Source organism: Diceros bicornis, chromosome 4 (assembly GCF_020826845.1).
Source record: "Diceros bicornis minor isolate mBicDic1 chromosome 4, mDicBic1.mat.cur, whole genome shotgun sequence".
NCBI lineage: Eukaryota > Metazoa > Chordata > Mammalia > Perissodactyla > Rhinocerotidae > Diceros > Diceros bicornis.
In genome coordinates, this window is record NC_080743.1 from 44,323,328 (window position 1) to 44,384,275 (window position 60,948).

Genomic DNA, 60,948 nt, shown 5'->3' on the forward strand with positions numbered 1-60,948 from the left:
TGAGTACTTACTTTCTGGAACCATAAGATGTTCCAGTCTTTTCTTGTACTTTCCCTGCTCCAGCCCAAGAATCAGCTATTTCTTCAAGGATCCCTGGTTCCTTTTATTGGAGAACAGAATTTAGAAATCAAGATCTGGGCACTCAATGTATTTCTTACTACTGGGATATCATTGCTTCTAGGCCTTCTCAGGAAACTAGGAAATGTATTTATGTATACATGTATTTCTATATCAATTTCTATATTGACCTATCTATATATATTTTTAAAACCACGATTTCATATAATACCTTTGATTTCAATACTACAGGGTTCATTCAGCCTTTCTCCTTTCCCTATTTGTAACTTAATTCTCCGACAGTGAGAAACCTGGCTGTCATTATCCACAGTATATTTACTTATTTGTTTAATTCTGGAATATACACAAAGTAGTTTCAGAATTGCTAATGTATATAATTGTAAAAAACAAATTTGCTAACTAGAATACACTATTTGTGCATAATTCCTTTTGTCTTTAGCTTTTCAATATATAGGCAAAATCTTATTTTCTAAAGTTACTAAGGTTAGTTTTTTTCTTTCCCAACCCCTTCAATGTGGTTATGTTGTTGTATTTTTTTAATACAATTAAGTTCATTTGTTATTGTTAGTATTGCAATTTTGAATTTCCCCCCACCACCACCACCACATCCTTGATTCTATTTATATTTTTGGGTCATGTGAAAGATGGTTTCTGAAAGTCAGTCATGGAGTCATGGTTCTGAAAGTCAGAACTACACAAAAAGGCATACTCAGATAAATGTCAATCCTGCCCTCATCCCTTGTACCTTGTTCCCAATCTCCCATTCTTTCCACCCCATCCCCACTCAACTCTTATAGGAAATCAATCTTATTAGTTTCTTGTTTACCCTTTCTGTATTCCTGTGTGCACAAAAGAGCAGACATGTGTATTTTCTTATATTCCCTTCTTTCTTACACGAAAGATAGAATACTACAGATGTTCTTTTGTGCTTTGGGGTTGTTTTTCTCTTGACAATATTACATATGCTGTTTAGATCACAACACCAAGAGTGCAAATGTAAATAGAGAACAAAAAAGACCCAGGGACAGAGCTTTGGAGCTTCCCAACATTAAGGGGTCAGGGAGAAGACGAGAAACCAGCACAGCAAACTGTGAAGGAATGACCAGTCAGGTAGAAATAAAACCTGGAGGCCTAGTAAAGAAAGTGTATCAAGGAGGACCAAGTGATCAAGAGTGTCAATGCTGCTGATGAGTAAAGATCGGAACTGAGACTTGACCGTTGCATTAACAGCATGAGCATCACCAGTGACCTTGACAAGAGTAGTTCTGATATATTGATGGCAGCAAAAGTTAGATTGGGGTGAAATAAGAGAGAATAAGAAGAAAGAAATAGGAGATAGCAAATATAGAAAACTCTTACAAGAAGTTTTGCTTCAAAGAGGAGCAAGTAAATGAAGCAGTAGTTAGCAAAAGCAGTTGAGTCCAAAGAAGTTAGATTTGCTTAATGAATGGAGAAAATAACTCGATTATATGCTAACAAAATGACCCAATAGAGAAAAAATGACTGATGTGGGACAGAGAGGGGAGAATTGTTGGAGTGATAGCCTTGAGCAATGGAGAGCTCGTGGGGTTTGGTGAACAAGTTGAGAAATTGGCTTTGCTAGGTATTCCTGCTTGTTACTATAGTTCACCTCTAGCAATCAGCAGGAAGGCAGAACATACAGGCAGGTATGGTGTTTAAGTTCAAGCTATGCATTTTTGGAAAGAATGTCACAGAACTGACATTGTGCATCACATCAGGAGTTACATAATGTTAACATCTCACTTCCAGTGAGGCTAACTTCGATCACTTGGTTTGATCACTTGGAGTCTGTAGAAGTTGTCCTGTGATTGCCTCAAATTTTTTCAATGAAGTAGGAATCAAAATCTTCAGCTAAGAGTGAGGATTGGAGCACAGATGTGGGAGATTTGAAGAGAGAAACGGTGTAAAGTAGTCATCAACGAGAGTGGCAGAATGATTGGACTATGGTATATTAGCATATCGTAAGGTTTCTTAGCAACAATAAAGTCCCACTTTAGGTCCAAGGTCATAATTAAAAGTAAGATCAATCAGTGAGGTTCTGTGCTTTTCTCCAGCACCCTCAGCAGCATGAATATAGGTGTGGAGTTGACAGAGTTGAATTTAGTCAGGGTTATGCTTTTACCAAAAGAGCAGCTGAAGCAAGAAGGTGCAAGGGAGTCAATGTATCTGCAAGGGATTGATGGCAGTGATTGACCATAGAATCTAAGCTAAGTAGGAGGGAACGAAGGCATCCAATGGGTAAGGGACGGTGAAAAGGTAATTGGATCAATGGATCTTGGTGGAGTCAAAGAATCATTGAGATTAAAGTATTAAAGAGAATGACCTAGAAAGATAGAAGGTGGTAGTTGGAGAGTGGATTGCATGACTTTAAGGTTGTGGAGGAGTAGCAATTAGTAGAATGACACCATCCAAGCATGATCTTGGAAGTGACTGAGGCAAGAAGGAGGACAAACTCATTGAAGGAGAGGAATTCGAGGAACTGGGAGGGCAGGGTTCTAAAATAATCATCCACGTAATGATTTTTTGAAGGAATATCTATATGAGAGTGGTAAGAACTAATTAATATTGGAGCAGAGTTGGAGAGTGACAATGAGCCAGGAGCTAAAACTGCCAAAGCAATATGACACCAGGGGTCAGTTGATGACAACCATGAAGGGCAGTAGTAATTGATATAATCTGATGATATGAGATGCAAATTTGGGAGGTTGTAGAAAATAGAGAGCAAGAATCGTCTGAAAGAGGCATGAGGAGCAAGAATGGTCTGAAAGAGGTATGAGGAGCAAGAATGCTCTTTCCAGGCCCAGAGCTGCTGAATACTCTTTCCAAGCCCATCACTCAAGAGGAAATGGTATTGCCGGGAAAGAACCAGGCTTCCATTAAAGCTGGAAGATGAGGGGACCAGTGAAAGAAGAGATTGAGGCTATACAGCATGTTACTGAGACTAGACTGTGAATTCCAGAGAGCACTACAGAAGAATTTCAGGAGTTGGATGGTGTGAGAGAGATAAAATAGGAAGCTGTTAACAATACCATTTAAGCTGACTGAGAGCCCTTTAATTTGGGATCTCACAGTGTTTTAAAAAATCAGTGCTTCTATACCCAAAACTGACCCATTATAAGAGGTGGCTCTAAAGGGCAATTTTAGCAGGAGATAAGACTGTGGTCTCAAACCTTTGTCAAGAATCTCCCAAAAAAGTTCTTGGCCAGATAATGGGAGCCAAGCCAAGGGCACAGATCAGATCAAATATGTTGACTTCCCCTCTTAAACCTATTTCTTCAGTAACCTGTAGTCACTTTTAAGTTAAGGGGTGGGGAAAGATAGGTAGAGTACAACAGCGGAGAAATGAAAGGTCAGAATTTCCAGGATTAAAACTATATCCAAACAAGATCTTTGACTGCGGTTACTCACAAGTGGAATGAACTAGATGCAACTTGACTAAAAGCCTTGCTATGCCTACTATGCTTTGGGGAGATTTGTATTCCCAAAGAACTCTCTAGCTTAGCCTGAAAAGTCTGATCATTCAAACCCTAAAACAACTCCCTGTCCCCAAACTGCACCATCAAGAAACAAGCTACAAAAACTGTACAGCCCACTAGAAGCGTGTACTCTCCAGCGCCTCTTCAGATGTGGTCACGAAGGAAACGGACAAGAGAAACCTCCAAGAACGCAGTGGATGGGATGCATAATGTTCCAGGCACTCTTCTAAGTGTTTTAAGTATATTAAAATTAACTGTTTTAATCCTCACATTTACCAACAAGGAAACTGAAGCATGAAGAAGGTAAGTAACCTACCCAATCTCATGTAAGAGCCAAAATCAGAACAAATGCAGTCTGGCTCTGGATACACGCATTAATCACCATGCTATACTTCCTCCCTAAGTGGACAAGAGAGCTCCTCTGAGAGAGCAGAACTAGGAGCTGGCAGGTGGACTAACTAAGCAACTCACACTCCTGCCAAGGAGGGAGTCTTTGCAATTCATAGCCAACAGGATATGGTCATTGCAATGTTTCCCATTCTTTTATTTTTCCAAACGGAGTTTTTATTGGAGGAGGTGAAAATAACATGACTTTTAGTTTATAGGTAATCAGGCCATGGGGTAGGGGGAGACAAGGACTGTGCATTACCCAAAAACCTTGGCCTTTGAACCGGATGTAGTAACTAAAGAAACTTTGGAGTCATTTTCCATAGGAAGATAATAGATGGTTTCCAAACATGAAAGAAGGGTTTTCACAGACATCTGAGTGGCCAAAAGGGCAGATGTGTGGCAAAGATTGCTATTTTCCCCCAACATCTGTCCTTCCTGTATATTTAATAGTATAAGAATCCTAACATTTACCTGGGTTTGTGGTCCACCGGAATAAAACTAATATTTCTCAAGTTTCATTGCAGAATGAGAACTAAAGAGAAGTGTACAACTTCAAGACTGTACTCTCCTCTTCCCCTTTTCCCAAGCTCAATAGAGACAAGGCGCTTGGCTGCCCATTGATCTATGTTTTGGGGTAGATGATGGAGGTTAGACGTCCCAACCAATTTACAGCTAAGAGATAAGTTCCAGGAAGCTTATAAGTTAGATTAAAAAATATAAATTAGAAACTGCCAGGCACATTATCCTTGAATAAAGCACATGCAGATAATGGGACTGAAAAAAATCACAAAGATTCATCAGAAATATTTATTATCCATATAAGAGCTAGTGGGAAAAACTACATTTCTATCTCTTTCCTAGACTCTTAAGAATAACCAATTAAATGTATAATCCCCAACATTTTAGGAGATGACGGTAGGTTTATACAAGTAGGAGAAGAAACCTAAGACAGTCCATTGTCCAGAATGAAATGTCAACCAATCTCTATTCCATTAGACCTTAATGCAAACATGGAACCCTTTGATCCAATGGCCCTATCAAAGCACCCTGGTGCAGGGGTCATATCTGCTGTCCATAGTCACATGCAACTGCAGACATTTTAGCCAATGCTTTGGAGTCAATAGATTTCTATTAAATACACATACACACACATACCTTTTAGCTTCTCTTAAATATTAGAACATTGAGTTTCTATGGTAGATTGTTGCAATAATATCCTCCAATTTGTTTATGCCTCCCTGTATCCACTTGGATAATTCTCTGTCATTCTAACTTTGGGCTTGATGATTTGACTTGCTTTGGCCAGTGGACCAAAAGTAAATATGATTCAAGCATAGGTAGATTGCAGTGTGTAATATGTGGGAATTCATATTTCTGGAGGAGACCTAGGAGAAATGTGCAAGTAACATGAAAAAAATATTGTGTTTTGCCTTCCCCTCAGCCACTTCTTATAGAGAGAATAGGTGGGGATGTTTTTTCAGAGATAACTAAGATTTACTAAGCAGGGAATATAATTGGAAGATTCAACTTCCCCCTGTTTCTCCCAACCCACCTTTAGGATTGTGGAAAACTTCTTTAGAAGAGATTCTGGCTCTGACCAACAGCAAAGTAAGCAGTTGTTCATGGCAGAGAGGGAAACACATAATCTACCCTGAAAAACATCACTGTGACCTAGAGACAAACTCCTTCTCTCCAAAAATAGCAGTAAAGGAAAGAGACCTTGAAAAGGAGAAGCTGACATTTGGGTTGCACAGGTTATTTGAAGAAAAGAACTTCCGAGAATTCAGATGGATTCTTGTGTTTTCAGTTTATTCAGCAGAAAAGAAATTAACTCACTGTGGCTTTGGGGCCTGGTTTGCCCCATGAATAGTTTATGAATGGCTGGGCATAAGCAGCTTCTGTGAGGTGACCTAGAAGAAAAGACAAGGGCTTTCCCAGCTTCTGCCACCAACAGAGCTTAGGCTCCTTGATTCACAGCAGAGTTCTCTGGGTTTTCTTTGTTTATAGAGAGAGGATTTGTTGGAAGAGTCATTAAGTTGGCAAAGGAATGGTTCCCACCAATGGGAACAAAAGAGTTGTCAAAGCAAGTGGAGTTTGTCCTGGCAGCTAGATGACAGGGCCAGAAGAGAGCATCCTGTTTTCAGTCTTCTGTCTGAAGACCAAAGGAACCCATCAGGGGGTCAGCGTTCACCTCAGAAGTCAAATTCTCTCCTCTTAAAGTCTTAGTCTGCCCAAAGGTGACTGTCATCTTTCCAGAGGGGATAGTCACCTTTTCAGTGGCTACAGTCTTCCTTCTAAGGGGTATGATCTTCTCTCCAGGGGTCTCAGTCTGAAGATGCATAGGAGTCATAGTCATCTCTGCAGGAGTTACAGACTGATGACCCACAGGGGTCAAAGCCATCCCTCCAGGGGTCACAGTCTGAAGATGCATAGGAGTCATAGTTGTCCCTCCAGGGGTCACAGACTGATGGCCCACAGGGGTCATGGTCTTCTCTTCTAGAGCTATAGTGCTCTTTCCAAAGGACGTAGTTTCCCTTGTAGGGGTCACAGTCCCTCCTCTGGGGATTGTAGTCATATTTTCAGACTTTCTATGAGTCTCAGTGGCCACAGTCTCTCCTCCTGGGAGCAAAATCCCCATAACAGTGGTCAATGCCTGCGTCTCAGTCAGCCTTTCAGAGCCAGTTCCCGAAGAATTCATAGCAGATGAGAGCCAAAATCTTGGTAAAGGAGTTGAGCTGAACTCTAGAGAAAATCACCAGAAAAGGATGAGATTCCTACCTCTTCCTTCCCATCCTATTAATTACTAGCAGGACAAGAACCATTCCAGGGCTGACGTACCTGCTCCCCAAATCCAGAATTGGGAGGATTTCATAATTCACCCACTTGAGGACAGAGATAAAAATCCCATCACATAGAAGCCCTGTTCCACCACCTTCTCAGGTTAACATGATTCCAGGCACTCATGGGCACTCAGTGGATTTGCTATATTTCCAGTGAATGACGCCAAGGAGGAGCCTGCCAGCTCTCTATGCTTAAGCCCTCACTTTTCCTCTCTGACTGCACCTTCAGCAAGACATTGCCCCCCAAGGCCTAATTCCTTACTTGTTGAATCCTCAAGGAGAAACCTTCTGTAGGATGTACCAGGAACAAGGCTGAGGGCAAGGAGGCTGCTCTAGACAGCATCTTGTAAAGAACTGGATTGGGGTCCCATCTCTGCCCCTGACTAGCTATGTTACCTTTCTGAGCCCCAGTCTCCTTATCCATAAAATGAGGATTACAAACCATCTCCGAGGATGTTTCAGCTCTAGCATGCCAGGTTCCACCTCCTAACCACCAAGGCAGTCTCTACTATCAAAGAGATACCAAAAGAAACCTAATTTCCTTCTCTAGCCCTTGTCCCATGAAAGCAAGAGAAAGAAACAGAAATAAACTAACGTATATTGAGTGCTAATTATGACCCAGAAGTTTTTGTTCCATATCTCATTTGGTTCTTATAATAATGAGTATAAGGATTATTCCCATTTTACAGATACGGAAAACAAAGCTCAGAGAGATCAAATGGAGTACACATCCAAACCAAGATTGGAAAACAGATTGCCTGACATCAAAGCTTACTCTCTTTCCTCAGTGTCATGTTGCCTCACCAAAGCCTTTAGATTTAACAGAAGGGATCCACCTAGTGCCTGGATATGCAACTTCCAACCCCAGCTTCCAGGTCATAGCTACTTACCAGCCTGTACCAGGAGATTATTCAACACATAGACAAGAGGGAAAGGGCCAGTGCCACAGAAAGTGCCCCTGACGTCATCCAGGTCCAATGTCCACACCATGGCACCCCCTAAATGCTCTCTCTTTATGAACAATGCCTGAAAAAGTAGTAGTCAGTCAACCTGCTGTACTGGCCATCCTCCAGACTAGGGACAATGGCAAAGAACAGAAGACGGACTCTCAGGAGGCAATATAGCAGGATGGTTAGGAATATAGCCTGTATTTGAATCTAGCCTCTACCACTTATTAGCTATGGGATCTTGAAAAAGTTAAATGCCTTACGTGTCTTAGTTGTCTCATTTGTAAAAAAGGGATAATAATATTTCCAATATTTTTAGGATCAAAAGAATTCCTACATGCACATGCTACAATGTGGATGGAACTTGAAGGCTTGATGTCGACTGAAATAAACCAGTCACAAAAGGACAAATATTGTATGATTCCACTCACATGAGGTACCTACAGGAGTCAAATTCATAGAGATGGAAAGTAGAATGGTGATTACCAGGGGCTGGGGGGAAGGAGGAATGAGGAGTTGTTTAATGGGTATGGAGTTTCAGTTTGGGAAGATGAAAAAGTTCGGGAGATGGATGGTGGTGATAGTTACACTACAATGTGAATGTACTTAATGCTATTGAACTGTAACTTAAGAATGGATGAAACATTAAATTTTATGCTATGTATATTTTGCCACAATTTGAAAAATGATATTTTTTTAAAAAAAGAATTCCAAATGTAAAATATTTGGATCAATACCTTGCACATAGTAAGTGTTCATAAATGTTAAATACTGTCCCTCTGGTTTCCAAAGCCTGGTAATCACCATTATCATTATACTAAACTATAGATATTGCTTTATTATTTAAAAATCACTTCCATATACCTTATCTCATAGTGTTTCTGTAAAGAAGAGATAGAGCAGATAATATTGTACCCTGTTCACAGATAAGAAAATAAAATGGCTTTTGTCCGTGATTTTTAAAACCTCATATATAACTAAATGGCAGAGTTTAGACTCAAATCCAGGTCCTATTTTTACCATGCCAGTGCTCTCTGTCAAGGCAGATGAAAAAAGACAGACTCCATCATATCCAACTAGCTGCATAACTTGGCCAAATTTGTTGGCTCTTTTCTGGAATATACCTGGGATATACTTTCCCCAAATGCAAAATAAGAGGAAAGAGGAACCCACTCATTGTTAAGTCTGAAACTGTGAAGATTCTGAGATTTTATCCTACTTACAAGCTAACAAGTTAGGCTGCCAGTCTTATGTGTACACACACACACACACACACACACACCCAGATCTCTGGATCAGAGAACAGACTATTATTACTCACAGCAAAAAGAACAGCCAGAACAGCAACTTGAGTTTGCCCTCTGTCCCCCAATAGCCCAGAGGGTGAGGTGATGAAGGCCAGATGTTCACCTGCATATGCAGCAGGGTCTATACCACAGGAGAAGAACCCTGAAATTATGAAACTCGAGCCGATATAGTATAGCTGGCATATCTAGCCCTCCTCCGTCCAGGAAGATTGAGAGCTTTGCTCTGGGATATAAACACGTCCTCTCTGGGATGGGGCATTTTACAATCCTCAAATGTAAGCAAGGGCTCTGAGGGAGAGGGTAAAGTCAGTTCTCTATTTTTATTATAGCTGCTCTGTTTCCTTTGCTCAGAATGCCCGGACAGTGCGGGAACACTGAGGAATCCAGAGATCATTATCTCCTGACAGTTATCTCCAAGGTTTCTTTCAGCTCTGAGATTCTGTGATGAAATCCCTTAAACATCCTCACACTGGGCTCGTGTTCCCCTCTAGCTCTGCACGGCACAGTAACTGCCCTTCGCAGAAAGGCCACCCTCCTGGTCCCAGACTTCCCCCAACACACAGGGTCAATCCCCTCTCCCGTGGCCTGTGGGTCATATACTGAATTCTGTCCAACTGGATAATTCCACTGAGTGATGGATCTTTTCTGTTTGTGTCTTCTATTCCCAAACCACAGAGGAAGATCCTGGAGGCTGAAAGCCGTGCTTTCTACCCTTTTCCCCGCAGCAGGCCTCACCGGGTGTTATGCACAGTGAACCTTCATGAATGCTGCCCTATCTCCTGCGCTTTCTAGCCCAAACTTCCCCCAAAGAACAGCTGACACCTGCAGCTTCTACATCACCTACAGTAGGAGAGACTGTGACATCTCTCTTCTTATAAGCCCCGATATCCAGGCAGTTGCTAAGTCCTGACAATCTCTCATTCACTAACTGCCTCTCCTTCCAGCCCCCCTAGTCCAGCCCTCATTTCCTCACGCTTGCACCCTCCGTGCCCCTCAGAGCTTCCCAAATACCAAACTGATTACTGCAGGATCACATGGGGATATACTAAAAGCAGTTTCCGGATTCTTTCTAAGACCTACTGAATATTCAGGGGCAGAACCAAGAATTTCTACATTTATCAAGTCTCATATGTGATTGCAAAGCAGAGGCAGTTTCAGGAACACTGGAGCATGTCATTTCTGTTTTAATTCACTATAAAAACCTGCCAGATTTAGCTTCACAGAACACTGCTGATATGGGAGGCAGGTGGTCACAGACAGTCTCAAGGTTTCAAATTCACAGATCATATACCTGCTCAGAAACCTGATTTTGCCTTAAAATGCCCACAAGATGAAGGCCAAACACCTTCACCAGCATTCAAGTCCCTCCATAAACTGGCCTACACTTTACTGCCCTCTCTTACACTTTACAAAAATTCTCTGCTCCACCCAAACTCTTATTTGAACCTGTTTTGAAGGAGCTTTCTGTACCAACTGAGCATCATTTCCCCATGTCATCATCTCCTCTTCCTGCTCACCTCCCTCAGGAAGCCCCCTCTCTGACTTCCCCATTCCTGCCACGTATCAGTAATATTCATGGTCTACCTCATATTGGTATTTATCTGTTATGAAGTTATCTGGTCCAAACAGAAAAGAGACTGTGGCCAAAAAAGCTGTGTGAACTAAGAGAAGTCATTTCTCCCCTCAAAACCAAGATTCCTTCTTTTCAAAATAAGAGAGTTGGACTAGAAGGGATTAAGAAGCCCCAATTAGTTCAGATATGCCTGAAACTCACCTGATCTATTCATCCTCACCTTTTCACCATCCACCCGGTGCACACACACACATACCACACATATTGTACAAACAAAGGCTTCATGAAAGCCAGAGGGAAACCATATGCTGGAGCAAGAAAGGACCAAGGTCTCACCTTGTAACTGAAGCTGATGGCATTATCATAGCCAACCCACTCTTTCCCCTTGTAGGCATACGGGACATATTGATAATCAATCCAGCGTTTCTTTGCTTTCTGGACAAAGGAGCAAATCTGCCAGGAGGATGACCGGGTTATTTCTGTGAAGAGTCATGGAGAGAAACACCAGCAGACACACTGTTCCCTGCCTAGGGTTAAAGAATCCAAGAATTCTTCACCAGGGAGTGAGAAGAAGGTAGACCAAAGAGGAGTGGGGAAGCCACTCACAAAGGACTTCTTCTCTATTCTGGATAAATTCCTACTATTACACGTTCCTTCCTCTAATGTCCAGGATGGAAAGAGAGAGAACCAAGGAGTGGGTGACATCCATAAGAAACCAAACTAGGGTTTGGTAAAATATGCCATTACTGAACTACTAACAGTAACATATCTGACCCTTGACCAAATCTGTATCTTTTTCAAAGAGTTTTCATAAACAAGTCTTTCCTCTGTTCATTAGAAATCAGCACAAACTGCCCCATCTAGGTAGTTATCAAACTAGTTTTTGAATCTCTAATAAATGTAAAAGTCTTAAATGCAGGGAGAACTAGGTGGTTAAAATCAATCAAGCATCTGAGTGTCTACAGGGTGCCCAGCATTGTACTAGAAACCATATGCTGCAAAGAAGTAGAAATGTTCAAGTTGGACTGAAGAAGTTAATGTCTCAGACATTTTTTTTTGGTTCTTTAGAGGTTCTGTCTATCAAAATCTCTTTGACCCATAACATCCTTCAAGAACGTTAGTTCAGCTATGCCGTCACTCATAACCATGCTTCGTTGGGTTAGCAGGAAAACATCTTCAGGTAGCCTGCACAGAGCAGAGATTGGAGGGACACCGGCACCTCCACTACTTCCTAAGGCAAGGACATAGCTCTCTCTCTGGCACCCTTACATACCTTGTGCCTTTGTACCTGCTGTCCTCTGCCTGGGAGGTCCTTCCCGTCTCGTCATTCCTGCCCATCAGGGTTCTTCCTGTGCTTCAAAGCTCTGCTCAAAATCTACCTGCTCCATAAGACCTTTCCAGATCCTACAGTCACGCACTCTGTGCCTCTTACTGTCTTCTCTTGGGTTTTATATTCTCTTGGGTACATGTTTCTATTCTCCACTCAATAGCAGCTTTGCTGAGATGGGGATTAAGGGAGTGGAACTGGAGTAGAGGAGAAAGAATCTATAGTAGAGGATGTCTTGGAATTGCTTCAAAATAATGTAGTGGTGGGGAGGGAGGAAGTCAGGGAGCAGAGATGAAACAAAATTGGCCACGAGTGGTTAATGATTGAAGCTAAGTGAGGGGTATGTGGTAGTGGGGGAGGGGGAGAGGAGGTTATACTATTCCGTTACTTTTGTGAATGTTTGAAATTATATCTATTGCAAATATTAGTTATTTTTATTTAGGCCATATGGTAAGTCAGGATTGATTTATATAACATTTAAGATTATTTTAAAGGGTGAAATATCTCTCTCCCTCCACTCAGACTCCACCTAGCCCCTCATCTCTTACAAAGGACTCAAATAACTTCCCCTGAAGAAAAAGAAAATAACCCAGGTAGTGGATTTCCTTTGCCGCAGGAAACCACCTCTTTGTCCTGTCTCTCACTCTCACCCTTGCCTCTGCCCCTTGTCCTTGCTCTTGCCAGGCTACGGGTGGGAGAGCCCTAACTAATAGACAGAGGCCCCTATTCCTGTCACCTCGTAATAAGCCAAGAAGCCAGCTTGCTTGGTGTACTTCCCTGGAGATGCAGGTCCCACAGCTTTGGCCTGCAACCCAGTCTTAGAGGCTTTGAGGAGGCGAAAGGTACGTCCATAGGTGGGGAGCCCCATGAGGAGCTTCTCTGGGGGTGCCCCAAGCTTTCGCCAGTAATTCACGGCATGCGCCTGCAGGTAGGAAGAACACAAACCCCTCCTTGTTACCAAGAGCCAATGGCGTGGGGTCAGGGCAGATGTCCGGGCTGCCTGAGATCTTTCCTTTTCTTACCGAAGACTTGGGGTCTCCAGGCAGAGAGAACAGGGGGCTGTTATGTCCTGTGAACTTTTCCCAGCTTCCATGTAAGTCATAAGACAAGACATTGATGAAGTCCAGAAGTCTGTAAGGGAGAGGAGGAGGAGGTACGAGGATCAGGCTAGCCAGATTTTCAAGTGAGATCATCACAGCGCTAACTAGCCACTAGCTGAGCATTGGTCACCAAAGCTTCCCTGCCACTTTTGCCTGTGGGGCCTGCCCAGGCTGTGCCATGCACTTGAGATGCCACTGGAACAAACTGTTGGTAAGGGACAGCTGTGCATCAGGACCTATGCCATGCTGAGAGTGTCCATGGAGGTGGGCAGGAATCAGACAACAAAGCAAATGCATGCAGGCCTGATCCAAGGGCTAACAGGTCTGCAAAGATTGCCATGAGTACAGCAGCACTGTCCCACAGCAGTAAAAGAGCCCTGCCTTTCTACCATTCAAGGAAGCATTGAAACTCATCTCTCTGGAAAGCTTTCATAATGAGGAAGTGTAACTGAGCACGTACCAGGTCACAGGTGTAAGGGTTTACATGGATTATCTAACTTAATTTTAATCTGGCCAATGCCCTAAGTACCGTAACTGTCTCCATTTTAAAGCTGAAGAAATTGAAACGGGCTAACTAATTGGCCTAAAGCCCTCCCACTGGGTGAATGTAGGCCTCCCTCAATCCTGCCTGGCTGTAAGACAAACACTAACAAACTCTATGCCCACTGGGTCTCTCACCCTTCCTGCCACATTAAAACCACTCTCCTGAAGTGTAACCACACAGAGAAACACGCCATCCTTTCTTTTGTTCTGCATCTACCTCAGTTTTCTCATCTACAAATACTTGATTCCTGAGATTCGAGAAAATTAGCCCAGAGCTGGCATGTCCAGAAAGAGTTATGAGCTTTTCTTTGTCTGGCTTTATAACCTTTTTTTTAGTGAGGAAGCTTAGCCCTGAGCTAACATCCATTGCCAATCCTCCTTTTCTTGCTGAGGAAGATTGGCCCTGGGCTAACATCTGTGCCCATCTTCTTCTACTTTATATGAGACACTGCCACAGCAAGGCTGCACAAGGAGTGCATTGGTCCATGCCCGGGATCTGAACCTGCAAACCCCAGGACGCAGCAGTGGAGCACACGAATTTAACCACTACACCACCAGGCCAGCCCCTGGCTTTGTAACTTTTGATGGAGACCTGTGCTCTGAAAACTGGGCCTGACCGGGCATTCTTATTTTTGTTTTTGAGGCAGTGGTTGGTAATTCATTTGCCTGTCTGATGCCAGCATCTGCTACACAGTGTGTGTCTACAGCTGTACTCTGGGACGGCAGAGGCCAGGCCCATGGGATTCTCTCCCACGAAACCAGCGAAGGACTATGCAGACTCTACTCAAGATGATGCTGCTTTGGCAGCTGGTACTACATCATCCCTCTGATCTCCTAAGAAAGCCTGGGATAAAATGGAGCTAATCCTTGCCCCCGCCCATGATCCTCAGCCCACCCTGCCCAAACTCACCAGACAGGCACACAGAAAGCTCAAGGACAGTGCTTGGGCAGCTCTGGGGTTCTGAGCTTGACATGCCTCCTTCCCTCCAACACCCTGCCCCAACAAGGCAGCACCCGCTCACCTTCCTAGACGGCGCACATCATAAGCTGTATGGACGATGTATGGGTCCCCAGAGACAGCAGCAGACAGTAGCAGCCTTGGCCGCATGGTGAGCAGCGCCTCCTTTTGGAAGGCAACCAGGAGCTCCTGGGAAGTAAGAAAGGCAGACGCAGAGAACCAGACAAAACAGGGTCAAGAGAAAGAAAGTACCATCTAGGAAACCTTTATTTACGGAGCCCCTGGAGCCAGGCTCTGGGGACATAAAGGTGAGTCAGACACAGGCCCTGCTCACAGGCTTGTGAGAAAGGCAGACGTGAGCCAGTGTAGTAAGTGATTTAATAGAGGGGTGGCAGGCAGGCGCGGGAGCACAAGAGTTCACATTGCCTGCCTGAGGGAGTCCAGGAAGCTGCACAGAGAAGGCATCGCTCAGGCTGGAGGGCTGCACAAGACCTGGATGAGAGAGAAGAAGAGAGAAAAAGAGAAAAGAGAAAAAGAAAAGGAGCCACCAAAGGACACTTGCTCAGCAGCTCTTTTGCCCAACATCTCCGGGTGATGGCAGTAAAAGAACATTCTGTTACCCCTCTCCTGCCCTTGACCCCGGCCTTACGCTCCTCCTCTGCCACGAGCCCAGATGTGATCAAAGCAGAATCATTTCTGGGGTCTGAAGCTGCCAGACTGGCCTTACTTCAATTAAGAAGAGAAAAGTCCACCGGTCACGCGTGGGGCTGCCTCTTAGTCCAGGGTACAAGAAGAAGAGGTCCAGACCATCGAAGGCATGTGTCCTCAAGAGGGATATAACTGAATGGATAAACATTTCCCGGTTGGCAAACGTGGACAGCATAGTGGTGAACCTGCAGGGAGACCAGGAGTGACGCTGGGAAGGGTGTCTGCAGAACACTACCTCCTGCAAGGCCTCTTGGTGGGGATGTGGCTGGAGGAAAGGAAGGTTTCAAAGACCTGCCTTCCTTTCTCAAACCTTCTTAAAAGCCCCTCCCACACCAGAGGCTAAATCTAAATACCCAGGAATGGGGAATTCAGGCAGCAGATCGTTGCAAACCATGATCTGCCCCTGGGCAGAGGGCACAGGGAGCAGCAGGCACAAACAAGCACATGGCCTGGGGTGGGGAGAGTCTGCTCAGGCCAGCTCTGCCACCACAAACATGGTATGCCCACTGGGCAGGCGCTTTGCCTCTCCACTGTTTCCTCACGGGTAACTGCTCAGTCCCTCAATCTGTCCTAGCAGGGACATTCTTCCCTGACTGGATTAGGGGAGGGAACACGACAAAGGCCAGCATTTCCACAAAGATCTTCCAGCTAATCTGGGCCCGGGCTGCATAACTCGGCACAAGAGGCTCTTGCTCTGACAGGGGGTTCCACTCTCTTTGCACTTTTGTTCATTGGCTATTTGATTTTTTTCTCTTTTTTCTATTGTTTTCTCTTCCACTGTGAAGACACTATTGGAAAACTTCGAACTTATTGGAGTTGAACTTTAAGTAATTCTGGGCTGGTCCTATGTGCAATGATTAGAAAATTAGCCAGATTCAGAGTTAAGCAAGACAGGGTTCTGTTATCTGGCTGCCACATCCTACCTGGGTGATCTCTGAGGGACACCTGGGTGCATAGGGCAAGTTCTCACATACTTCTCACTCTGGTTTTCTTTTTCTACAAATTTGGAATGCAAACAGCCCCTCTATAAGCCTCCTCCAACTAATCATGAAACAGTGTGTGTAGATCCCCTAGCCCAGCACCTGGCACAAAGCGAATGTGCAAAAAGTGTTTGCAGAAAGAGAGGCAAGGCCTGGGGTCGAGCAGAGCCAGTTCTCACGCAACACCCCAAATCCTGCCTCCATTGTACTTGGGGGTCCTGTACAAGGCGCATCCTCACACAATCCCACCACCAGCTCTCCTTTTCCTGCAGCTCATTCCTCTAAGGTGAAGAAGCAGGCGTGGCCTCTGCCCCTGACTCAGCCATGAAATAGGGGAAATGCTTCTTCAGAGGACACGAAGGCAGCCTGTCACCCCCACACTGCCTCGTGGAGGGTAATGGCTAATAAGAGCAGCCCCCACGCACTGAACATTCACCATGTGCCAAGGCACTCAGCTTAGCATTTTATTTATGTTACTTCCTTTCCTTCCACACAGCCCTTTCAGGTTGGTATCACTGGCTCCATTTATAAAGCGAGGAAAGCCAGGCCCTGTAAGGTTTGGGGTTTATTCTTCCTGTCCTAACAAGACTCCTCCGCTCTCTGGGACGAAATGCCTGCCTCTTATGAAGGGTTGAGAGGACAATTGTGAGCACCTCATTTTGTCCCTGGTTTCCCCTCACCCCCTTTTTCCCCACCTGCTGGAACTTCCCTGTCTCCTCTCACTCACCATGGAGAAGAGGTCGGTGCCCCTTGAATCCAGGGCCAGGTCAGGATTCAGGGAAGCGTCTGCACTATCTTTTCTGCCCATGGCCAAGCTGGCTCCCAGACTCTGTCCTCATCTCTAGCCTTCCTGCTCCACCCTCCCATCTGCCATTGCCCCCCAACCCTAGAGAGAAGGTGGTGACAGTAAAGTCTCACCTCAAGGTGCTGAAGTTCCACCCCCCGATGGACAGCAGCGTTTTCAGCTCCCCGTTCCTATAACGTGGGAGAGAGGGTCAGTAAGCTGGGTCCTCCCTCCAGTGGGCAGCTGCAGTCATCATTCTTTTCACTTCATTCATTTGGGGAACAGTAGACATAGGGGGATGGGAGGTAGGGAAAGTGAAAGGGGGAGGCAGGTGGAGGGAAGGAGCAAGAAGACCAAAGCAGAGCACAGGGAAGGGGAAGAAAGGAAGAGAGAAGAGAACATTCAGCCCTCGATCTCAGGACCGAGGAACCCCAGGCTGTTCAAAGCCCCAAACTCCTCACATCCCCATGACATTCCCATGAAAAGGAAGACAAAAAAGTCATCTCAGTTGTTTATCTGTACCCGTTTTCTTGGTCAACAAATATTTATTGAGCAATTACTATGTGCCTTTGACTGCTTCCGGTGCTCAAGATACAACAGTGAACAAGACAGGGAACTTGTCCTCTAGTGACGTGGGATTTGACCATGCCCATCTGTAACCACTGATGCAGTGACAGACCTCCCCTTGGACAGAAGAGAACCCAGGAGTTCCGGGGAAAGGAGTGTTTAAACAAGCACTTACTGAGCGCCAGCTCTACGACAGGCACTGATCTAGTCACTGGTATACAAAGACATCAGAGACACTGCCCCTTCCCTTGGGGGCTCACAGCTTGGGAGCTGGAGGTGACAAATGGTAATAAAAACACTGGCATTTGTGATGTGCAGGTCCTCTTTGAGGCACTTTAACGGCATTAATACACAAAATCCTCACCGCTGGGCTTAAAGGGTGAGTGGGGGTGGCCAGGAAGAGAAGAAGGAGAAGGACATTTCAGGCAGAGGCAAGACGAGCTCAGGGTGCTTATCGACACTGGCTTCTCAAGTCAGGGATGCACCAGAGCCCCGCATGAGAGGAGGCTAGGGCCAGAGGAATCAGAGGAAAGTTGATGAGTGACAGGAGAAGAGGCTTAATTCTCTTCCATCTGAAGAGATGGAAATCTGAAAATATGACCCCCACATCATCCAGTATGAACACACCTCTCCTTGATCTTGTTGAACTCTGGGTAGAGAATTTTCTCATCCTGGAGATCCTTAGCAACAATCTGATTGTTGTTCATTGAGGCAAAGGCAAGTATCAGGTGGGTACAGAGAAAGGGGTCCAGGTCACGGGGTAAGATCGAGGCAGGGCCGGGTCGACTCCGTGCCCAGCTGGTGAAATAACACACCAGTTTGTGGGCAGCACCTGGCAAGGGAGAGCACACATTAGTTGGCAGAGACCAAGGGAGGGGGTGGAGCTCGGCTTCCAGAGAGCAGTGTGAGCACAGCCGGAGAGGCCAGGGCACTGTAACACCCCACACACATATACTTCCCGAAGCTACACTGAGGGCCAGTCCCTCCCCGACCGCTGAGGTCCCACAGGGAAAAGAATGCCTTATGAAATCCTGGCCAGAATGGATCTCAAGTCTGGATCCTGGCACACAGAGAGTGACATAAACAGCAGGTGACTGAAAATCCTCTGCTGAACTGCACCAGCTCAAAGATTCCCGACACAGGGATGGGTGGGGCTGCAGGGGACACGACGCAGAGCACTTCTCAGCTGGAAAATCTCCCTGGCTCTGGAGAAGAGGGCAGTTTCCTTACCATTGTGGTGTGTCAGCACAAGAAGCAGCCCTGTGGAAAACAAAGGAAGGAATAACACACAGATTCACACGCACGCCCAGAGTGGCACGCCCCAGCACACCCTCCAGTTCCCAAGTGTACCCACTAACTCGGCACCATAGCCAGATGCAGACACACAAATGGATATACACACACACCATTCACTCATTCCCCCTGCTCTAAGTTGAGCTGGTGGAGCCAGATCTATCCAAATTCCTTTTCACTCTAATAAGCACCACATGTATACACATGTGCTTTGCACAGGGACAACAATGACTAAGTCCCAGCAAAATCTCTAGACCTGGCTGCAAATTTAAAAGTAGTGATATCCTGGCTCCTCCTCCAGAAATTCTGATTTAATTGGTCCGAGGTGGAAACCAGGCATAAAAATGTTTACTGTGCATCCAGGTTTGAGAAATCCTGCTCTGATCACTCCTCCCTGGGACCCTCTGGCCCTTCGCTATGTCCTGTCCCACCTCTACCTAATCCCAGCTGCCTGAGTCCCAGGATGCTTCTTGGGAACAAGAGATGATGAGCTTAGGAAGCCTAGTGCCTCCTGGACTGAGTGACATTGTGGGGGCTGGGACCTGCTACACTCACCAACCCACAACCACAGGCTCCCCATCTCAGAGGTCTGAAAGCTACGAGGCTAGAGCTCAAGCCCCTTTATATGAGCCTCCCCAGGGATAGCCCTGGGACAGCCGGGCCACACACACACAAAAGCAGGGACAGTGATGAATGAGTTGCTGCCCCAGAGTCACAGTGACCCCTGCACCTGCTGTCCTCCCTCTGCAGCACAGCTACGGCTCTCAGGGCAGACAGAACAACAGAACTGTCTGACACTGGCGTGGACTGAGCGTCCGCCATGGCCAAGGCGAGGGCAGGGCAGTGCTTAGCCCCTCTTCCTGATTCTCAGCCCCACATGGACTGCGTGTGGGGAAGAAACACAGAATGGCAGCAGTAATTCTATTGTTATAAGATTACTGGTTCGGGAAGCAGGGTAATACAAAGTTTAAAAGCATCAGCTTTGGACTCAGGCAGGCCAACCTTTGAATCTCAGTGTCACCAGTTAGAAGTTTTATAATCTTAGGCAAGTTACTTAGCTCTTTGAGCTTCAGTTTCTACACTTGTAAAATGGAGATAAGAGTTCATACGTACCTCACAGGGTTTTACAGGAATTAAAGAGATAATGTGTGAAAAGTTGTTAGTCCAGTGCTTTGCATATAATAAAGGCTCAGGGGATGGTAGATTTTATTAGGGATTCCAAAAGAGTTGCCTAGCAGAGGAAGGTTCTCAAACTCAAATGCTGACACTCACCAGGCAGGTAATGTAAATAGGTGAAATGGATGCAGTAAAATAGCTCACTTTCCACTTTGTTAGAATAACAACAGTTCAAGCCCAATGACGCACATCAACTAACATGAAGCCTCTGGGTCAGGAGACAGCAGAGACTGGTATGAACAGAGACAGCACTCTGAGTAGCCACTCCTGGTTGCCACGCAGTGAGATAGACTTAATGTTTGATTTCTCAACAGAAGACAAAAATCTGAATTTTTATATGAGGCAACAATGTTTGAATCAGTATATGAGCCAATGGTGAGACTGTGTCATGAAGCTAATGAATACAACTCTGGACACCTTAGAGCCAAATTTTTGAAAATACAGCAACAACGATGTGAAAGATAAACAAAATAGGTCTGTAGCCAGATGCTTTTATGATCCGTCAATTTTCCTTCTCTGCTACAGAAGATCTCAGACCATGAGTAAGTCCCATATTTCAGAGTCTGAATTTCAATCATGGAGGACTAGAAATCAGATGTTCTCAGTGTATCCAATATGCCCATCCTCTGAGAGACTGACACTGCTCACCTAGTCCACATGTCACCAAGGTACTAACCAGATGTCAATATAATAAATGACACAGGGAAATAACAGTGACTACTGGTTGAATTCACTTCACTTCCAGTTTAAAGAAACCAGGAAAGTCTATTTTTTTAATCAGCAAGTTGCTTGGCTATCATGGAATAAAAATGATAAATGGTATAGAATGTTTAGGGCAAGGATATTTCACTGAAACTCTGGAAATGCCTGATGGAATATCCCACCCAACTGAGAGCATGCCTACATTTGTTCATCCATCTTTGCCTTCCTGTATGTATTCACCAAATATTCATTGAGCATGTGCCAGGCCCTGCTATGCACTCTAGATACAATGGTGATCAAGACACAGTTTCTGCTCTCAAGGAGCTTCTATTCTAGTGAACAGATTGATCATATCCCCAAGAGGTAGTGTATGTGCGTGTCTCTCTCTTGCCTCTCTTGGATGGGTGCAGCGGGGAAAACGAGTTTTGTTGGCAAACAGACTTGAGATCCTATTCCTGCTCTGCACCACCACTGGAGTCCCACGTGCATAGTCAAGGCCACCCTCCATTCCTTGGGGTAATATTAACCTGAATCAGGAGATAATTTAGGCTCCTGAAAGCAGCACTGGATCAGGCTTGGCAACAACTTGCACCATTGGTTAGGTTACCCCTGGTGTGGTTTCTAACTCTAACAACCATGCACTCACTTGTTTCCCAATTCCTAGCCCATGTGCCCTAATTCTTGTTCCTGGGTCTCTGCTTTGATTTCTCTTCCTATTCTGTAAACTGTAGGCACTGCAGTTGGTTCCTAGGGCCTGGGTCCTATCTCAGTTTTGCCAGGCTCCCAGGCCTTACTGGCTGTCCTTTAAGACCTCCTTGATGTGGAATGCCTGCCTCTCTCTACTCCTGAGCCTCCACTCACCCCAGCTCCTGCCCCCCAGATTTCACATCACTGAGATTTCCCACTAGGACTGGGTTCCCATCCACCCAGACTCCTCCCAGGGGCACTAGCTATTAATGCTGTATCCATCACAGAGCCAAATTTGTGTATCGGTCTGAACCTCCCTCATCTGCACCTGGGTCAGTCCTCTGAGCTCCTATTCTGCTGCAGTGGGCAAGGCAAGATCTCAGACCTAACTGTTCCATACTTCAAAAGTGATTGATGATGCTGAGGAGAATGCTAAGATATAACAATGGATGCCCAGGAATGACCTCTGCTTCATTCAGGGTTGACTGTGCCAAAGAGTTGGCCACTCTGACTCTCTGTGTAGAGTAGATGATTAATAGCAAAATGCTGAATGAGGGTCATGTTGAAAATCAGTGTGCCATGTCGCTCTGGTTGCTATCAATCATTCTCCTTGAGTTCTTGCTGCCAAAAAATACAACCATTGCTTTTTATTTTTACACACCCACCTGGATACTTAGAAAATACTCCTCCCTCGTGCTTAGCCTGTTCTCATGAAATGAGAGAAGACATTTACAAATGTCTTTTACTTGGCTTACCGAAGATATTCCTATAGCAGTGCAACCCCTTCCATATTTTACAACACTCAACTAGATGAAGGCAAAGTCACAGACGTGAAGTGCTTTGGTTTTAACAAAGCATTTGACCAAATCTTTTGTAATATTCATGTGGATGATTGGAGAAGTATGACCTGAAAAAATCAGTGGGTTGAATAATGTAAGAAACAAAAGAGTGTTGACTACAGATCAGCGTAAACTTGAAAGAGCATTAACATCTTTAAAATGGAGGGGATAGACTAGAGCAGTGTTTCCCAATATTTGATACAAAAGATGGTTTTTGGTTGTGCATGAGGATTTTTTTAAATTTTAATATTTACGTGTTTATTTTAGTCTGTATTAGAAAATGTGTATTATCCAAAAAAACCATAATTTCATAGGTATTAAGTTAAAAAATTGAGGCAATTCAAAAAATAATATTTTAATAAAGTAGTAAAGATAGTACTATTTTTTCAATCTCTTTAGAGGTCATTTTGAGAACATCACAATCCTGAACACACGTATCCTGTAACTCAGCCATTTCACTTTTGGAAATTTGCCATGCACATATATTTGCCTAAGTACACAAAGAAAGTATGACCATTGCAGTTTTATTTGTAACAGCAAAAAACAAAACAAAAATCGTAACTGATTAAATGAACATCATTCAGAGATAGTTAAATATATTATTGCACATCCATACAATGGCCCCTTTCTTTTCCTTTTAAGCCGGTTGTTCTCAATTAGGCAAAATTTTGTCCCGCATAGGACATGTGGCAATGTCTAGAGACATTTTTGGTTGTCACAATGGAGGAGGGGAAACTACTGGTACCTAGTAGGTAGAAGCCAGGGATGCTGTTAAACATCCTACAATACACAAGACAGCCCCAGAACAAAGAATAAGCCAGTATTCATCATTAACAGTACCAAGCATGAGAAACCCTGGTTTAAGCAGAGTTGCTTTTGTTGTTGCTGTTTTCATTCCATCACAAGGCTGACAACATGTTTCTAGTTATAACACCTTATAACCAGATTTAACTGTTTAATCTATTACAAAGTGAGCTCTTTTAGTGAGGATACATGATTGATTTATCTTTGCAACTGCAGAATCAACAATTAAATGGTCTTTCTTTGGAATAAATATGCTGAGGAAAAGCAGAGCCATAGGGGTGAGCACACCCAGGCTTAGAGACAGGCAACTGGCCTCATGTCCAGTCACAGAAGTGGGGACTGTAGCAGCTATATGTTATATTATTTGTTTTTATTTTCACATTTTCCTCCTGCTACATTATATGAGGGCACTAATGATGGTTAATTATTTAGGTGAAAGTATGAACAAATGGACATGGCCCCATGATGATAAATAGCTGATGGGATTTTGGATATCTCTTGTATTTAGGCCATGAATTTTTACCTGTACTAAGGAAAAGAGAGGACACTAAGGGGCACAAAGGGTGGACTGGAACAGATGTTTTCCAATTGTCCCTCTACCTCCCCATCCTTCTCCACCTTGCTCTCTGCCCCGGAAGTTAATCTGTTTGGACTACCTCCAACAGCTCAGCTGGGTTCAGCCTGACAGAAGAGTAGAGAGAGGGAGGACAGTGAGATCAGAGTGTTTATTCCCCTGATCACTCCCTGTGAGGTCATAGAAGGTGACTATTTCCCTCCGTCAAAGGTCAGTGCTACTCTCAAGGAAGACTGTTCGTCATGACTATCTCTTCCTCTGGTTTCAGGTAACCTCTCCCCGTAACAGCTCCACAGTTGCTAGCCCTGGGTTCCTGCACCAGCGCTGTAGTTCCCCTACACCACTCTCAAACCTTTGTAATTAGTCCTTTTGTAAATAAAACTTCCTCAAATTATCTTAATTTGAGTCTATCATCTGTGTTCCTTAGAACTCTGACTGATAGATCATATAATCTTGGATTATGTTGCTTAATCTTCATGATCCTGTTTTCCTATCTATAATATTAAAATAGTAATAATCACCTTTCAGATTTTTCTGAGGATTAAAAGTAATGCTTTAGTAGAGTGTTTAAAGGGTAATATTAAATATTAAATATTAAAAATATAATACATTATTAACTATTTTCATTTGTTAGGTGCAAGAGAAAACTCAACTAGAAGTGATGTAACCAAAATGAAAACTTATTAACTCACATTAAAAGAAATCCAGAAAAGGATTCTTCCAGCGTTGCTTAATTCAGGTGCTGAACACCATCATCCAAGACCCAAGTTCTTTCTATCTTTTTTCTCTACCCTAAAGAACATGGCCATCGGATATCTGAACAAAATCAAAGTCCTATAGTAAAGATGAAGGAAGGAAGGAGAACAGTTATTAGGCAACCAACTGTACCTGCTCCACTATTATTTAAATATATGGTAATGAGGAGCTTCCTAACCTTCTGGTAGCACATCAGAGTGGATGGGGCCCAGAGAGACTCTAGGGGGGTTGGAGTGAGCAAAGCAGGATCAGAACGAGAAAGAAAAAAACTCTTCACAGAAACCAATGAAGAAGGGGCTGCTATTCCAGATGACAGTGAGGACCTCGCAGAAATAATCCCATAACTTTCACAATGGCTACTACTTCACTCCCAACCTCATAGGCCCTGCAGGATGTTCCCCATTAACCAAGACAGTAACTGTCAGGGTGCTAGGGTTGCAAACAATAGAAACCAACTCTGGCTAACTTAATCAAAACAGAAATTCAGTGGAAAGACTGCCAGGCAACTCAGAAGCAATGGGAATGTTATAGAATCAGTCTTAAAACACAGGCAGGATCCAAGAAAGACTATTTATAAAAGGCACTGCCAGAGGCCTGCCATGAGATGTATGGCTAAGAAGTTCCACTGCTGGGACTGGGGCTGCTGCCACTGGGCTACTATCACTTATCATAGCCAGCTACTCATTCTTTGAATCTTTGCACCACTGCCTCCAGATTTATGTCCCAGATGGGAGGGTCCCAATGGCCAAGCCCAGTTCAGCTGCCTATACCCTAGTGGCCTAGGGACAAAGAAAGAAAACCACACCCCTTTAAGCTTCCATAGTCTCCCCTCCAAACCACAGCAATGTAACCTATTTCAAAAACCCATCTAACACATTACTTCCCTGTTTGAGATCCTTACCGTGGCTCACAGCACCCACCACCCATCTGCCATTGCCTCATCTTGTTTTACTCCTTCACCCCCTTTACCTCTAGTTGAAGTGACCTCCTTTTCTAGGATGCTCGAAGCTCCTTCCACAGCAGGACTTTCACACTGTCACTTCTATCTGGAATTCTTCCCCAGCACCAACTATCAACTAACCCATATTCAACCTTTAGGACTCAATCTAAACGTTACTTCATCGGGGAAGATTTGCCACTTCTTCACGACTGGTCATTATCCCTCTGTTTTCTAGCAATCTTTATATCTTTTGGTTAGCACTTAAACACCAATTCCATCCTGTCTCTCTAGACTAAACTGATGAAGGCAGAAATAACCATGTTTGTCTTGCTCACTCCCCAACACCACAATGCCTGAAAGCTTCTGATACGCCACATCTGCTCAGTGGTGAATGACTGATGATTTCTCTGCCTGGTTGCTGACCCATCTAGAGTTCTCAACAGGTAATGGAAGCCAGTGCTTCTCAAACTTTAACATGCACAAGTCACCAGGGAAGCTTGTGAAAATATAAATTCTGATTTAGTAGGTATGAACGTTCTGCATTACTAACAAGTTCCAGATGATGCCAATGCTTCTGGTCTACAGACTACACTTCGAGGAATAAGTCAACACCTTATAAAATCAAATGATAAATCAGACACATAGGACAAATATTGTATGATTCCATTCATATCAGGTACCTAGAATAGTCAAATTCATAGAGATAGAAAGTAGAATGGTGGTTGTGAGGGTCCGGGGGGGAAGAGAGGAGTTATTGTTTAATGGGTACAAAGTTTCGGTTTGGGATGATGGATAGTGGTGATGGTTGCACAACAATGTGAATGTATTTAATGCCACTGAATTTGACACTTAAAAATGGTTAAAATGGGTGGCTGGCCCCATGGCTTAGCCGTTAAGTGCGCGCGCTCCGCTACTGGCAGCTCTGGTTCTTATCCCAGGTGCACACCAACGCACTGCTTGTCTGGCCATGCTGAGGTGGCCTCCCACATACAGCAACTAGAAGGATGTGCAACTGTGACATACAACTATCTACTGGGGCCTTGGGGAGAAAAAGGGAAAAAAAGGAGGAGAGTTGGCAATGGATGTTAGCTCAGGGCTGGTCTTCCTCAGCAAAAAGAGGAGGCTTGGCATGGATGTTAGCTCAGGGTTGATCTTCCTCACACACACAAAAAAAAATGGTTAAAATGGTAAATTTTATATTATATGTTACCATAATTTAAAAAACCACACACTTAAAAAATATGAGTTGGTCTTTCCATGAGGAGTCTGCCACCACGGGCCCAGGAACAGTATTGGGCACAGAGCCTCTGTCACCTGTCTCCAGGTGTCTAGGTTAAAGGTAGCATCAATGCTAACTCTGCCACCAAACTGAAGTTAGATAATGGTCATAAAGGGCCCCATACCTCAGCCAGTTTCTAACTCTGCTCAGAGGGTTTCTGTGAGAGCCAAGTTGCTTGTTAAAGAGATGGTAGAACTTGAAGCTAGTTGGACTTGTACATGTAAAGTGCTTTTTCTGATCCAAACAAGCTTCATGACTTTCAGCTTGAGATCCCAGATAAGGGTTACTACCAGAGTAGAAAGTTTCAGTTTGAAACTGAAGTTCCTAATGTTTATAATATGGTGCCTCCTGAAGTGAAATGCTTGACCAGAAACTGACACCAAACATCCTGGCGGCAGGTGAAATACATCTACACTCACTGAAGAAACTTTCAACCGAGCTCCGGCTGGGCTCCCACCAGGAAGTTAAAGGATAGTGTTTGGGGATTAAACTCTTTATTTACCATTCTTTTGAATTTTTATGACCTTTTACATATTGAAGCTACAGAACATCATTTACCAGACAAGGAGAGTTTCCAGAATAAGTTCAGGATTACATTAAACCTTATGCCAGATGATAAAAGGAGATTGTAGGATTATGGATTGTGTGTTGTGTCTATAACTTAAAACAAGAGTGAACCCCTCTTCTCCTAATCTTTGCACTTCCCTCAGTCTCTCTGGATTGTACTAGTCCTGTGACCATGTAATGAAGATGAAAATCTCCATAATTGCCCATTTTTGATGGAGAACTCAACAAGAAAATGTGTTTGGTGTCCAAAAGTGGTCTGCTTATTTACTTTTCCAAAACTGTGCTATAAAGGCTGCTGCTGTTCTTAAGAAATTTTAATTAACTCAAAATTGAGACTAGAGCTTGCTTACCCTTTTTCCAAACAAAATCAGTTTCCTGCACAAGTAATTCTAACGTGTGTCCAGTGTGACCCACAGATTGGCAGTAAGAAACACTACAAATGGTGATTGGATACGAATGCTCTCAGCTTCTTCCATGTAGGTGGGCGCTCCATAAATGCCCTAAAGCTTCCCCAGAACACATAAAAATATTTAGTGTGTCTTACTGAAAGAAACGCTTATTGAGTATATTTTGGAATAAATCTTTTTTTTTATTCTTTTAGTTTGTAGATACAAAGTTAAGTCAAGCAACTACTGAAATACAAAGTATATGAAAGGCACATTAACTCATGCTGTCCAAATACAAGAATCTTTTTAAAAACCAAAGCCCTAAAAAAAATAATAAAATAAAAACCAGAGCACTTTACTTTTAGGTCTAGACATGGCAAGAAAGTTTTGGGGCCCTCCAAAGCTGAATGATTAAAAAATAAAGTACGACCTCCCCTCCACCCCTCCCCGGGCACCTCTCCAATTTCCTGCCCTTTCTAACATGCTGCTCAGAACACGGCTGGAAACCCAGAGCAGTCAGAGCTTGAGTGATTTTGCTGCTGTAATGTGATCATGAATCCACAGGTAATGCCTGTACAGCTGTTTATTAAAGAACCAGCCTCCTACTGTCCTATGGGATAGGAGAGATACTTGGGAATCAGCCCAATGTCTGGTGCTACCTGAAACTATACTTGAGCCCTCTTCGGTGTTTGTTGCAGTTCCAAGCACTACCCAAGGGGTGAGCCTCCTATACGCTGGTGGACCGGAGATCAGCAGTAGAACACATTGGGCCAGGTTAGTGGACTTCAGAGTAAAAATGAAGATAGGGAAACCGATTTACCCCAGTGTTTAGGCATTTGAACCAGTGAAATTAAATACAAGATAAATACTTGTATGGTTTCAAACAAAAATAAAATGAGCCCATTGTTGTCATCAGCAAGTCCATGGTCACTCTACTGAAACTATTTTCAAGAACCTAGTGAATAACCCTACGTGATACTACATTTCTGATTATTTTGAGGTCGCTTTCTATTTTGAACTATCTTTTTGCTCACTGTAACATACACATTCAACCAAAATTGTGATGATCATTCCTACTGTGATTTTGATTAGGTTTGCAAATATCTTGGTAGCAATCATTAATAGATGTGACTTACTCTAACCAGCACAGATCTATTTGAATCCAAACTAACACTTTTTACATTAATATGTGGTTCTTCAAAAACTATTTTTTCCTTCTTTGACGTCATTTTAACCACTTCGACACAAACATACATTTTCTTGGATTCTGACCTCTTCCACTGAGTTTTCTCTCCACCATTCTTCAGTCCATGACGAATTCAGCTGTGCAAATTTAAGTCCTACCCACCTTACGCCCTTCCTTACCTTCTCTAGGTGATCACAAATTTTAACCTTTTACCTCTGGGAAGAACTTCAGTGGCTCTACCCACCCACCCAATTACCTCCCAAGAAGTTATAGTAAAAACAGTGAAGGCTTTTTTTTTTTTTTACTCCTACGTTTTGTTTTGTTTTTATTTATTTATTTTTGTGAGGAAGATCAACCCGGAGCTAACATCCATGCCAATCTCCCACTTTTTGCTGAGGAAGACCGGCCCTGAGCTAACATCTATTGCCAATCCTCCTTTTTTACTTTAACTTTTTCTCCCCAAAGCCCTAGTAGATAGCTGTATGTCACAGTTGCACATCCTTCTAGTTGCTGTATATGGGACTCCGCCGCAGCATGGCCGGACAAGTGGTGCGTCGGTTTGCGCCCGGATCCGAACCCAGGCCACCAGTAGTGCCACGCGCGCACTTAACCGCTAAGCCACCAGGCTGGCCCCCAACAGTGAAGGCTTTATTGCTACCTCACCCCCAAACCCAGTAGGTCATATGATTACAAATTCCCATGTTTATACTTGAGAGTAACTGCAAGAACAGAGCTCATGCTTGGCAAGGGTGAAGACTGGAAGCTTTACTTACAAATATTTTGTCCATATTCCCTCAAAATGCCCAGTTTCATAACGTGACTGTAGCTCAACTAATCTTGCAAAGCTTGTACATAATTGATTGTATTTAGTTCCAGTACAATCAGTAATTGATGTATGACTTCTAACCAGCAGTAGCCAGTCCACCAACCCGAATAACCAAATGTTTACCTTAAGTTCCAACTAGCTACTTTGGGGAGCTGGGGAAGCACCAAAAAAATAATGGGCTATAAAATTGATACCCAGATAACTCACACAGGGGAAAGATGTCTAACTGCATATAACACACACACTTCAAAATACAGGCCAACAAAGCCTAAACTTTTTATTTCACCAACCAGTATTTGATTCTCTCTCCGATGCTGCATTTTAAAATCTTCAGAGTCCACAAAAAGAGTATTCAGATTTCCTATATCCAGAGAAAGGGGCCCAGAGGCAGGAGAGGTCAGGCCTCAGGCTGTTTTTGGATGGGAAAAGTGGCAGACATTTCTCTGTTAGGTCTCTGTCAGTTTTCTAACTTAACTGAAATGCCTTTAAGCTCTCCATCATCCCCAAACTTTTTTCTACGGTATCTGTGACAGAAAAACATTCATCTCACATACACAACTCCATGGGCAGGAGGGAGGGAACGGGCATTACACAGGCACTAGCCAAACTTTTTATTCAGCCAGAAAGTGGATTCCTGATTCAGGTCAAAGGCAAGGAGATGTGCAAAACTGTAGTAAGAGCATCCTGGCTCTTCCTCAAGGTGAGCTGGGCTGGATTTTTATAAATGGAAGCATCGCCCACGATAAAAGTGAATTAAGCTCTATAAAAAAGTAACATTGCCCCTATCTCTATGAGTAGTATATGAGCAGCTTCCAAGAATCCAGGGATACCCACAACCCATACTTCATCCAGACATGGCCAATTCCTCAAGCACAGATACATGGGAAGCATAAAACCCTTTTCTGAACTTTTTTTTGGGGGGAAGGGACTTAGGAAAGATGTGGGATGGATTTTTTATTCCCCCCGCCACTAAAAACTACATATGTATACACATACTCAGACACACATACATATCCATTTTCAAGAAAGTTTTTCTTCCCTATGACTACAGAACCCCAGAATCCAGCCTCCCTCAGACAATGCCTATTAACTGCACAGATCTGGTCTACCAACACACTGTATAAGGCTCCTGTGTGTCTCACAAACTGAGAGAGCAGGGGCACAGGAGGCGGACACTCATGGGAGATATGTTTTTTGTCTTAAATCCAATCTACTCGGCAACACTCTTAGGTCCAGGGGCTGGGAGAGGTTCTGTGGGGACGATATGGTGGATGACCTGATGGTCCCAGCCCACTGTGGTAAGGAGGGAGTGATTGAGTGGGGACCAAGTAGCATCTCTCACAAAATCTCTGTGGGCTCGGCTTCTAAACCTAGAAGAGAAAAAAGAAAAAAATTGGGGCATGGTAAGAGACAAGAGGAGAAAGTAGACTTTGAGAAGCAAGACAATCCAACACATCCAGGGCACACTTTTGGATGTGTTACACACACTTCACCATACGTATGGCCTTGTCACCAGGACAGCAATGTAGCTATCCACAGAAGACTTTATCAATCACCCAATTCAGTGTCCTATCTTCATAGAAGAAATGGTGGCTAGAGCAAGGGTAGTGATATGGGCCAGGATCAGGCAGCAAATCACGGCAGAGAGGGAAGTACGATTCAGATCTTCTTTCTGGTGCCTTTCACACTATAGCAGGTTGCATTTCATCTGTGTGGTTCTTTATGTGAAGAGGGTAGAGTGTCCCCTTCCGGGAGACAGTCAGAATACCAGACTTAGAAATTCCACCCACTACCACATTCCTCCTCTATCAGAGACAGAGCTGATTGTGTGTCAGCCCCAAGCACAGGTAGACAATCAACAGTCTGCCTGCTTCCATCACCCAGTCCCCTTATACACAGACGAAGAATTCTCCCTCCAAAAGAGACAATATACTTTTCCGAAGAGAAAAACCACCCAGCCACCCGCAGCTCCCCTCCCTGATTTCTGATCACAGGATTCCACTTCACACTTACACCTCGGAAAGGCCTGAGTCCAGCACAGCAAGTGAGCAGTCTTCACTGACAGAGGCCAGGAAGGGAGCACTAAGAGAGGAAGGAGAGCATTGTGAAAGGTAAAGCCCATCGGTCCCAAGACAGAACCCTGAATAGACCAGCTCCCAACCCCACTCAGTGACCCAGAAAAGGTGGCCTGATCCCCACTTTGGGGACTCAAGTCCACATCACAAGTGCCAAGGAAAGATGAGGGAAATGGAGCAAAGCCAGGATTGACAATCATCCTGGTAACTAAGCATCCCATCTGGTCCCTCTCTGTAGCCTCAGCAACAACCCAGAAACACAAGCTTTTCCAACCACACAGTCCTAGAAGCCCACAATATTAATCATGCTGGGTGTTGAACAGGAATGAGATTACATTTTAGCCATTTTCAGACAGAGACCATACAACCCAAAAAAGGACTATGGTCTTAAGAGATCTCTGACATTCTGGAAGCTCAGCTCTTGCAGTGTCTGCTTTAAGGAAATACCTAATCAGCTAATACTGTGCCAACATAAGCATCCCCTCTCACTGTTCCCATTCATACCCACCAGGCCCTTGATGACAAAGTACAGTACCTGTGTGGGGAGAACACCAGCCCAGTGACACACTGCGAGTGCACAGCTGAGCTGAGGGGACAGTTTGCATTCTTGGTATCCACAAGGGAGACGGTCCCATTCTCATCACCTAGAGAAAAGAGGGAACATGTCATCACAGTGGTTAAGAGCATCAGTGTTGGGGGCCAGCCGGTGGCGCAAGCGGTTAAGTGTCCGCGCTCCACTGCAGTGGCCCGGGATTCGCCGGTTCAGATTCCAGGCGTGCACTGACGCACTGCTTGGCAAGCCATGCTGTGGCGGCGTCCCATATAAAGTGGAAGAAGATGGGCATGGATGTTAGCCCAGGGCGAGTCTTCCTCAGCAAAAAGAGGAGGATTGGCAGATGTTAGCACAGGGCTGATCTCCTCACAAAAAACAAACAAACAAAAAAAAGAGCATCGGTGTTAGAGTCAACCAGATCTGGATTTGAAGGCTAGTTCCTCAATCTTGGACAAGTTAACCACTCTGAGCATCAGTTTCCTCTTTTGTAAGGAAGGAATAATAAGTCATTGAGTGGCTGTGAAAATTAAATTAATGGATGAGGTAGTTATTATTTTAACCACAAACAATGTCACCATATGCACAGCCTAATCACCATGATAGCACTACAACTATCCACAGTAGAAAAGAATTCTGTACATAGCAATCCACTTGCTTTGTGGCCCACTGACTTCTAGCCACGGCCGGAACATAGGCCAGAGAGAACAATCAGGAATCAGATCTACCGGAGGAAAAAAATCATCATGTTCTTCAAAGCTAAATTAATATTTTTGGATCATTTCACACCCCCCACCCCTCCATTAGCATAATTCATCTAGTGCCCAAGTGTGCTGATGAGACGGAGCAGCTAGAGCCTTGTACATTATGGAGTTAGCTCTCTCTCTCATCCTCCCCCTTCCCAGTCAACAGTGGGTCACGCTGCCTTACCCAAGACAAAGACTTCACTCTGCTGAGGATGCCAAGCCAGTGAGGTAGGAAGGTGGCTAGAGGCACTGCAGCCTGCAAAGGAGAGAAGAAGGGTCTGGAACAAGACTTGGAGCCTAGAAGACGCTTCTCAAATGAAATCACTCTAAATCCCAGAAGCACCTTTATCCGGTTCCCCAAACCCTGCTAAGGCAGTCGTGTCTTCATCCTTGACCCTCATAACCTAATTTATCCATCAGCCTCCTGCCCTTTTTGAACATGAGTCACAGGTAAGTTTCAAGCATAAAACATGACAGTAAAAACTCTGGCCCATTTGTCCACCCATCCAGGAAACGCAAAGTCAACTACCCACCCAGGAACCAGCCTTTTCTCTTGGTACTCGCTGCACAAAACAGGGTCAGCAGAGCCTCAGCGGGAAAGTAAGTGATCATGTCACTTATGTCACAGTGACTGAGCATCTGGCCACTTTGCCTTTAACTCTGGCCAAGGAAAGTCTCTACCCTCCCACCACTGGCTCTCAGACTCACCCATCTGTGATGCTGGCTTCGGACAGCGGGTATCCCAGAGTAAAATTCTATTGTCCTAGACGAAGGAAGAGAAAAGGGGCTTCACAATCCAAAGAAGCAGCTGCTGGCCAGGAGGTCTCCACACTAGACTCTGGCCCAGAGGGTTGAGTGTGGTAAGGGAGTGGGCATGGGAGAAGAGGCCATCTCACCTCACTGCAAGAGAGAAACACCGAGTCCTTGTGGGGAGAGGCAGCAACACAGGTGACCTGCCCAGAGTGAGCTGCAAAGGAGAGAGAAAGAGAAATATGACAAAGCAGAAGCTGTAGGCAGTACCATCAAGTAGCCCAGACACTGTCAAGGGGTAGCAGGAAGGGTGTGAGAAACAGGCCTAGTCTCATGATGCAATTCAACAAATTTCGTGAGAGATTTTGGACCACAAAACCTAAGAGGAAAGTTTGATGGAGCTGTAAACCCTAAAAAGGCCTGGGAAAGGATGAAATAGTAAAGACAACGAAAGAGAAATTAGCAGCAGAGTAAGGATAGTGAAGGAATGTACAGCTAAGACTCCTAGAAGAGCAGTTTTCATACTGTGGTACACATACCTCCAGGAAATATACAGAAACTTCCAAGGGCGTTCTGGACACTGAGAGTTTTAAGGGAATAAACGTCTCCAGTGTTCTCTTTCCTAAAGTTGAACTGGGAAGCTGCCTACAGTCTGCCAGCACTCCTTTCCTACCTCTACTTCCACAATCACCCTTCTCCCACTTTTCAGAAGGAACACCCATCCCACATCTTACCAGGGTACAATGCTCAGGAGCATAAAAACCTAAGGTATACAACAAAAGGGGCTTTGCCCGAAGAGCCAAAGAGCATCTGAGTAAACTTCAGTGAAGGAGGCGGGCCTTGTTTCATACATGCCACAGACACAGTGTGGTTCTGTGACTCATCTCTGTTTCTGTCTAATAATGAGAATTTTGAAAAATATGATAGATAGTCGCTATAAGGACACATTAATAAGTTTACCTGAACTTAAAAAAATAAAGTCAGACTTTTTCTGACTGAAAGTTAAGTCTAACTTGGCCAATTGGCTTAACAATGCGGATCAGTTTTTGCCAGTTAGGTTATCTGGTAGAAATTTTGCATAAACTAAATGGGCTTAATCTGCAAATCCAAAATTTTGACAAATATGAGCTTGAAACAATATACAATAAATGATATGGTCCAAAATTACATTCTTTGCATTTTAGCAAACTTAAAATATTTTAGATATTTAACCTTAAAATATTTTAGATATTTAAAAATGTGTAAGGGGCTGGCCCCGTGGCGTAGCGGTTAAGCACACGCGCTCCACTGCTGGCGGCCCAGGTTTGGAACCCCAGGCGCGCACCAATACACCACTTGTCAGGCCATGCTGTGGCAGCATCCCATATAAAGTGCAGGAAGATGGGCACAGATGGTAGCCCAGGGCCAGTCCTTCTCAGCAAAAAGAGGAGGACTAGCATGCATGTTAGCTCAGGGCTGATCTTCTTCACAAAAAAAAAAAAAAAAGTGTGAAAGGGTGCAGTTTTTCAAAATTCTTTTAGGAGGTCTACATGCAAAAAATTTTGAAGATCACCGGTATATCTTAATTATAGCCTGTCAAATCCACCTTCTCTAAGTCATTTAACCAGACTTTCTGAGGTAGTCTGAATATGGCTCTACCCTGAGACAGAGAATAGGATGAAGCCACCTTCCATACTTCTTTCCTAGCCCTAGAGTCTATGGAAAGCCAACACGATGAAAACGAATTCACTGCTCACTTAAAGAAAGCAAAGCTCTGGACAAGCATCATGGGGAAATACAGAAAATGAAGAATAAGTGGTTCCTCTCCCCTCAAAGGATATGGAATACAATGAGGCGGGGAGGGGGGGGGCCTGGATAAGACATAAACGCAAAGGACTAATGAAAAAGGCTGAATGGGAGAAGTGCTGAAAAAGAGTTAGCATTGACCAGGAAAATACATCATATGTCTAAGAACCAAAAGGCAAGTATAGCAGGCTTCGGGCATTGGCATTTTAACATTACTGTTTGACTATTTCCAGTGACCCAGAAGGTCCAGGATACATATGAGTTTGTAATTCGCTTTGGCACATATCTGAACCATGCACTTTGAAGTTAGAATTGGCAGAGAAAGGCACTTAGCCATTGAGTCAACCAGGTGATCACCCAGCATCTCCACCTCTTAGCCACACACATTAATGCTCTAGACATTATCTTCACGAAGATATGGTATCTTTATGAAAAACGGCTCCCAAAATAAAGTCAACTGCTAGTGCCGTTAATGAAAGTGAGCAGAAAAAGGAACATTAATAGAAAGTGATGGTTCTCACCAGAAAAACAGAAATTTTGTGGAGGTGCATATTCACAAGTTCAAGATTCACAAGTCTCAGGGTTTATACTTGGAGAACGCGAAGGATCTCCCGTGATTGGGTTTAGCTAGTGCAGTGTGCTTGAAGGGGGAGTGACAGTAAAGAGACTTGAATGTCATAACAAGAAAATGGGATTTTAATCTGCAAGCCAAAAGAAACCAATGAAAGACCAAAGATTAGAGGTGGAGAGATGAGATGAGTGCCACTGTCTGTGTGCAGTAAAGCCTGAAAGTAAATGGGAGCATGAGAAATGGAAACAAAGGTCACGGAACAAATGGAAAAAAACTCAAAAGAACTTGGTGACCAACTGATAGTGGGGAAGCAGGAGCGGAAGAGGACTGAGAGTTTTAGCCTGCGGTGGCCAAGGAGGTGGTTTCAGGCCATCAATAGAAAAAGGGAAATTAAGAAACGGCAAGGGATAGACATTGGGGCCTGACTATAGTTTTGGAAGAAAACTATCAGGCAGGACAGCAAGGAACTGCTGCCTCTAACATCCAAGCAAAGTTCAAGGAGCTCAAAGCGGAGAATAAAAACAAAACAGCTAAGGCCAGGACTGAAAAGGAAGGACCGTGCACTCACCCCGGTATGAGTTCAGTACCATCTGCTGAGCAAGGTCCCAAACCTTGATGCTAAGAAGGAAAAGGAAACAGATCCTTAATCTTGACCTACATTTTATCTACGTAAAAACATGTGTTCCAACAAGAACTTCCTTTCACCAACACATCCTGTGTCTTTGCCTGTTGGGCTTCTGTTACGGTCTATTTACAATGGATTGCAAAATCTCTAAGGAAACCTTATAGACACATTAAAATTAGTCAATGGATTCTTATAATGAGCCCCAAACGTTACTTAAAGAAGCTAACAGAATAGTAAAGACAACCAAAGGAGGCCTAGAGACAGGAGTGATGAGAACAGGGACCCACCAGAAGTCTTTGCTACCACTGACAGCTTGTGTGCCAGAGCTCAGGACACTGACTGTAGACACAATGTCATCATGCTCATACTTGCAGAACTTGCTGACAATGAGTGTCTCGTTCTCATCCAGCTCCCACAATTCAACAGCACCTGATGGGGGTGGGGTGGAGGGTGAGAGAAACAAGCTTGGATTATACCAAGACAGTAATTCACTTCTATGATTCAAGTAGTACATTGTCATTAAACTAAAGAAGTTAAGTTATTGCTATAAAAGCAAAGTCCATACCCTTACAGGGTTTAGCTAACTTCCAAGCCATTTGGATTTATGCCAGCATTAGTTTTCCTAATAACTGTCCAGACACTTAGGTGGGAAAGCTTCTAAAAAAAGACAGGTAAAGATGGAACAGCTGGTAAAATCCATTAATCCGCTTCAGTGAGAAAACATTGGAAAATAAGCTCCCAGGAGAAAGGGATGAAGTCTCCACAATTGTCTGTGTAGCACACAGTCCAGTATGGTTAAATCTTCCCAATTATTTGGACACTAATAAATATTTGTTGAACAATTTGAATACACGTCTTACAGGGTCTTAAAAATATATACTGAATAATTGAGTGTCTTGCACAGTCACTGGCTATGTACAGAAAACTCCCCAAAAGTTGTCTTGAATATGTAGTGTTCAAGCTCAATCCCCAGAGAGACTCAATCTTTAATGTCTCACTTTTATCTTTCCACAACATGCCTGCCAACACCCAAATTCTAATTTTTTTTTAATGCCAAAGCCTCCATTGCTGAGCCTGGCATTCAAAATAAAGAAAGCAGAATGAAGACATTTAAGAAGAAGAAAATGGGAAGAAATGGAAAGAGACAGGTAGCACAGATTGGCTGCAGCGTCATCTTTAAGATGAAGATTATCCTTGGTCTGCGTTGGGGGATAAAGAAAAATGGTTCCAATCTACTTCTTAATTTTGTTATGGGTTTTGCTAGAAATTACCAGCAGGCAATTTAGAATGTTGGAAAAGGTATTTTCCACCTACACAGGAGTTCTCGTTCGGGGCAAACACCCTCAAGCTCCCCCAACCACTAAGCATGAGACATTTAAAGATTGAGCCCAGCCCGACCTGTACCCCTAGCCTCTATTCCACCTGTGCGGTTGGAGAGAAAGTGACTCACCTGAATCAGAAGCCACTAGGATACCTCTGTCCCCCACCCAAGTGAGGTCTGCCACTCCGGCCTCCGTCTGGACTCCGGCGGAGCAGAAGCCTTCGTTGGGGGCGGCACAAGGGTCCTTGAAAAGCCAGAGGGAGCCAGCCCAGCAGCGGCCACTCAGGCTAGAGGCCCCGAGCAGGAGCGCCCCATCTACGGGAAGTACAAGCTGTCAGCGCGTGAGGGGTGGAAGGGCTCATCTCCATGGTGACCGCACCGAGAAGCACGCGGGCCGGGTCAGGATCGGAGCTCAGGAAAGCAGGGCAGAGTTGGGGACTGAGCTCAGCGAGGTAGGGGTCAGGATGGCAAGCGGGGCGGGGTTGGGCTAGAAGTCCCGGGGAGGGGCGCTCTGGGCCGGCGTGAGGGGGCTCCCAGGCCCGGGATCTCAGCTCACCCGACCGGTACCGCGCAGCCTCCAACTGCCGCTCCATACATGCGGGCGCATTAGGGGGAAGGTTCCACTCGCGGGCCGCGGGGGGGACAAGGGGAGACGAGGTTTCCTCCCGCATGTCCACGGCTCCAACTCCAGCCTAGACCCAAACTGGACACCTGCCGGAGACTCAGATCCGGTAGCAATCCCCACGTGGTACCCCTCCGGGCCTCCGCCTCTCTCGACAGGCTAGCCTCTCGACATCTCGCGAGAATTCTATTCTGCTTTCCAGCTGCCGCCCTCCGGCAACAGGTTCTCAGCGCTCTCTGCCTCTTCTCGCGATAAAAAAAAAAAAAATTCGAGGCGAAGTTGATGGCAAAGAAGGCACGACGTTCTCTTCTCACGAGACTTGGGAGCGACCATCTTGCTCCTGTCCCTGACAGATTCTTCTGTCCGGGTCACTGGGACGCTTGGACCCACGCCTTGACCCTCGCTGACCATGCTGTCCCGGGTGGTACTTTCTGCTGCCGCCACAGCGGGTGAGAGATGTAGACCCTGGTCCAGGCTGTCAGAGTGATTGCAAAGAAGCGCGTCTAGCGTTCCGAGGAGGGAGTTGGGGGAAAGGGGGTGAAGGAAGGCGCAGCGAGACTTGGGCCTGAGTAGGGAGTGATTAGCGCCGCTCCGAAGGTGAACGCGGGGTCTCAGGGGACAGGAAAGAGGGCGCGTGGCCTTAGTGATCCGGCCCCGCGGGGACCGAGGAAGGGGCAACCCAGATTTCACCTTGAGCTTGCTGACCTGCGCCTTGTGTATTTGCAGCCCCCTCTCTGAAGAACGCGGCCGTCCTCGGTCCAGGGTGAGTGTGAGGGGTTAATACTCCCCTTCGTTCACTTCTCGGTAACCTCCTTTTAGCTTTAGGCCAGAAACTACCTTTCTTCAGGTAACTTTGGAACCCTTGAAGCCTCATTCAAACACTTGTGCACCGGTAACTGCCTGAAACATCGTCGTATTACCTAATGGCAAAGATTAAGAGCATAGGTGATATGTTCTCACTAAACTAGAAACCGGTTTTGATGTTTTCTAAGCCCCACCCCTCTCCCTGTGACCTTCAGCTAGACAGAGCTGCCACAGCCCGGATCCGAGTTCCTAGATTGCATACCCAAGAACAAGGTTTGTTAAAGCAGTGAAGCGTGTTGTTTTCAGTCTGTCTCCCAGTTCCCGACTTTGACTGCCACATCGTAAGAGTCAGAGAAGTCATTCATTGACTCAGTAAATATTTATCTTGCCACCTACATAACCAAAGGTATAAAAATGAGTAAGGCTAACTACCTGCCTTCACGGGGCTCACACACAAGCTGAGAGAGGAGGCAGCTATAGAGTAATGGTTTAGAGTGAGGACTCCAGAGATAGAACAGGGTACATCTGGCTCCTCCACCTACAAGCAGTGTGACCTCAATTTCCTCATCTGCAAAATGGAGAGAATAGTACATTATGGGTTATCAGAATTAAGAGACTTAATTCCTGTGAAATTCTAAAATCAGTGTTTGCTACACAATATGTGCTTAGTAAATGTTAGCAGCTGTTATTGTTAATATTATGTCATAGAACATGTCAATTTTCTTTGGGATTTCTCTGTTTGCTTCCAAATTTAGTCCTACATCTGCAATTTGATAACTATCCCATGGCTTGAAAAACTGGCTTTAATCTATCTGTAAGTAATTTTTGTGTATGCGTTAAAATGAGATTATAATTGACTACTTTCAATTTATCAGAGAGAAAAAAGATTCCATACAAATAATGATAATATTTCCAAACAAATAGTCATAATACAGGTAACAAATAAAATAACTATATATACAACATACAAGGAACATCTTTACTTTCTCGTTCTTTTGCATTCCATATCTAATACATCAGCAGGGCTCTTCTCCAGATTATGTTTGGACTCGGACCACTTCTTCCACTCCTACTGGAGTGTGAACCACCATCAGCTTTCACCTGGGCTCGTTCAGTAGTCTCTTAGCTAGTCTCCTTGCATCTCTATTCTTGTCCCATTACAGCCCATTCTCACAGTAGCCGGAGGGATTATGTCAGTCCCCCACCTAAAACCCTCCAGAGCTCCTCATCCCACTTGAAATGAAATCCAAACTTACCATAACCTGGTAGGCCCAACATGGATTGATCCCAACCTACCTCTTGATTTATTTCCTTTCAATCTCTTAAGCTTATTCTCCAGGCATACTGGCCTTTTTGCTGTTCCTCTGAACACTGCCAAACTTCTTATTGTCTCAGGATCTTTGTCCTTGCTCTTCTCTCTTTTCCACATGTTATTGGTTCAAATGTCATCTGACCTCCTACTAAAAAAGCCTTTCCCCGACTCCATTGCTCCCTATCCCCTTACCTTGCTCCGTTTTTCTTCATAGCACTTAACAGCAGCCTGAAATGGTATGTCGACCTCTACACTCACACTTCCCACACTCCCACTAGAATGGTGAAGGCTGGGACCTTGTCTGCTCATTGCTATGCTCCCAGTGCCTGACATAAGTAGAAAGTCAGTAGATGTTTTGTTGAGTGAATGACTGTTAGTCCAAGATTGGAGAGGCCTGTATAAAGGATATGCTTGACATGTTCTGGAGGCTAATTGGGCTTGGCAGTCACTAAGTGAAAGGCATACCAGGCAGAAGGAGCGGTATGAAGCATGTTTTTGTTTTGTTTGTTTTTGAGAGCTGTAAGTAGGACCATATGGCTGAAGGGTAGGAGAATAAAGGAAGATGAGGTTATAAAATTTGACAGGTGCTGAATCATGTATGCTATACTAAGTAATTTGTTTTCTGTAGGCAGGAGAAAGCCTGCTGGAGAGTTTTAAAGTCAAATTTGCATTTTAGAAACATTGGCAGCAGGGTGGAGGGAGCTAGGTTTAAGGGGTATTTGATGAGAAGCAGAGACCCGGTTTTGGATTGTTAACTGGTTTAGACAAGAGATGATGAAGGTTTGAATAAAGACAGCCAGTTGGGAAGAGGATTTGAGTCAGACTAAAGCAAGTTCTCTAATGCTGCGATTTAAATCAGTTGGTCTCCACCTGGGACAATTTTCCTCTCCAGGAGACATTTGGCAATGTCTAGAGACATTTTTGGTTGTCACCACTGGGGGAGGGGGGAGCGCTACTGGCATCTAGTGTATAAAGGCCACAGGATACTGCTCACTCTACAGTGCATAGCACTGCCTTCCACAACAAAGAATTGTCGATAATGCTGAGATTGAGAAACCCTGATTTAAATGAAAGAATCTCAAGCATGATTCCCAGATTTCAAAAGTTGGTGGGGTGGGTAATACATTGGGAGGCAGAAATAATATTCAGAAGACAAACAATGAACCCCATCAATGAAATAATATAAACTCTTACATTGCAAGGAAGTAGAGGTAGAGAGAGTGGGGAGCTGGAGAACAAAAACATACGGAGAATTTGAAGGAGACTAAGCTTAACAGCAGATGTGAAAAAGACCAGAAGATTTTATTTCATCAGAAGCTTAATGAGACACCAGTATGCTATAACTGCTAAAAATGCAATCTAATACAAGAATAGTTTGCAAATCCACAATAATAGTACAATAGTTCAAGCCCAATAATGGCAGTAGTAAGTTCTCAATATATATTTGTAGAATGAATGAATTGGTCAAGCTATATTTAGAGTATTATATTTAGTTCCACATTACCTCATTTTTGTAAACAAAACCAGAGAGCTTCTTGTGGGGGACACTCAGGATTGTGAGGGAACTGAGATGTTTAACCCAGATACATGAGCATTATCTTACATAGAAAAATAAAATTAGAGCCAATGGCTGGAAGTTTCATGGATGTACGTAGCAGTTCAGTTAAAGATAAACATAATTAGAGCTACCCAACACTGAAAAGGCCCGTTTCACAGTGATTAGTTAGCACCCTGTCACAGAGAAGATTCAAAAAGCTTCAAGTTCTTGCCATGAAGGGGCTCACAACACAGTGCGCATGTAGTAGCTAACCACTTACATATTTTACCTTATGTCAAGCACCATTCTAAGCACTTTACATGTGTTAACTCATTTAATCCTCACAACCCTATAAGGTAATAGCCTTTATTCCCACTTTATTTAGAGAAATCCGAGATTATGAAAGCTTAAGTTACTTGTTCAAGGTCAAGTGGCAGGTCTGGGATTTGAACCCAAATTGACTGCAGAATCTATGTTCTTATATACTTCAGTGCTAATAATAGACACGCAAAGTGCTAGACAGATGACCTGTGAGACCTATAGAAGGGATTCTAGTATTGGGTAGGTTACATACGGCTTTAAGTAAGTCATTTGCTCTTGTCACACAGCTAATTATTGGACCCTAACCTTCCTGTTCCTAGTCAGTTCTCTTTCCATTATGACAGTTAGTGGGAAATTGCCTCAATCCTCATCCTCGTTCGTTGTTTCTGCTGATTGTTTATATATTGTGTTCTCTTTAAAGAATGGGCTTTAAATTTGTATAATTGCTACCTGTAGGGTATTGCAGGCAACAAGGATCTTTCACACAGGGCAGCCAAGACTTGCCCCTGTACCACCTCTTCCTGAATATGGAGGAAAAGTTCGTTTGGGGCTGATCCCTGAGGAATTCTTCCAGTTCCTTTATCCTAAAACTGGTGTAACAGGTGAGCATTTGCCCTGTGTTTGACAGTATGTTTGGATGGTATGGGTTATGTTAACCTAGGATTTTAGTAGCCTCTTACCACTTCCACATATACCACAAAAACAAGTCAGCTGTTTTTAAAAAGAAATTGTGGAAGTGATTCAATATTACAATTATTTGTTTGCTTTAACTTCTCTTTCGAATAAATTTGTTTGGAATTTTAACTTTATTTTATAGCATTTTCTCCATTTGTTTTTGTTTTTGTTTTGTTTTTGTTAATTTATTTTATTTTGTGTGTGTGTGTGAGAGAGAGAGAGGAAGATCAGCCCTGAGCTAACATTCATGCCAGTCCTTCTCTTTTTGCTGAGAAAGACTGGCCCTGGGCTAACATCTGTGCCTATCTTCCTCTACTTTATATGGGACGCTGCCACAGCATGGCTTGACAGGCGGTACATCGGTGCGCGCCTGGGATCCAAACCTGGGCCGCCAGTAGCGGAGCGCGAGCACTTAACCGCTATGCCACGGGGCCAGCCCTCCATTTGTTGATAAACCAAATTTACTGAATGCCTGCTTTATGCCAGGCACTGTTCTAGGCATACAGTGGTGAACTGAGGTGCCTAGCATCATGGAACATACATTCTATTGTACGTTAGACAATGAAGAAATGAGTAACTGTGTAATAAACTGTCAGGTAATGGGAGGAGCTGTAGATAAGAAAGCCAGGTAAAGCAATAGAGACTATTAAATTGTATATATAAGCATGAAAACAGAAATTGTACCATATTTATCAGTTTCTCCCCTTTTAAAAGGTGTAAACTGTTCTGAAACTTTGCATTTTTATAATGCAACATGCTTTCGCTTACATTGTTTAGTCCTTACAATAGTCCTATGAAGACATTTTTATTACCCAGAAGAGCTAGAAAACAGAATTTACTGGGATTTATTCTCTCTCTCGTGACTGAATGGGACTTGAACCCAGGTCTTCCATTGAGTTTGGTGTTCTTTCTACTACATACACTACCTTTCTTGCTATACCCAAATACTGCTATGACCGTGGAACATTGGAAAGCAAAGATTCTTTTTTAACCCTGGAGTGGCCTAAAATAGCGTTTCCCTAACTGAAATTGCAAGAAACATCAGTGTCGGGGATGACCCGGTAGCGTAGTGGTTAAGTTCGCACTCTCTGCTTCAGCGGCATGGGGTTCGCAGGTATAGATCCCGGGCGCAGACCTGTGCACCCCTAATCAAGCCATGCTGTGGGGGTGTCCCATATAAAGTAGAGGAAGATGGGCATGGATGTTAGCCCAGGGCCAATCTTCCTCAGCAAAAAGAAGAGGATTGGCAACAGATGTTAGCTCAGGGCTAATCTTCCTCACCAAAAAATAAAGGAAACGTTAGTGTCCTCAGATCTCCATAGATGATTAAAATGTTACATATGATAGGCGTTTTTTGTAACTTCACGTTTAATATTTATATATTAAAGGCAAATTTTTTTTAAAAAGCTGTTGAAACTTTTTATAGCAAACTGGGTAAAATATATTTGAGACTGTAACCCTTTTATTCTCATCATTCATCCTAACATCCTTTGGTTCTAGTGTTGCTCAAAAACACTGTAAAATGCTGCCCTAAAGGCCTGCTTTGTCCCTGTGTAACATTTTGTGAGGCACAGAGGAAAATCCTAAAGACGTGTAAATCATAGTTTGTGTCCTTTCAGAACTGGCCTGGTTAAAGAAAATGGTAGCCATATTTGAAGCATTATAATTAGATGCTACAGGAATGGAGAATCCTGATATTTAATTCTGCCTTTTACATACATACTACTTTATAATTGTTTTTTGCTTATTTCCTGTGTCAGGTTTCTATTCAATGAAAATAGGCAAGAATGGGCTGGCCCTGTGGCTTAGCGGTTAAGTGCGCACACTCCGCTGCTGGCGGCCCAGGTTCGGATCCCGGGCGCGCACCGACGCACTGCTTCTCCGGCCGTGCTGAGGCCGCGTCCCACATACAGCAACTAGAAGGATGTGCAACTATGACGTACAACTATCTACTGGGGCTTTGGGGGAAAAAAATAAATAAATAAAATTATAAAAAAAAAAAATAGGCAAGAATGGATAAATTTTATCCTGATCAATGTTCCCATTCAATAAATAATATACTTTGCTGCACAAATTACTTCAGAAAGTAACCTGACATCTTTGTACAATAATAGTTCCTGTTTGTTCAGCAGTTGTGCTAGACACTTTACATATTTTATTTCTCAATTTCATCAACCCTGTGAAGAAGAGATTGTTCCCATTTTACAGATGAGGGAAACTAAGCTCAGAGGTTGTTTATATTGCTCAGTTTTTTGTAAGTTGCAGTCAGATTTCCTTCAGTCTAGATCCTTGTTCTTTCAACTCTGCCATACTGCTTCTCGATCCAGTGTTCTGTCTTTGAATCTGATTATTTTAAATCATTACTTAACTTTGCCTTCAACTAATCAAATGCAGAAATATCTTTCTCTCTTCCCCTTTTAGGCATAGCATATCCATCATAAAATATCTCTTTCTTCTTTTAGGACCCTATGTGCTCGGAACTGGGCTTATCTTGTATTTTCTATCCAAAGAAATATATGTGATTACTCCAGAGACCATCACTGCCATATCAACAATAGGATTTCTTGTCTATATAGTTAAAAAATATGGTGCTTCTATTGGAGAATTTGCTGATAAACTCAATGAGGTAAGAACCCTAAACCTTATTTCCCATTTTAGACCACAGTAGAAGCATCAAGTGATGTTTTTGATATGAATGTTGGAGGAAGAGTGTATAGAAATGAATCTAATAATAATGATTACAATTCTAAGTGTTAATGTTAGTTTCTAATTTGAGATAAATTTTTTTAAAATCTACCAAACTTTGTCCAGCTTTTCTATAGTTTTGTTCATTAACGAGATACAGTCATGTGTCACTTAACGATGAGGATATGTTCTGAGAAATGAGTCATTAGGCAATTTTGTCATTGTGTGAACATCAGAGAGTATACTTACACAAACCTAGGTGGTATAGCCTACCATACACCTAGGCTGTATGGTACTAATCTTATGGGACCACTCTCGTATATGTGGTCCATCATTGACCAAAACATTGTTATGTGGTGCATGACTGTATTGGGTAGCTGTTGTGGGCAATTCCTTTTAAGGATTTGTGCATTTCTCCCTATATGTGTGTATGTTTCTTTCTGGGTGTTTTCACAAATAAGGAATATAACTTTAGGAAACATAAAATGAATGTTTTTTTACCTTTGTTGTTTTCACTGATCTTTGTTGTAAATATCATAATTGCAGCAAAAAATTGCCCAACTAGAAGAGGTGAAACAGGCTTCCATCAAACAGATCCAGGATGCAATTGATCTGGAGAAGTCACAGCAGGCACTGGTTCAAAAACGCCATTACCTTTTTGATGTCCAGAGGGTAGGTTTCAGAACTTTTTAAGGAGGATGAAGTTACTCATTTATGTGCAATTAAAACAAAAATTTGAAATCTCTTGTAAGGAATGATTGAATAGATTGAGCATATTTTATTTTGAAAAGAGAAGATTTGGGTAGGGGTTGGCAATTACAGCTATTTAGACATTTAAGACCTACCAAGTGGATAAATAATTAGAATTATTACTCTAAAATTAGAAATAGTAAAAGTTACAAAAGAACACATTTTGGATCTAAACAAAAGGAAAACAGTCATCAAGTTATAGCTGATTAAAAAATAGCATGCACTGTCTAAGGCCGTAGGTGAAATACGTGCTGTGTAGTTCATACATGCTTGCTATAAGAAAATCTTCCTTAGTATACTTGCTATAAGAAAATCTGATACCTTACATTCCAAATTCACAAAGCAAGTTCAGATATCAGTAGAACTTCGTCCTATGGTTAAAGCATAATTAAATTCTAAAATATTTAGTTTCTAAAACAACCTTAGGAATGTATTTCAAGTATTTTGTTATTATTTACTTTGAGCCCAGTACTTTATGCTTGATATTTAAAGTGAGATGCCCTTATATTGAAATTTTAAGTTATAGAAGCACCTATAGATGAAAATTGAGATGCTAAGGTAGAGTAAGGTTCTGAAATATTAAGGATCCAGGCCAGTGTTTCTCAGTGTGGTCTCAGTACCACATGCATCAGAGTCGTCTTTTGTGCACGTTTTTGGGCTCGTTCCAAGACCTGCGGAATCAGAACCTCTGTTAGGAGCTATCCAAGAATCTATATCTTTTAAAGCAGGATCCCTAAAGATTCTTAAACACATTAATGTTTGAAAACCTCAGAAAATTTTAAAACCTCTTTCCATGCGTATTTAGGTTACAACTGCAGAATGCTTCCTGCCTCATATATAATATGTATGTACACACAAAACTGGCTTTTGGAGATGTAGCTTTTTCATAAGAATCAAATGATAGTCATTAGAATTTTTATTTATTTATGAAATATTTATTTAATAGATATTTATTGAGGTTTTCCTGTCTGGAGACTCTGGTCAAAGCAGAATGCTGGGAATACAGCAGAGAACAGAACAAAGTTTCTGCCTACATGGAGTCTACTTTCTAACGGGGGGTTGAGGACAGAATATAATTAGTGGGTGTGAATGTCAACTGGTAATAAGTGCTATGTAGAACAACACACTGGTGTTAAAGGAAAAGAGATTTTAGGAGGAGGGAGTTATTATTTTTATTGGGTAGTCCAGAAGGGCCTCTGGTGTGATATTTGAACAGAGACCTGAAAGAATTAATGGTGCAAGCTATGCAGATTTCTGGGGAAATAGTGTACTAGGCAGAAGGAAGAACAATTGCAAAGGCCCTAAACCGAGAAGCTTGCTAGCTACAGTCAAGGACAAGTAAAAGGTCAATGTAGTGGAACGGGGGTGAGGGAGGAATAAAAGGAAGCAAGGTAGAGGACGGCCAGGGGCTAGATCCTGTAAAGTCTTCTAGGCTTCTGTAAGGACTTTGACTTGTATGCTAAATGAAAGAGAAAGTCACTGAGGCTTTTAAGCAGAGGAGTTATGTGATCTCATTTACATTTTGAAGGGTCATTCTGATTGCCTTGTTGCAGATAGCCTTGGGTGTTGTATGCATTGGTTTGAAATGAGTTGTTAGATAGACCATTGGATATAGCTGTCTAGAATTGATGGGGAGAATTTTAGGTTAGAGATTAGGGAGTCATGAGTGTACAGGTGGCACTTAAAGCCGTAAGACTGGAACACAAGGAAAACAGATGAAAATAAGAGCTATTTTAATTTGTGGTCACCGTACTTATGGTCAAGTAATAAAGGGCCTAAGAATTTGCTATAGGATTTAGCAACGCAAAGGTTCTTGGTGACCTTGGTGAGGGCTATTTTAGTGAAGTGATTGGAGTAGGTTGAAGAAAAAAAATGGAAGGAAAGAAATTGGAGTCAGAGTATAGACTCCTGTCAAAATTGTCAAGGAGTCTTACTGTAATTATGGGCAAAGAAATTAGTAGCTAGGAGGGGAAGATGTAGGCATTAAGAGAGATTTTTTTTAAAGGATAGAAAGTATAATTACTTGTTAGCATCTGGTAGAAGTTAGTAGAGAGAAAAATTGATGCAAGAAAGGGGGGAAGAATTTGCTGGAGTGATATCTTTCAATAGGCCAGAGGGCCTGGAATACGGTGCACAGGTGGAGGGATTGACTCCAAGAGGATAGACAGTTCAGTCATAGTTACAGACAGGAAGGCAAAGTACTGGAGTATAGATTGAGTTAGCTTCATTTATGTGGTGGTAGAAGTTTGTGGAAGTTCTCTTATTGCTCCCATTTTCCCAGTGAAATAGGAAGCAAGGTCATTTGCTGAGAGTGAAAGTAGTCAAGGAGATGTTAGAGATTTAAGGAGAAAGAAGAGCAGAGAGTGAATGGACTAAAGAAATGTGCTTAGAAGTGTTAAGGGCCTACTTGAGATTAATATCTCAAGCCTTTATATTTAACAGGTACCTGTAAGGATGCTCATTACAGACTAGAAGATGACAATATCCCTGTTACCATTATTTATCAATATTATTCTGGAGGTAGTATCTGATATTATTAAATAAAAGAACAAAATAAAAGGTATAAAAATTAGAAAAGAAAAGGCAAAGTTATCCTTATTTATAGATTCTCTGATTATATACCTAAAGAACCTAAAAGAATCAAAGTAACTCTTTAAACAATAAGCAAATTCACTAAGATGTCTTGGTGCAAAATTAATATCTAATAAACAAAATCAGTAGCCTTCTATATACAAATAGCAGTCAGTTAGGAAATATACTGAGAAAAGATATACCATTTAGGAAAAGATGCCTAGGAATAAACTTCACTAGAAATGTATAATCTTTGTACTTTGAAAAATGTAAAGTACTTTTGAGGTATAACGTTCTTAGAACTTGTTGTTTGATTGGAAGACTCACTATTATAAAGAAACCAATGCTCTCTACTTTAATCTCTAAATTTAACAAATTCCTAGAAAGAAAATACTAATAGGCTGAGGGTGGGTGATGCTGGGACTTGGACAAATTGATTAGTAATAGAAAAAAATAAAAAGAATATCCAGGAGTATTCTGAAAGAGAAGTAATGAGAAACAGACCTACCAAATATTGAAACTTAGTATAAAATTATAAAGACCTTTAAATAGTGTGGTACAAGTATATGAATAGGAAGTCAGATTGGTACAGCAGATGAGAGGGTCTAGAGAAGGACCTAAATACATAAGGGAATCTAGATAGATGGCATTTTCATCTTAGAGGAGGGAAGACAAATCGGTACCTTTGTAGATAATAAAGTTGGTTTCCTACCTTTCGCCTTATACTAAAATTCCAAATGGATTAAAGATCTTTAAGTAAGAAATGAAATCATATGGGCCGGCCCCGTGGCCTAGCGGTTAAGTGCGCGCACTCCGCTACTGGCGGACCGGGTTCGGATCCCGGGCGCGCACCGACGCACCGCTTCTCCGGCCATGCTGAGGCCGTGTCCCACATACAGCAACTAGAAGGATGTACAGCTATGACATACAACTATCTACTGGGGCCTTGGGGGAAAAAAAAAAGGAGGAGGATTGGCAATAGATGTTAGCTCAGGGCTGATCTTCCTCACAAAAAAAAACAAGAAATGAAATCATAAAAGTAGAAAAAGAGAACGTGAAAAAAATACGATACTCTTCGAGTTGAGAAGACCTTTCTACTAGATACAACAAAATCCTGAAACCATAAGAGGAAAAATTGTTAAATTGATATTATAAAAAAATTTTTAAATTTTACATGTAAAAATTACCACAAACAAAGCTAAATGACAAGTTGGGAAGAATTCATGCATTCCAGGTGACACAAAAGCGTAATTTTAGGAGAGATCAACATCCCAGTAGAAAACTAGACATAGGACATGTACAGTTCATAAAGAAATAAGTAAATGTAAGTGGCTTCTAAATATGTAAATTTTCTCCTTATATAATGACAATTAAAATTGATATTTTCCTCTTATCAGAAGAGCAGAGGATAAAAAGTTTTATAAACACTGTTGGTCAGGGTTTGGAGTAACAGGCATTCGTTTTGCTGTGGGAGAATGAAGTGATACAACTTTTCTGTGAAATTTGACAATATTAATCACAATGTAAAGTGGATCTTTAAGAGCGTGAGTTTTGTAGCATGATTCCTTGTATTCAGTTCTTGGCTTCACAGTTTATTAGCTCCCTAACCTTGGACAAGTTCATTAGCTTCTGCCTCAGTTTCCTCACAGTAAAATGGATGTACTAATAGTAACTATCCCATGGTGTGATTATAAGACTTAATGGAATTGCCACACAATGTTTAGAACATAGTAGATACTCAACAGATGTTAGCTATTATTTGACCCAGCAAGTATTCACACATAAGTGGAAAGACACATACAATTTATGCAGCATTATTTGTAGTAGAAAAAATTGGAAGCAACCTGATTTATTAATAGAGGTTAGTTAAGTAAATTATGGATTATGGGACTCCAGTATAGTAGAATCCAATGTAACTTTTAAAATTGAGGTGGGTCTACATGTCATAATTTGTAAAAAAGATGTGTGTGTATATGTGCGTAATACCTATATTTTGTTTATTAAATATTTCTGGGAGGGAATACAAGAAATACAGGAAGATGGTGGCCTATGGGGGTGCTGGAGGAGACTTATTTTTTACTGCATATATTTTTAAATATATTTTTACCATATGCTGTTAGAGTTTTTTACCACATGCATGTGCTACGTATTTGTATTAAATTAGAAGAATTTGGCATAAAATACAAGAAAGGGGTAGAGTATTCCAATTGGCAGAATCCTCAGAGTATAAGTGATCCTTCAACTATGCAAACAGTTTTCTTCATTTCTTAATTTTGCTTCAGAATAACATTGCTATGGCCTTGGAGCTTACTTACCGGGAACGGCTGCATAGAGTATACAAGGAGGTGAAGAATCGCCTGGACTATCAAATCTCTGTGCAGAATATGATGCGTCGAAAGGAACAGGAGCACATGGTAAACTGGGTGGAGAAGCACGTGGTACAGAGCCTCTCTGCACAGCAGGTACACAATATTTTGAAGCTTCTGGAGTTGTATTGATATCTCTGACAAGCATCTGTTGATGCTCTGTTAGGATAGGAATAGCTGGCGAGGAGTCTTTAGCCTGGAGACAGTGGGGTGGCCCTGGTTCATTTTTCTGGATACTGGTAACCTAAAAGATGCTACACAACTGCCATGGTGGCTTTCCCCTTTCCTCAAAGTTTGGTTACCAAAGGGTCTCTCACCTCATACGTCAAAAACCATGGAAAGATTGTTGAGGACACTGGTTGTGGCAGACTTGTATTCAGGTTCCATTATTTGGGTAATGTTAACTGACATATTTAATTTCACAGTAAGACATAGAGACTGGACAAGGCTATTTCTGATCCCCTTCCGTTTCCTAATTCCATGATTTCCATTTCATTTCTTCTTACCAGCTGCTTAGTTCATTGGTCTTGGATAGAGAAGCAGTGTTTTCTATTATTTACCCAGACTTGATTTCCTTTTTTAAATTTATATTCTTTATTTATTTACTAATGACTTGGTTTCTTCTTTCCCAGATATATAGTATATTTAGGCATTTCTGATCATTTTCTCCATAACCATGGAGGACTACAAAAACAGGATCTATCAACATTTGATTAATTGTTTTTATATTTTTTTAATAAACTGTCTTTTACATAAAAGTAATAGACTTATTTAAGAAACTTGGAAAACATGAAGTATAGAAAAGAGATGAAAAATTATTTTCATTCTTTCTTAATATTTGCATATTACTGGTATTTGTTAGGTTGGTCTTTTTCAAGCACCTGTTAGCTGTGCAAGCTAACAGCAATGGCACATGGTTACGGGAGTATCTGGCTTCAAACTCTATACAGGTTTCACTTATAAAAGCTGTGAGCCAAGGGATTTTAACTAATGCCCTGGATTTTCTTAAAATAAATTGCCTCGCCCCTGTGTTAAATAATTTCTAGTGGTCTATCATATTAAGCCAGTAATCCATCCTGAGGTTCTGTAGGAACCTCAAGCTCTTGTAGGAATTATGGTGTTTATACCCTTTAATGATTTGGAGAGGTCTAACCAGATTTCTCTTTCCTTATTACAGGAAAAGGAGACAATTGCCAAGTGCATTTCAGATCTCAAGCTGCTCGCAAAGAAGGCCCAGGCACAGCCAGCTCTGTAAATGCCTCTATCCCAGTTGAGACAGCTAGAAACAGTTGACTGACTATATGGAACCTAGTCTATGTGACAGAATATTTCTGTATTGCTGTCTACTAAGTTACAGCTTACCTTTCCTAAAAATGAAGAGTTTGAGTTTCATATAGTGAGAGAAATAAAATAATCTATTGACCAGTGAGATGTTTCTCATCCTTCTTGCTCTGCATTTTGAGTTGTTCCATGATCACTTTTGAATAAGCTATTTGCTTTTAATTAAATTTGGTGCCTCACTAAAGATTACCAAGTTATAGTTTAAATTTATAATTAATTCTACCATCTTGCAATAAAGTGATAGTTGAAACAAGGTTTTTTAAGTTGCATAATTTTCTGAAATATTGTGTCAACATTTGTCAATTGTGTAAAAATTAAAGATATCATTGAACTGATAATCTTGGTTATAAGACTATTAGAGGTAAGCTATTTCTGGCTAACTAATAAGTTATGGGAAATTTAAAACTTTTTATTATTCTTAAAATAACAGAAATATTGTATATCAAATCATATCATTGACTTTATCATCATTTTAGAAGTATGTCTATAGAAAATATTATGGGCTTAATGTGTCATAAAACCACTCTTTAGAATCCAGCAGATAAATCAGAAAATTCTGCCCTTGCATAGGTTTGTCTGCATTTAATTCTCCTGTACTTGTGTAAGGATTTATTTGTACACAAATGGACAACTTACATAATAGGAAATTTTTGAAAATATGTACCATATGGGTAATTGCTATTTTCATTGACTTCCTAGGACTGTAATTTATGTAACAATCATTTGAGTCATTATTTATTGATGGCTGATGTATTTGTCTAACATAGAAATCAGATTGACATCTTTATTGTTACTTAAAGAGATTTTGATAGGGTCAGCAGAGGTGTTCCAAATTATTCATTTAATAAAGAATTATAAACACCTAGTTTGTGCTAAGCACCATCCTGCACTGGTCATACAGAGATGAAAGTCTCTACCTCAAAGAGTTAAAAATCTACTAGAAAGGCAGTAAGAATATGTGATATAATACAGACTTGAGCACAAGGTGCTTTGAGAATATAATGGCAAGCACCATTTTAGGTAGTCTTACCAGCCTCATGATTTCCCTTGTATATAACTATATCAGTCAGGGTTCAATCAGAGAAGCAGAACTCTGAGGATACGAGTTTATATAATAAGGGAATTGGCTTTATGCTGTCATGGAGCTGGATAAGCAGTCTCTAAGGCTGGTATCTTTGTTTCTGATGCAGGAGCTTGAAGTCCGTGGAGCAGGTAGTTAGGAAGGGAAGGTGGATGTGAAGTGGGAGAGGCTAGGAATGAGTGGAAATCACAGGCACAGACTGAAACCCTTGTCAGTTTTTATTACTCTGACCCTAATGGTATGACCATCCTACATAACCCCAGCCGCTTCATCACACACACCTAGTCAAAAGGTTAGAGAAGCTAAAGGACGATCCAGGGAAAGGTGGGGAAGTTGCAGGCCCGTCTACTACTGGTGAGCCAACAGATCAGCAACAACATGTATGAGAGACAAAATAGTTGCTGCTTCACATCTGCCCTCTAAAATGACTCAAGAATCCCTTGTGGCTTATTCTAACCAGAACATCCAGGGACGAGTTTACTGGAAGATGTAGTTCAGCTTAACCAAGTTGACACATTATGAACCACCACAATAACTATCCTATTAATAAATGTTAACCTGAATGAGTAATACTTAAAGCAAAAATTCTAGCCCCAAGAAATCAGTGAAAGCATCTAGTAAAACATGGAGAGAGCAGAAAGGTGACTCATGGGTAAGAAGAGAAACAACGTCTGAGCTGGCATTTGAAAGAAGTTAGCCAAAAGAGTGTCGGGGATTAGAGTCCAGGAAGATGGAGCAGCCTTTATGATTGTAGAGAATCCCATGTAGGGGAGTGTAACATTTAAAACTCTCACAAATGAAGAGTGAAATAGAAATAGTAGGGAGTTATATTAGCCCTAAATGCTGGGCTTGGAAGTTGGATTTTGTTCTGAGGACAGGGAAGCCACTAAAAGGTTTTAAGCAGAGGAAGATGGCTAGATTTTTGTTTCAGAAAAATCACTAGCAACACTAGAGGACGGTTTGGAGAGAGGCAAAGCTAGTTAGGCTGTTGCGTCATTCTAGCTAAAAGACGTTGAAGACCTTAACTAAAGGCCATGGCAGTGAGGATAAAAAGGAAGGAATTGGTGAGGAAGACTAAAGGAAACGTTAGTAGGACTTGAGACTTGAGAAGATGGGAGGAGGGAAGAATCAAGTTGAGTCACAGGTTTCTTGCTTGAGTGAGAAGAAAAAGGGAGGTGCTCTTCACTGTGATTTGGAATACAGGAGGAACCATATCTTGGGAAAGAGAATAGGGCTAAGTATAGAGCCGTGAAGGAACATCAGTGTTTGAGGAATGACAGAGAAAGAGGATTCTACAAAAGAGGGAATGGCCAGTCATTAGAGGAAAAGCAGGAGAGTAGAGTCATAAAATCAAGAGAGGAGAGTTTCAAGTAGGAAGAGCCAATTTTTCAGGGACATTAAGAGGACTGAAAGTGCTCATTAGAGTTAATAGCTTGAAGGCCTTTGGTGGCCCTTCTTAGAGTAGTTCTGGTTGAATGGCAGGGAGAGAAGATAGATTACAGTGGTGGTAAAGGATTGAAAGGTGGTGAGGAAATAGACCTATGTAGAATAATTTCCGGAACACTGCTCACCCCAGTAGATATGACATGGTAACTAGAGGGAGCCAAAGGCTGGCTCAGGGGAATATTGTTTTAAGGTGAAAGAGGCTTGAAAAAACAATAACTATGAAGAAAACACCAATAGAAGGAAGAAGAGGGTGAAAAGGTAACAGAGAAGGATGATAGATGTAGTAAAATCCTTAAGTGAGAGAATGAGATTCAGATGACGAGTGGAGGAATTAGCCTCCAACAGAAGGGAAACTTATTCCATTGAAACTAGAAAGGTAAGGATGGACCTTGAAAGAATGAAGTTTTTCAATGGGGGAACAGGAAGCTCATTCAACAATCATTTATAAAAAGCCCACTGTGTGTCAGGCATGGCTCAAAACTAGGGTTCGTAAGACATGGTATCTGTCTACAGAGCTTACAGTCTAAATGTTGGACGGTATGTGTTCCTAATGTTAAAACTGTGGGGTGATAGGGGCACATATAATAAGTGAACTGAATAGTATAGGAGATCATAAAAGGTCTTCTGAAACAATTATGTTTAAATTGTTTTCTGAAGGATAGAGAGATGATAAAACAGGGAACAGCTTATGCAAACACCATGAGATGAGAAAGAGGATGGCACCTTGAAAAACAACTAGAACAGAGAAAGGGAAGTGGAGAGTAGCAGAAGATAATGCTGGAGGAGTATATCGTCCAGATATGAACGTTTATGGCCTTTCTGTCCATATTAAAGAACTTTGTTTCTTAAAAGAATGAGAAGCCATTAAAAAGATTTTAAGCACAGGAAAATACAGATAATGTATTAAAACAGCGGTCAGCAAACTCTTCCTCTAAAGGGCCAGATAATAATAGTTTAGACCTTGCAGTCCACATACAGTCTCTGTCGCTTATTCATCTTTATGTTTTGTTGTGTTTTCTTACAACTCTGACTCCTAGAAGACAATAGGAGACAGTAAGAGTGGGTGGCAAGAGCAGTCAAGAAGCTATCAGAGTAGGGTAGATGCGAGCTGATGGTGGCTTGAGAGAGAATAGTGATAATGAGAAAGGGAAGTGGACTTGACATAGATTTTAGAGCTTGAATTGACAAGACTTGCTTACTAGATAGGAGGAGAGTGGAGTGTGAGACGCAGAGAAGCGTGTGAATTGTCTCCTAGGTTTCTGGCTTGTGGTGGTACTGTTAATTGAAGTAGAGAATAGATGAGAAGAAGCAAATTTCAAGGGAGAAGGTACTGCATTCAGTTTTATTATTGAATATCAGTATTGAATATCATTGAATATGAATATTATTGAGTATGAATTCAATATTGAATATTGACTAGTATTGAATATGAGTGAATTAGATGGCCGTATGGTGACATGGAAATGAGCTTAAGCTCTGGTAAAAGTTATGGTTACAAACATAAATTAAGGTATCAGTTTATAGATAGTAAATTAGGTCTGGGGAATGGATGCAATAACCTAGGACATAGTATAGATTGAGAAGAGGAGGCTGTCTCAGATTAGGCGGAGATCAAGCAGGCAAAGGAGACTGATGAGGAAGGCTCAGAGAGGTGGGAGGAAGACAAGGAGCGTGGTGCCCCAGCAAAGGAAGAAAGTCTGAGTTGGAAACATGCTAAGAGGTCAAATAAGATAAGAGCCAAGTCGTGCCCATTTGACTCAACAACAGAAAGGTCATTGCTGCTCTTAGTGGGAGCATTTGGTTCAGAAGTATGGCTATAAAGAGGAGTAGAAAAATAAAGACGATGATCAAGGTGGATATGTGAGGTAAAGGGGAAGAGTTTGGGGGACTTTTGTATGTTTTTATTTTTGAATGGCAGTGGCTTGAACATGTTTAAATGCTTTGGAAAAGAAAAGCAGAAAGGGAGAAGTTGATATGAGAGAGTGAGAGGATAATTGATAGAGTAAGATTCCTGAGAAGGCAGGAGATGGTAAGATCCAGAGCACAGATAGAAGTAAAGGCCTTCTGTGGGAGGGGGGATGCTAACTTGTATGTCTACACCCCTACTTGCATGTCTTAAAGGCATCTCAAACTTAAGTCCAAAACAGATCTCTTCATCTCCACCCCCAGCTTGCTCTTCCCTTAGTCTTCTCCATCTCAGGTAATGACACCACCATTCACCCAAATTGCTCAACCCACAACCTAGGAGTCAACCGTAGTCCCTTTAGCTTCTGCACAATGCAACAGCAAGTCCTGTTGCCTCCACTCTCAAAACTTATCACAAATCTGTCCACTTCTACCACTGCCTAATCCAAGCTGCCATGTTTCACTTGGACTACTACAATTATCTGTTGTCATTCTTGCACCCCTTTTAACAATTCTGTGCAGCCAAAGTGAGCTTTATAAAATCTAAGTCGTGGGGCTGGCCCGGTGGCGTAGTGGTTAAGTTCGCGCACTCCACTTCAGCAGCCTGGGGTTCACAGGTTCGGATCCTGGGCGCAGACCTACGCACTGCTCATCAAGCCATGCTGTGGCAGGCGTCCCACGTATAAAGTGAGGAAGATGGGCACAGACGTTAGCCCAGGGCCAATCTTTCTCAGCAAAAAGAGGAGGATAGGCAACAGATGTTAGCTCAGGGCTAATCTTCCTCACCGAAAAAAAAAAAGTCTAAATCGAATCACATCACTCCCCTGAATAAAACCTTCTAACGCCCCATCACACTTAGAATAGAATCTAATCCTTACCGTAGTTTACACGATACTGTATGGTCTGGTCCTCAGCAACCTCCTCTGACCTCATCTACCACTCTCCCTGTTCATTCTGCTTTGGCCACATTTTTCTTGCTGTTCCTCAAACAGCTAAGCTTTCCCAGCTCAGAGGCTTTGCACAAGGTTAGAGCTTCCCAAACAGGTTGCTGCGAATGGCATGTATGCCATGAGATACTACTCTCTTCAATCCGTGGGGCAGCCAGGCTAGACAGGAGGCTGTCAGCCCTCAGGCCAGTCACTTCCGGCTGCGAACAGCTTCATCTGAGGCTCCTTATAAGGCCACCTGATCCGAGCAGAGACTGACAGCATGCCCCACAGTCCCCAGAACCAGGGAGCCGGATGAGTGACTCCTGCCCTCACCGCAACAACTGCAATGTGCTGTGAGTAGCCAAGACAATGCTCTGCCACCTGGACATTACTGTAGCAGCCAGGTGTAGAGTGCATGCTGCTCCCGTTGGACAAGGGGCCTGTGGATGTGCTGGACAAGTTTGTTTGCTGTGCCCAAGGAGCGTGGTGTCACAACCCAAAGTGAAGCCAGTCAGGAGTGAGAAGGAGGTGCTAAGTTGAGCAGGTCCCAGAGGCAAAACTCCAGACTACAGCCCCAAATCTCTCCCTTCAAATATCAAAAATTTATATCTCTCTGGTGAGTGTGATTTAGTACTTACACACTGGCTGCGTGGTGATTGGTTGTGCAATCTGCAAATTAGAGTATCACAATTATTTTTTAAATACATAATAAGGAAAAGCGCAATTGAATTTGAAGTATTTTTTTTATTAGCAAAAGAAATGGGTTACACTTGTCAAAGAAAAAGGAAATGTTAGACTATTTATTTTTGTTATAAATTTTATAATGACCATAAAAATAATTTCTTGTCAATGATAACTAATAATCTGAAGATCATTCCAATCAAGTGGTCAATCACCCTAGTTCAATGGTTATTCTTAGCATCACTCATAGAGGGATAACCAGGTATGTTTCCTGATGTGATAAAATATGAAGTAGACAATATCACCTATGATGTAATCTAGCCAAAAATATTTAACTTGAGTCTATCAAGATTTTTTTTTTTTAATAATTTTATTTATTTATTTATTTTTCCACCAAAGCCCCAGTAGATAGTTGTATGTCAGCTGTACATCCTTCTAGTTGCTGTATGTGGGACGCGGCCTCAGCATGACCGGAGAAGTGGTGCGTCGGTGCGCGCCCGGGATCCGAACCCGGGCCGCCAGCAGCAGAGCGCACGCACTTAACCGCTAAGCCACGGGGCCGGCCCAAGTCTAAGATTTAAGATGTAAATTCTAGTTTCCAGGAAATGCAAGTGATAGAGGAATGAGATAAATGACACCAGAGAAAGTAATTAAATTAGGGATTATGTTTTCCATTTATTAGGCCTTAAGTGTTTTTAATTAGAATTTTTTAATCTTCTCTGTTAAGATCCTGTACCTCTTTTGTAAGATTTATTCTAAAAACTTTGTATTAATTAGTATTATAAAATGTACCTAGCTTAAAATTAAATTTTCTGTTTGTTGTTGGAGTGAGAAATAAAATTAAGATTCAGATTCTTGTAACTTTCTTGTTGGGGTTAAAATGAAATTTTGATGCAAAATCTTGTAACATTTGCTTTCAGTAATTATAGACTAGGTAGTTTGGACCAACTCTCCAACTGAAGAAATTTTTGACATGTGGGTGAAATTTAAAACATATCTTAAGAATATTAAAGCACCAAGAGATAATGAGAAATCATCAGGCCAAGAACTGAGAGACAGAGGGAAATTCAGAGAGGTGTGTTTAGCACTCAGGACCACCTTTGCTCTGGGAGCATTTGCCAATCTGAAAGAGATGACTAAGAGACTAAGCTTGGTTTTCGGTGGCTTCACGGAGCTAGAGGAACAAAAGATGGAGTCCAGGACCTGTTGAAGATGGAGACTCTAGTAAACCATCACCACTGCCTACCACCACCACCACACACATAGTCAGCTACACTCTAGGAAGAAAGGTGAAGACAGAAATAACCAGCCCTCACATGGATGGCATCATGCTGTGAGCAGATGACCCAGTAAAAACTCAGGCTCTGAACTTGGATCAAGGTGATCCCGGATTGCTGGTGCCCCCAGGTGCCTGGCAAAAGCAGTAAAAGAAACCTTGTTTGGAGGAAGACAATATGATCCTAGTCTTGCATTCGCTCTTCAAATGATTTTTCAAACCCAATTACACAACACAGTAAAAGGTAATCAGATAATTAGGAGCTAAGATACTATGAGTAAGAACTAGATGAAAGAACAGAAATAGACCATAAACTACTTATGCTTATTGTGTTAAAGGAGATAAAAGTCAAGCTTGAAAATGTTGACAGGGAACCAGAAGCTCTTTTAAAAGAAACAACCAATTTGAAAAATATAAATTCTAGAACTGAAAAAATACTAGAAATTAACTCAATTGGCCAGTTTTAATAGCAGATTAGACAAAGATGAAAGGAGCAATTATGAACTGGAAACAACTTAAAAAAGTATATGCAGAATAAAGAAGAGAAAAAAGATGAAAAACGCAAACGGGAGAGTAGGACATCGAAGATATAATAAGGTGTAAATATTG

The 60,948-nt window shown here is 42.4% G+C and overlaps 3 protein-coding genes and 1 pseudogene across 4 annotated transcripts; 2 read left to right on the plus strand and 2 right to left on the minus strand.

Moving 5' to 3' along the window:
• Nucleotides 1–5,753: 5,753 nt before the first annotated feature.
• On the minus strand, nt 5,754–18,891 carry OVGP1 (oviductal glycoprotein 1). The gene is made up of 10 exons (XM_058538779.1): nt 18,830–18,891; nt 18,227–18,431; nt 17,167–17,223; nt 15,288–15,453; nt 14,625–14,749; nt 12,982–13,090; nt 12,696–12,881; nt 10,969–11,085; nt 7,696–7,831; nt 5,754–6,707 (listed from the first exon to the last, which is right to left on the minus strand). Exons 2-10 carry the CDS (start codon nt 18,304–18,306, stop codon nt 6,106–6,108), a joined length of 1,578 nt encoding a protein of 525 aa, XP_058394762.1. The 5' UTR covers nt 18,307–18,431; nt 18,830–18,891; the 3' UTR covers nt 5,754–6,105.
• Nucleotides 18,892–23,016: 4,125 nt separating this feature from the next.
• LOC131401085 (NEDD8-conjugating enzyme UBE2F-like) lies at nt 23,017–27,265 on the plus strand (annotated as a pseudogene).
• Nucleotides 27,266–29,859: 2,594 nt separating this feature from the next.
• On the minus strand, nt 29,860–38,816 carry WDR77 (WD repeat domain 77). Of its 2 annotated transcripts, XM_058538780.1 has the most exons (10): nt 38,594–38,815; nt 38,167–38,352; nt 37,004–37,145; nt 36,660–36,709; nt 33,882–33,952; nt 33,694–33,748; nt 33,170–33,241; nt 32,225–32,333; nt 31,628–31,696; nt 29,860–30,984 (listed from the first exon to the last, which is right to left on the minus strand). In XM_058538780.1, the coding sequence occupies exons 1-10, from the start codon at nt 38,706–38,708 to the stop codon at nt 30,825–30,827; spliced, it is 1,029 nt and encodes a 342-aa protein (XP_058394763.1). In that variant the 5' UTR covers nt 38,709–38,815; the 3' UTR covers nt 29,860–30,824. The 2 variants fall into 2 exon arrangements, with proteins under 2 accessions (XP_058394763.1, XP_058394764.1); XM_058538781.1 differs by lacking the exon at nt 31,628–31,696 and having other exon boundaries at nt 38,594–38,816.
• A 164-nt stretch (nt 38,817–38,980) lies between these two features.
• ATP5PB (ATP synthase peripheral stalk-membrane subunit b) lies at nt 38,981–53,109 on the plus strand. Its single transcript, XM_058538782.1, has 7 exons — nt 38,981–39,108; nt 39,386–39,422; nt 43,090–43,235; nt 45,771–45,934; nt 46,540–46,665; nt 51,597–51,776; nt 52,858–53,109. The coding sequence occupies exons 1-7, from the start codon at nt 39,069–39,071 to the stop codon at nt 52,933–52,935; spliced, it is 771 nt and encodes a 256-aa protein (XP_058394765.1). The 5' UTR covers nt 38,981–39,068; the 3' UTR covers nt 52,936–53,109.
• Nucleotides 53,110–60,948: the final 7,839 nt, after the last annotated feature.

Excerpts from the sequence above, each read along its gene's own strand:
- ATP5PB (XM_058538782.1), top strand. The coding sequence starts at position 39,069 with ATGCTGTCCCGGGTGGTACTTTCTGCTGCCGCCACAGCGG. Across the intron at positions 39,109-39,385 it reads TTCTGCTGCCGCCACAGCGG|CCCCCTCTCTGAAGAACGCG; the intron begins GTGAGAGATGTA and ends GTGTATTTGCAG. Across the intron at positions 45,935-46,539 it reads TTGCTGATAAACTCAATGAG|CAAAAAATTGCCCAACTAGA; the intron begins GTAAGAACCCTA and ends TCATAATTGCAG.
- OVGP1 (XM_058538779.1), bottom strand. The coding sequence starts at position 18,306 with ATGAACAACAATCAGATTGTTGCTAAGGATCTCCAGGATGAGAAAATT. Across the intron at positions 13,091-14,624 it reads GATGTGCGCCGTCTAGGAAG|ACTTCTGGACTTCATCAATG; the intron begins GTGAGCGGGTGC and ends TCTCCCTTACAG. Across the intron at positions 6,708-7,695 it reads TAATCTCCTGGTACAGGCTG|AGTTCAGCTCAACTCCTTTA; the intron begins GTAAGTAGCTAT and ends GATTTTCTCTAG.
- WDR77 (XM_058538780.1), bottom strand. The coding sequence starts at position 38,708 with ATGCGGGAGGAAACCTCGTCTCCCCTTGTCCCCCCCGCGGCCCGCGAG. Across the intron at positions 33,749-33,881 it reads TGTTTCTCTCTTGCAGTGAG|GACAATAGAATTTTACTCTG; the intron begins GTGAGATGGCCT and ends TCCTTCGTCTAG. Across the intron at positions 32,334-33,169 it reads GAGTGAAGTCTTTGTCTTGG|GTGATGAGAATGGGACCGTC; the intron begins GTAAGGCAGCGT and ends TCTTTTCTCTAG.